Below are 71,694 nucleotides of genomic sequence, written 5' to 3'. Positions count from 1 at the left end.
CACGACAAAGACAAACTAAAGGAAATCATACTTCATTTTATTCATTTGGTTTGAAAAGGGGGGTGCGTTTACAAGGAGACGGCCAGGTCCTGGCCGAGTACAAACACACATAAGAAAAATCACATCCTGAATCTACGCGCTTCGGCTCCATGGTCTTCTTGCGAGACAATCATACGCTTTCCCCCGAGGCAGGACCTCCGCCACCCATATCATCATCAGCCACGGCCAGCCTAAAACTAGGGCTTCACTCCAGGCCATGGAAAGCGCAAGGGCCGTCACTCCGGACACGGAAAGCCGTTGCCACTCCAGCCGTGGTAAGCAGTCGCCATTCCGGCAGTGGCAGCGGCCATCGTTCAAGCCGTGGTAGCGGCCATCACTCTGGACATGGTAAGCGGTCGTCATTCCGGTTATGGTAGGAGCCATCACTCCAGCCATGGTGAAGGCCATCACTCCGGCCATGGATGTGACCAGAGTACTCAGCCGCATAAATTCGGCCACGTTGAGGTCATCATCCGAGGTCCTCTCGCCCTCATCAAACTGCCAAGTCATCTGGACCAGGCCAAATTGCCAAGGCATGAGACTCAGCGGGTTTGGTTCCCTGGTTTTGAGGAAGCTGCAATGAGGATCATTAGGGCAGTTTGAAATAAGGGAGGGCGAAGTCCAGGAATCAAAGAAGGGCTCCAGAGCGATTAAAGCAAGAGGGAAGTTCACTGAATAATGAAAGAGTTTCAAGTTTGAGGAATGAGGGCTGAGAAAACTGGGGAAAGTCAGTGTGAACCTTCGAAGAAAATAAACTCAGAGATTTTGGGAGTGTGAAAGAAAATGCGAAGGAGTTTGGGTTTTATACTGGTGCTGGGGTTCAAAATACAGAGGTATGATTCTCGAAAGATAAAACGGCCCGACAGCGCACTCAGAGCATGCGAAATTATGACAGAGACATGGCGGCCGACGTTTCGATTAGCAGAGCAAAATGATGGCTCGTGCGAATTGAGAGCGCGATGACACGTCGAAAATCCAGAGACCGTCGTTTCACTTGACGAGGCGAAGCGACGCCCTGGGCAATGATGGCCTACACGACGTACTCGAGGCATTAAATGCGCCGACTGGCCTGCGCATTTAATGCCCCAGTTGTCAATCACTTCAGAAAGAATGCAAAGGGTCCATCCCTTGGAATCCATTCGGCCCCTACCCATGCCGAGGCCGAAGAATCCAGGAATGTGGGGGCAATGTTTGTGCCAAATAAATCACGGCCATAAGCTGGCCGAAGGAACCCTTTTTCTCGGCCCTGGCACTTGCTCGTAAAACCGAAACGCAGCGTTTCACCAGGGTGCTTCGCCTTCCCAAAGACAAAAGAAGAAATGCTAAGGCATGATCATCTCGGCCTCAAGCCCAGGCCGAGGCCGAGGCCGAACAAAATCATTGCCAAAGCATTAAAGGCAAATCATCACGTGACAACAGGGTCCCAGGCTTCATTTAATGAAGTAGTGCCTGTTTAATGCAGCAAACCCACTGGCCACAAATAAGCATTTAATGCATGAGGGAAGGTGGGAAGTGACTGAAGTCAGGATTTGGTGATGAGCATCAGAGTGATTAGACGTGGACATTCTCACAAGAATTCTGACAGCCTGAGATATTGGTTCACCAGCTATCCAGGCCATAAATGCGTCTCCACGGCCAGAAGCTCAGAACCCACGATCAGGAGCGGCGGCCGAGATTCACCGGGATTTCTGGGGTCACACCACCATACTTCACAATCCCAAATGTCGATTGGACTGCCCACTTGCTCCAATCCAGCTCCACCATGCAGATTTTTAGCCTCGATTACTCCTCCAGAGACTCTTCCTATAAATACAAGACTCGAGCTACATTCAAAGGGTTCAACACCAAAACAAAGCCTCCCACGGAGCAACTTATTTTTTTTTCCTGTAATGCACTTTCAATATCTTTACTTGCTTTCCTAGGAGTAGTGTTAGACTGTAAGGAAAATTCATTCATCAATATATCATACGACCCTTGATTTTCAAGGCGCCGGAGCACCATCCTTGTTGTCCATTCACTCACCCCATATATCACCCGACCGTCGCTCCCTGAGCAGCGCGCCGGAGCACCGCCCAAAACCCACCACCAACACCATCACTCAACGGCCTTGTAGTTCAGGCCGTGAACCTAACAGCCGAGACCAGTTCCTCTCTCGGTTACAATCGTTTGATTAGAAGACGAGTTCAAACAGGCGCACCACTTATCCATCCAACACTCATGTACACCTCGACGCACGGTAGACCGTGCTGGCACGCCCGCGCACAACCGCACCGCACCCAAAAGCAGGAAACTGCGTGTCAACGCATATCCCCTCGGCCCGGAACTCCAGGCCGTGAGATTTGCGGGCAGACACTTTTGGCACGCCCGGTGGGACCCTTGTCAAAAATTTATGGTGGAAACTAGGGCACAGGCAAAGCTTAAAAACAAAGCAGTCGAAATGACTTCTGAGACTACTAAGTCCGCCTCACCAATCACAACTACCAAGACCGAATGTGCGGTCGGGATCTCGGCCAACATTCCAGTAATGACGGATCGCACGGCCGAGTCCATGCAGGAACAAGCAGTAGTGGAGGAACTGATGTCCAAGCAAGCCTACAGGATAGAAACATCCTTCATGGCCGCGATGGACAGGTTCTCCTCAGAACTGCGAATGCTTTTTCAGGAGAGGATGCCGATAGCCTCGCCCGCAACACCTCCCAGAGCCGGACCGAGGAGCCAAGAGCGTGAGAGAATCGAGCCTTACGGCGAAAGCAGCAGCCTCGGCGTCTCGGCCCACACCCAAGCATCAGGCTACGACCAGCATTCTTTGCCACCGAAAAACAGCTGGGGGCAGTCCTAGCCTACGTGGGCGAATTCTGGACCAACCTACTCGGCAGAGACAGCGCGCGGACCGCTCCATGCTTTGGCCGTATCCCTAGGGCACGGTAGCTTCGCGCATCCTGCGATCCACCCACTCGGCCCAGTTCATACTGCGGCCGTCCACACCCATTCTGGCCCAAGCAACGCGACCGCTGTATCATCACAACAGTACGGTCAGGGTAGTCCGACCGTCTCACCACCTTTGCAGGCGTCGTCGTGTCCGTTGGGCTCTCACCTAGACTATGGGTCGGCCATTCCAGCAACAGCTCATACGCACCTTGGCCAAACCCACGGTGCTCATCTGGCGTCAACCAGCTCGGTCATCCCGGCCGAGCCCCTTGTTCAAATGGCCCAGCAAATAAGGCTTCAGAACGAGGTGCTACAGGTCACGCGGCCGTATGCAGCCCAACAGGAGGCACCACCTCAAGGGATCCGGTTCGAAGACGTCCGGCGGATGATCGAAGACGGCCTAGCTCAAAGGCGGCCGGACGTGCCAAGATATACGAGATCGTACTCGCCAGAAATTGACCGGATCCCCCTCCCCCGGAACTATCGATTGCCAGAGTTCATGCTTTTTTCTGGGGATGGGCAGACCTCCTCCATTGAACACGTAGGCCGTTTCACGGCCCAGTGTGGAGAGGCCGATTCGGACGCCCAGAGGCTCCGTCTATTTGTTCATTCTTTGACCGGCGCGGCGTTCTCATGGTTCATAAACCTTCCGCCGAACTCAATAAGGGATTGGTCTGATATGGAAAGGGTATTCCACGAACATTTCTATCAGACCAACCGAGAAATAACGGTCGCCGAGTTGGCAAGGATGAGCTAGGCGTCGGACGAATCACCTCGCGATTACCTACAGCGGTTCAAAACATGTAGGAATTGGTGCCGCACGAACCTACCAGAGAGGGAGTTCGTCAAGATGGCCGAGGAAGGATTGGAATTCGAATACCGGAAGAAATTCCAGGGAATCGAATTTCGGGACATGCATGACTTAACCAACAAGGTGGACAGGTATGCGTCCTTGTTGAAAGAGGAGATGCAGAAGAAGACGGCCTCAAAAGGGACCTACTACAGGAACCCCATCGTCAGCTATGCCTGTTTATGCCTGATAAATCTCGGCCATGAGCTGGCCGAAGGAGCCCTTTCTCTCGGCCCTGGCACTTATTCGCAGAGGCTGAAATGCAGCGTTTCGCTAGAGTATTTCGCCTTCTTAAAAATAAAAGAAGGAAATGCTAAGGCATGATCATCTCGGCCTCAAGCATAGGCCGAGGCCGAGGCCGAACAAATTTGCGGCCAAAGCATTAAAGGCAAATCATCACGTGACAGCAGGGTCCCAGGCTTCATTTAATGAAGTAGTGCCAGTTTGATGCAGCAAAACCCATTGGCCACAAAGTAGCATTTAATGCATGAGGGAAGGTGGGGAGTGACTGAAGTCAGGATTTGGTGATGAAGATCAGAGTGATTAGACGTGGACATTCTCACAAGAATTCTGACAGCTTGAGATGTTGGTTCACCAGCTATCCAGGCCATAAATGCGTCTCCACGGCCAGAGGTTCAGAACCCACGATCGAGAGCGGCGGCCGAGATTCACCGGGATTTCTGGAGTCTCACCACCATACTTCACGATCCCAAATGTCGATTGGACTGCCCACTTGCGCTAATCAGACTCCACTATGCGTAAATTCAGCCTCGATTACTCATCCAGGGACTCTTCCTATAAATACAAGACTCGAGCTACATTCAAAGGGTTCAAACACCAAAACAAGCCTCCCACGGAGCAACTTATTTTTTCCTGTAATGCGCTTTCAATATCTTTACTTGCTTTCCTAGGAGTAGTGTTAGGTTGTAAGCAGAATCCATTCATCAATATATCATACGACCCTTGATCTTCAAGGCGCCGGAGCACCATCTTTGTTTGTTCGTTCATTCACCCCATATATCATACGACCGTCGCTCCCTGAGCAGCGCGCTGGAGCACCGCCCAAAATCCACCACCAACACCATCACTCGACGGCCTTGTAGTTCAGGCCGTGAACCTAACAGCCGAGACTAGTTCCTCTCTCGGCTACAATCGTTTGACTAGGAAGACAGATCAAACAGGCGCCACATTCATCCATCCAACACTCATCGAAACATTAACGCACGGTAAACCGTGCTGGCACGCCCGCGCACAACCGCACCGCACCCAAAAGCAGGAAACCCCGTGTTAACGCATATCCCCTCAGCCCGGAACTCCAGGCCGTGAGATTTGCGCGGCAAACAATGCCGAAGCAGACGGCTCCGCGGAGGCCGAGGGCGATGAGGTCGAGATGAGTTCGGCCGAAGTCAACATAGATAAACCCTTCGTTTGCAAAGGGCTTGTTAAAACTGACAATAGCCGCACAAAAATCCCCGACGCCAAGTTCGCGACGCAGGAAACGAAGGCCTACACTTTTGATTTAACAAGGGCCGAGGCTATCTTTGACCTGCTATTGGCCGAGAAAAAGGTAAAATTGTCCTTCGGCCATAAAATTCCGAAGCCCGAAGAACTCAAAGGGAAAACGTTTTGCAAATACCACAGTTCTTGGTCTCACAACACCAACAACTGCGTTGTCTTGCGAGACGTTATCCAGAAATTAATAGACGAGAAGAGGCTCCAGTTTCCGGAGAAAGCGGCCATGCTGGCCGCGCTGTTGTGATGACGCCAGGGTCGCGTTGCTTGGGCCGGGCTGCGTCTGGACGGCCAGAGTATGAATTGGGCCGAGTTGCTGGACCGCGGAGAGCGTGGGGCTATTCTGCCCTAACGATACGGCCAAAGCATGGAGTGAGCCGTACGCTGTTTCTGTGGGGTAGGTCGACCCAGGACTTGCCCATGTTGGTTGGGATTGCCCCCAGCTATTCGTCGGCGGCTGAGAATGCTGGCCGTAGCCTGACGCTTGGGTGCGGCCAGAGGCGCCGAGGCTGCTGCTTTCGCCGTAAGGCTCGATCCTCTCACCCTCTTGGCTTCTCTGTCCGGCTCTGGGAGGTGTTACGAACGAGGTTACCGGCATCCTCTCTTGAAAAAGCGTCCGTAGTTCTGAGGAAAATCTGTCCATCGCAGTCATAAAGGATGTCTCTATCCTGAGGCCTGCTTAGCCATCAGATCCTCCACTACTGCATGTTCTTGCATGGACTCGGCCGTGCGATCCGTCGTCATTGGAACGCTAGCCGAGATTCTGACCACTTGTTCGGTCTCGGCGATATTTATCGGTGAGGTTGGCTCAGGATTCTCAGAAGTCATTTCAACTGTCATGTTTTTGAGCTTCGCTTGTGCCCTAGTTTCCACCATGAGTTTCTTGACAGGAATCCTATCGGGTGTGCCAAAAGGTGTTTGGCGTCGCAAATCTCACGGCCTTGGTGCTTCGGGCCGAGGGTATATGCGTCAACACGTGACGTCCTTCTTTTGGATGCGGTGCGGTTGTGCGCGGGCGTGCCAGCACGGTCTGCCGTGCGTTGAGAGAGTGATGTGTTTAGGTGAATGTTTAAGTGGTGCGCCTGTTCGAGTTCGACTTCTAATCAAACGACTGTGGCCGAGAGAGGAACTGATCTCGGCCGTCAGGTTCACGGCCTGGGCTACAAGGCGGATTTTGGGCGGTGCTCCGGCATGCTGCTCAGAGAGCGACGGTCGTATGATATATGGGGTGGATGAGAAAGTAACAGAGATGGTGCTCCGGCGCCTTGAAGATCAAGAGTCGTATGATATATTGATGAATGAATTTTCCTTACAATCTATCACTACTCCTAGGAAAGCAAGTAAAGGTATTGAAAGTGCATTACAAGAAGATAAATGACAGAAAAATGTAAATTGCTCCGTGGGAGGCTTTTGGTTTGGTGTTTGAACCTTTTGAATGTAGCTCAAGCTTGGTATTTATAGGAAGAGCTCTGGAGGAGTAATCAAGGCTGAAAATCTGCATGGTGGAGCCTGATCAGAGCAAGTGGATAGTCCAATCGACATTTGGGATCGTGAAGCATGGTGGTGTGACCCCATAAATCCCGGTAAATCTCGGCCGCTGCCCTGATCGTGGGTTTTGCGCCTTTGGCCGTGGGAACGCATTTAATGCCCTGGTCTAATGGTTGGTGATCTGACCTTAAGTTGTAAGAATATTTGTAAGAATGTTTGCGCCTAACCACTCTGATTTCTATTACCAAATCCTGACTTTAGTCACTTCCCTTCTTCCCTCGTGCATTAAATGCCTTTTTACGTCTAGTGGGTTTGCTAGTCAGAGGCGTTACTTCATTAAATGAAGCATGGGACCCAGTTGCCACGTGGCGACTTAACTTTAATATCTTCGGCCGTGTCTCTTTCGTCCTTCGGCCTCGACCTGTAATGCCGCGGTCGCGAGGCCGAGATGATTATGCCTTTGCAGCTTCCCTTTTGTGTTTTTAGGAAGGCAAATGCCTAACGAACTGCCACGTCTCAGTTCATGGGTCGGCGCTAGGGCCGAGGGAGGTCTCTTTGGCCAGTTTACGGTCGAGATTTATTAGGCACAAACATGAGTGGAGCAACTTTTGTTCTTGGACCAACCCCAAAAAGTGACCGGAGGTGGCCGGAATCGAGGGTCGAAACAGGCCAAAACTTTAATCGCTTAAATCTGTTTCAAAATGCATAAATTAATCCTAAACAACCCAACCAGCAGCTACAACACATTGAGATGATGAAAAAACATACCTAGATCGCAAGATTTGGTAGCCGAAATAACCGGAACGAGCGTCCGAAAATTTACGTAAAAACCAGTCGATTTTTTACGTTTTCCGACGACACGAGCGGCGGATCGGGGTTTAGAAGGGGTGGGGCTGGAAGAAGGAGCGGAGCTGGTCAATTTGGGTCCGGTCCCGTGGCCAACCATGGCCTATGGCGGCGGCGATGGCTCAAAGAGCCACCGGCTGTTTCAAAAAGAAAACGAGGGAGGGGGGTTCTGCGTGTGGGAGAGAGAAAGACATCAGATTTTAATAAACCCATTTCGCAATAATTACGATGGCGTCACTGAGTTTGTTTTGATTGTAACTTCTTCGTTACAACTCCGATTCGAGCCCACTACGTGTCTACGGACTCAACTCAGTACGATCTATGTAATAATACCATTCCCTTCCCCAAAATCCTTCCAGATTAAAAAGTGACCAATTACCCCTACTCCCGGGGGCCAAAATTGAAATTATAAATTTTAATAATTTAATTAAATTAAATGAATACTTAAATTTGGGTCAGGATGTTACGTTTGAAGCAAATTTAACCTTTCAAATCGTTAGACAAGTTTAAAATTTTAAAGGGTTTACTATTGAAATACCCCCCTGAACTTGTACCTAAGTTTCAATTAGCCCCTTCCCTTTTTTTCAGAAAATTAAGGATATGAACTTTTATTTTTCGCCAATTTCCCCCCTGCCGTCTAAATCATCAACATTTCATCCAATTTTCTGTTAAATCATTAAAAAAAAAATCTTTTTTTGGAAAAAATTAAAAAATAGAGAAGAAAAAAAATATATGGCCCAACTCATCTTTATCTCTCTCACTCCATCCTCTGTCAAACCCCACGCTCACCGGATCAAGAAATACAAATCCACCTTATTCAAACTTTTTACTCTTAAAAAGTATGACAAATAAAAATAAAAATGGAAGAAAAACCAAAGCAAGTACCCAAAGTCCCAACCCACCCAGTGCCGACAGCAACTCTCTCTCCCACATGAAAATTGTCACGACCCGATTCGAAAATAAGGAATATTCCCGAATCAGGGTGTGAGTCATACCATAGTCATAAGGATAAAATCCTATAACCATGATATGATGAGAAAAAGAGCCACAAATAAATACAAATTTACTTAACAACACAGAATCAGAGTCGCAGTAGCTCGTAGTTAAATACACACTAAGATATTTTTCAAACGGCTGACTACTTACAAATGTTACTTACACAAATCAACAACAAAAGCCTAGTGATCGTTGCATATTTATATATTATTTTGTACCCTTCTAACTTATGATTTGGTTATGTTTTTGAGTTAAACTTGTGCTTTTAATAAATTTTGTGTTTGTTTTAGTGTAATAAGCTTGAGACTTATTAAATGCATTTTGGAGACAAGTTAGCTCAAAACGGTGTCTGCAGATCAGTCAACTTCACGAATTGGACTGTACTTGCTCAAGAAGAACCATATGATGAGCCATATATCATTGGAAATATACGGAAGTCTAGTTTCTGGAGAATTTTACGGTTCATGATTCCGAGTCTTCTAGAGAAAGTTATGCAAGTTTTGGCAGCTTAAGGTCAAATTCGGCAGCATCTGCGTTACTGGGCCAAAAATGACATTTGAAGGTCTTTCCGATTTTTTCTTGAGTTGGGCTGCATATGCTTGGAAAGATAATTCAAAGGGTTTGAAGATCCAGATTTTTCCAGATTTTGTAGGAGGGAAGATCAAGCCCAAAACAAGCCCACAAGCTGACTGCAATGCATTGTCATGCATGACATAGACATTCCAGCTATGAAAGTCTAAAGGAGCAAAAATAAGGCATTGTGGGAAACATGTTTGGATAAATAAAGAAGCACTTTCCAGGCTGCTAGTGGGATTAGTTGGCACATGCTAGAGCTATTAAAGAGAAAGAATGTGCATGCATGTGAAGCAAAAAGAAAGGAAAGAAATGAAATGAAGTCAATTCCAGTCCATTTTCGGCAGTCAACTTACAAGGCCCAAAACGTACACTTTTACTACTCAGATGGGAATACATTCTTCATAAAAGTTGTTCCAATGGGTGTCTATTATGACATATCCAAATTTGAGCCCAATTGAATACATATTGAAACCTCAGGCCTTCCTAAACCAAGCCTGGTTCAAAAGAATCTTTTTTTCCAGCAACCAAAAGAAAACCCACATGGGTTGGCAGCAAAAGGCAGCCACAATTGAACACCTTTGAAAACCCATGTGAAGAAAGCTTGAGGTGCAGTAAAAGAAGTATGGGATGGAATTGATTCCAACCACACTAACATAGACAAGATGAAGTGGGAGTTATGGATTGTATTAAAAGAGGAATGGTGGTGTTGGAATTCATCATGATGTTCCTCCCTCTTAGCCCTATAAATAGAGAAGTCTTCATGCTTCAAAACACACCCCCAAGGGGGGGGAGCTCTCAAACACTTCTCTAGAGCTCCCCTCCCTTCTCTCCCTCAAATTATCTTAGTTTCTCTTTCTAGTTTTCAATTGCTGTAATGAAATCTTTGTGCTGAAATTCTCCTTAAGTTTTTCTTAGTTGTAATTTATTTTTCTTTGTAATGTAAATTCTTTTCTTAAGTTTTCAAGTTTAATTAGTTTCCAAGTTTCAATTATGGTTTTTGTTCTTATTCATTACGCTTATAAGTTAATATGCTAGTTTGAATGATTGATCACCATTTAGGCTTGCATGTTAGCTATCTTGGTTTGAATTAAGAGTAGACACCATGCTTTAATTCGAATTAAACTATGAATAGGAAGAGTATGTATGGACATTCGACAACAGGGATTAGACACATACTTGGTTGTTTAAAATGTTCTTCTATGCTTAATGGATTCCTAATGCTTAGTTTAGGTTAGACAATAGATGATCAAATTAGGGAATTAGGAATACAAGGTTAGGACCAGACACCATGGCTTAATTATACTTTAGCTAGAATCAATCCGTTAATCTAATTGAACTTGGGAACTTATCTGCTTGAGTTATTTTCTTTTCTTTCTTTCTTGTTTTATTTATTTTCTTTCTTGTTTTTTTTTTTGTTTTGTGTAGGAAAACTGAATTGGATTATTCAATCACCAATCCCTGTGGAATCGACCTCGCACTTACATATGCTATACTACCGAACAGCTCGTGCACTTGCGAGTATCACAAGTTGAGGATGCAGCTGAATCGACGCAACACCTAGTAGCTTAGTTGAAACCCGCTTCCTCAAACTTCTTCTTTAATCATACACAATCTATTAGGGTATGAGCATTCTAATGCCCAGTAGAGTACCGTCAAAACCCTCAAGGTCAACTATCACAGTTAATCAAAGTGTCATGCATCAAACAACACAAGATACAGAAATTATGCAACCATACTAGAAAAAATAAATTTGCATATGCAGTAATGCCATGAACTCACTCCCTTCTAATCCCACTAATTCATACCTTAGGGCAACAAGCCCGCATGTCCCATACCAGGCGTTTTACCACTGTGGCTCCAAATACCCTAAAATATGAACTTGCACCCATTCGTCCCTTAACCCATTTTTCTTTTGTTTACAAATTTCTCAACTTTCACTTTTCATTAGAGGCCCTGCTCCCATCACCTCAATATATTCAAGCCCTGCTCCCGTCACCTGAATATATTCCACAATTTTTTACTCATATATATTTAAGGCCTTTTCCCACCCCTTAGATATACCTCATGTTGGAAAAAATGGCTCACCTAAAAGGATACAAAGTTTTTTGGCGCTCAAAGGATGATTTTGAATCTGCCTAAAAGCGACCGGTCGCTGGACATTTGCGACCGGTCGTTTTGAAGCAGATTCGAAGTCTGGAAGCAAAACTGAAGAGCGACCGGTCGCTAGTTCTTTGCGACCGGTCGCAGGCACACGAGCGACCGGTCGCTGGACATTTGCGACCGGTCGCTTAGAAGCAGATTCAAAGTCTGGAGGGAAAAATTCTGGCGACCGGTTGCCCATTCCTGACGACCGGTCGCTCCAGTCGTGCTGTGATGCTTTGCTTACGTATTTTCAACTGTCTTTTCAATGGCTATCGCTTTCCACGAGTTTGCAGGTGCTTAATGGATCACTTCTGAGGTAAAAGAGGGTTGACTACCTGCTGGATAGTTGGGAGAGCACTCATGGCTAATTGGTTATCCTATTTTGATTAATCTCCTCTCCATTTTCTGGTTTAATGGAGGTGGCTGAGTGGGATTGTATTACCTACCTAATCTGACCCTTAGTCTAAGTGGTGACTAAAAGGAAAGAACGTGGAGGACAATCAGATATCCTATCTCTTGTCCATTGGCCTGTGTAGGTAATGGGATGAAGTAAGATAACACAAGGGAGAAAGAATGTTGAACAAATGTAGTGGCAAAAGCTGGAAACAAGTTAGAGTTTCTTTAGAGAGCTTTGTTCAGAAAAACCAAGGTGAGAGCAAGAGAGTTCTCTAAGTGTATCAAGGTGTTGAGCAAGGGTGTGAGAGAAACAGATTGTGAGGGTAGTGTTCTAAGGGGGTTTCCTTTGTAAACCAAAGTTGTAACCTATCTTCATTAGTGAAATTTCTCAAGGTGATCACCAAAGAGGATGTAGGCAATTTGCTGAACCTCTATAAACACTTGTGTCATTTGTGCTTGGTTAATTTCTGTGTGTGTGTGTAAGACTCATCCATCATTGAGTTCTTTGTCCAAAGTCCATCAACAACAAGATCTTAAAAGGGCAGTGAGTTAGTCATTAATTCTCAACAAGTGGTATCAGAGCTGTGTTTGGCAGCTGGAGCTAGTTCTTCTCTTGGAGTGCTAGTGTGTTGAAGATGGCAAGTGACATGGAAGCTGAGAGTGGTAGCAGTTCACAGCATATGAAGCCACCACAGGCAGCAAGTATGAAGGTGGAGTTAAAGCCTTTCACAGGGAAGGAGAACTTCACTCTTTGGCAACGAAGGATGAAGTCAGCTCTTACACAACAACAGCTCCATGTAGTGTTGGTTGGCAAGGAGAAGAAGCCAGCAAGCATGACGGATGATGAGTGGGGAGTTCTTGACGAGTTAGCCAGAGGAGCTATCGAAAACTATCTCTCCGATGAGGTGCTCATCAACGTGATAAAGGATACAGCGAAGCAAACATGGGAGAAGCTCGAAGAGATGTTTGCAGGGAAATCGTTGTCCAACAAACTCTTCCTCAAGGAAGAACTCCTGAATCTTAAGATGGAGGAGGGAGGAAATCTAATGGAACATCTAAGTAGTTTCAATAGATGTGTTGCTGACTTGCAGAGAATGGATGTGAATTATAGTTCGGAGGATAAGGCTCTCATGTTGTTGACATCCTTACCTTCGTCCTATAAACACTTCCGAACCACTCTTATGTTCGGAAAGGTTACTCTTGATTTTGAGCCTGTGGTGCAAGACATCATGACACACCATAGGATGACTCAACGTTCGGGAGAAAACTCTCAAGGTGAAGGTCTAGTTGCAAAGACCGGAGAGAGAGGTCGTTCAAAGAGGCGTGAAGGCAAGAAAGGCAATAGAGGAAGGTCCAAATCCAAGGCGAAAGATGGTTGTTTCGAGTGTGGGTCAAAGGAGCATTGGAAAAAGAATTGCCCCATATGGAAGGAGAAGAAGAACAAAGGGAAGAATGCAGCAAACACAGCGGAGGATGTCACGGAAAGTGATGGTGAGCTTTTGTGTGTTAATAGCAATGTTAAAACAAATGCATTGGCTAATTCTTCAAGGTGTTCCTCTTCCGATTGGATTTTGGATTCCGGATGCTCATATCATATGTGCTCAAACAAGGAGTGGTTTGACACGTATGAGAAAGAAGATAGCAGTGAAGTGATGATGGGGGATGGCTCAATGTGTAGAGTCAAAGGAACCGGTACAATCAAGGTAAAGATGCATGATGGGGCTGTTAGGACGCTTGGAATGGTAAGGCACATTCCAAAGTTGCGTAAGAATCTCATTTCCCTTGGAACTCTTGATAAGAATGGTTATTCATTCAAAGCAAATGGAGGGAAACTCATAGTCTCAAAAGGTTCACTTGTGATTATGAAGGGAGAGATTCAACCTAATTGTCTATATAGGTTGTGTGGTACAACAATCATAGGTGGAGCAGCTGTATCTACAAGCAAGGACTCGGAAGATGAAACTCAGCTTTGGCATTTGAGGCTAGGGCACATGAGTGAGAGGGGCATGCAGGAACTACACAACAGAAAATTGTTGAAAGGTGTTCAAAGTTGCAAGCTTGAGTTCTGCAGATTTTGTACCATGGGAAAGCAATCAAAAATAGCTTTCAAGCAGCGAAACAAAGAGGAAGAAAGCACGGGTGTGCTAGATTATATTCACACGGATGTATGGGGGCCATCACCGGTTAAATCGAAGGGTGGAGCTCGCTATTTTGTGACTTTCTTGGATGATTTTTCCAGGAAGGTTTGGGTCTACTTCATGAAGGAGAAATCTGAGGTCTTCACCAAATTCAAAGAGTGGAAGGCGGAAGTAGAGAACCTAACCGGAAGAAAGATCAAGATCCTAAAGAGTGACAATGGTGGTGAATATAAGGACAGCAAGTTCCTTGAGTTTTGCAAAAGTGAAGGCATTAAGAGGCACTTTACCGTGAAGAAGACACCCCAACAAAATGGAGCTGCGGAGAGGATGAACCGAACTCTCATGGAGCGTGAGAGATGTATGAGAATTCATGCAGGGTTGCCCGAATCTTTTTGGGCAGAAACGGTTAACCACGCTGCCTATTTGGTTAACCGATCGCCTTCAAGAAATCTTGAGTTCAAGTGTGCAGAGGAGGTATGGTCTAAAAGGTCAATCGATTATTCGAATCTTAAGGTGTTTGGGTGCAGTGCATATGCACTTATTCCTAGTGATGAAAGATCCAAGTTGAAGCCAAAGTCTCTTGAATGTATTTTCATTGGATTTGAGAGTGGTGTGAAGGGCTACAAGCTGTGGGATCCAGTGAACCACAAGAAGATACTCAGCAGAAATGTTGTGTTTGATGAGAAGACCATACCTATGAACAAAGTCAAGAATTCAGAGGCAAAGGAGGATGTTGTTGAGAAAGAAACAACCATTGAAGTTCCACTCAAGAAGGTGTCAAGAAAGACTTCACGGAAACAGCCAACTGAAGACGTTCAGGAGGAGGTGGAGTCTGACATTGAAGAGGAAGAAGCTAGGCAGCATCAACAACACACTCAAGAAGAAGAAGAGGCTCAAGAACAGGTGGAGCCATCATCTATAGCTCGGTCCAGGCCCAAGAGAACCATCAAACCACCTCAAAGGTTTGGTTGGGAGACGGATGCAGTTCACTATGCCCTAAATGCTAGTGAAGAAGAACCAACCACGTTCCAAGAAGCTGTTGAGAACAAGGAACGGGAAAGTTGGATGGAAGCTATGATGCAAGAGATGGAATCTCTACACCAAAACTCAGTTTGGGAGTTAGTTCCTAAACCCAAAGGTCGCAAGGTTATTGGCTGCAAATGGGTGTTTAGGAAGAAAGAAGAAATGCATGAGAAGGGTGCCACCTTATTCAAAGCTCGGTTGGTGGCAAAAGGATTCTTACAAAAGGAGGGAGTTGATTATGATGAAATCTTCTCTCCGGTGGTGAAACATACTTCTATACGACTACTACTCTCCATAGTAGCACAAGAGGACATGGAGGTGGAGCAAATGGATGTGAAGACTGCTTTCCTTCATGGTGAATTGGAGGAAGACATCTACATGAGCCAACCTCAAGGGTTCATTGAAGCAGGGAAGGAAAATCTGGTTTGCAGGTTGAAGAAGTCTTTGTATGGGCTGAAGCAATCTCCAAGGCAGTGGAACAAGTGCTTTGATTCTTTCATGATGAAGATTGGGTATAGAAGATGTGAATCTGATTGTTGTGTTTACTCTCATGCATTCAAGGATGGTAACTTCATCCTTTTGCTTCTTTATGTTGATGACATGCTAATTGCATGTAAGGACATGTCAAAAATCCAGAATTTGAAGACATTGCTTGGAAGGGAGTTTGACATGAAGGATCTTGGTGCTGCACAAAAGATCCTAGGAATGGAGATAAGGAGAGACAGAAAGGAAGGCAAGTTGTGGCTGTCACAAAGCAAGTACATTTCCAAGGTACTTGAAAGGTTTAATATGATGGATTGCAAACCGGTGTCTACTCCTTTGGCGGAGCATTTTAAGTTAAGTGCAAAAGAATGTCCTTCTACGAATGTGGAGAAGGAAGAAATGAGTAAAGTTCCATATGCAAGCTTGGTAGGGTGTCTCATGTATGCAATGGTGTGCACACGCCCCGACTTAGCCCAAGCCGTTAGTGTGGTGTCAAGGTATATGGCGAATCCTGGAAGGCAACATTGGACAGCAGCAAAATGGATTCTCAGGTACTTGAAGGGCACCAAAAGGCTTGGGATATTGTTTGAAAGACAACAAGGAAATGCATGTGTGTCGGGGTATGTAGATTCTGATTATGCAGGAGATTTAGACAAGAGGAGATCCACCACAGGATATGTCTTCACTTGTGGTGGAGGACCGATTAGTTGGAGAGCAGTGTTACAATCGGTTAGTGCCTTGTCTACTACGGAAGCGGAGTATATGGCGTTAACGGAAGCTTCAAAAGAAGCGGTATGGCTGAAGAGATTGGCAAAGGAATTCGGGATAGCTCAAGACTTGGTGGTGATTCTAAGTGACAGTCAAAGTGCTATTTGCTTAGTGAAGAATCAAGTGTTCCATGGGAGGTCCAAACACATTGATGTGAGATACCACCGGATAAGGGATTGGGTGAATGATGGAGACATCACAATAATGAAGGTTCATACAAATGAGAACGCTTCAGATTGCCTAACAAAGCCAGTCACAGCAGCAAAGTTCAAGCATTGTTTGAGCTTGCTCAATCTTGTTACATGCTAAAGATTGAGGTGGAGTTCTTGAGAGTTATCAGGGCGATTCTCAAGACATTACAGATGTCCTGGAAGGCAATGATGTCCACAAGGAGTATTAGGCTCGCCATGGTGGAGATTGTTGGAAAAAATGGCTCACCTAAAAGGATACAAAGTTTTTTGGCGCTCAAAGGATGATTTTGAATCTGCCTAAAAGCGACCGGTCGCTGGACATTTGCGACCGGTCGTTTTGAAGCAGATTCGAAGTCTGGAAGCAAAACTGAAGAGCGACCGGTCGCTAGTTCTTTGCGACCGGTCGCAGGCACACGAGCGACCGGTCGCTGGACATTTGCGACCGGTCTCTTAGAAGCAGATTCAAAGTCTGGAGGGAAAAATTCTGGCGACCGGTCGCCCATTCCTGACGACCGGTCGCTCCAGTCGTGCTGTGATGCTTTGCTTACGTATTTTCAACTGTATTTTCAATGGCTATCGCTTTCCACGAGTTTGCAGGTGCTTAATGGATCACTTCTGAGGTAAAAGAGGGTTGACTACCTGCTGGATAGTTGGGAGAGCACTCATGGCTAATTGGTTATCCTATTTTGATTAATCTCCTCTCCATTTTCTGGTTTAATGGAGGTGGCTGAGTGGGATTGTATTACCTACCTAATCTGACCCTTAGTCTAAGTGGTGACTAAAAGGAAAGAACGTGGAGGACAATCAGATATCCTATCTCTTGTCCATTGGCCTGTGTAGGTAATGGGATGAAGTAAGATAACACAAGGGAGAAAGAATGTTGAACAAATGTAGTGGCAAAAGCTGGAAACAAGTTAGAGTTTCTTTAGAGAGCTTTGTTCAGAAAAACCAAGGTGAGAGCAAGAGAGTTCTCTAAGTGTATCAAGGTGTTGAGCAAGGGTGTGAGAGAAACAGATTGTGAGGGTAGTGTTCTAAGGGGGTTTCCTTTGTAAACCAAAGTTGTAACCTATCTTCATTAGTGAAATTTCTCAAGGTGATCACCAAAGAGGATGTAGGCAATTTGCTGAACCTCTATAAACACTTGTGTCATTTGTGCTTGGTTAATTTCTGTGTGTGTGTGTAAGACTCATCCATCATTGAGTTCTTTGTCCAAAGTCCATCAACAACAAGATCTTAAAAGGGCAGTGAGTTAGTCATTAATTCTCAACACCTCAAACGACACACACACACACACCCCAAACACCATTGTATTTATGATGCATATGGAATGCAATGCAAACATCATTTATCTCTGATGAATAATAACACAGATAATGACAATAATATATCAGGCTTAATCACATGAATAATAATATTCATCCAACATCAACTAATATCCACGGAAAAACATCAATAATAATATTCACATAACATCAAATAATATTCATCGAACATAGTAACAATAATATTCATATTTATAGTACTATATATAAGCACCAAGATTAAAAGTGATATAGCCCAATCAAACCCTACCTCATGTCCAGCTAGCTTAACCTTATGCGATTTCGTCCTCGAAAGTACGCAGAATAGAACACCTAGTTAAGATAATTTACTGATTAAAATTCACTGGAAATAAGGAAACAAGTTTGAGTGTCCTACTAACGCACGTAGACCTAAAACCCCATAAAACAGTGGATACGTTGTTCGACACGATTGTTACTTCCTTAACCTCACATCCAAGCAAGCATAGAACCAACTGTCAAGGAAAAACTAATCTATTCCCCTCCTATAATAGTTCTACTCTTTGGGATGTTTAAAATCAGATGGTTCGGCTCTAGACTTATACAAAAAATTTAAACCATCAATTTAAAACAAAAACTTCAGTTTTGCTAAACATTTGGGTTGGAACACGTTAACTTTGAAAATTCACTAAATATTGAGTTCAAATCAAAATAATGTAAAACTTTCCATATCGCAACTAGACATAGAAACATTAAAAATATCAAAATTTGATAAAAATGAGGGTTAAGGAACCATGTCAAAATAGAAACCAAAACAGACTAGGCTGCATAACGTTCTTTTTTTAAGGTTTGTACACTTTATTTTGAAAACTCGCCAAAATTTCAATTTACAACTAAAATGGCTAAAACTTTCCAAATTTGAAGAAAATACGTGAAAGTAAAACATACTAAAATTTCATGAAAATCCAAGTTCAGGAAGTTTTCAAACACGTATTCAAAACAGGGAATGCGGTAGAATCAGAACAATTCCAACAGCATAGTCTCTACTTTGAAATTTCACAAAAAAATCAATTTAAATTCAAATGGCACAAAACCAACTTTGAAATAACCCTTGAGATATCAATTTTGATGTAACAAAATCCCAGAATGAAATTGGTACAAAATCACATCGATATGATCTAGAACTTCATAGAAACACACTTTGAAAGAGATATATGTCATTGGGGCATTCTAACCAACACTTGATTTACAACTAGTACTCAAAGAGACAATATGAAGATGAGCTTCATACCTTCAAATAATCATTTACTTGAGATGATAGTGGCTAATTTGATCAATGGAATGATAAGTAACAAGCCATTTGAGAGAAAGTACACATTTATAACAAGAAATTCAATATAATCAATGAACAAGTTTTGTTCATACCAATATTTAGAGAGTTATAATTGTTGCGTTTTGCTGACCTTTGGATATGTTATAAAGAGGAGAATTTGGAGTAACTATCATGAAGAGACTATAGTGTTTTGAGCTTTCAAAATGAGTGTTTTGGACTGAAACCGAGGGAAGGAACTAAGGTCGAAGACTATAAACAAGTTCCACTCTAAACATTCCCAAGGTGGCTATAGAAGTTCGAACAACCTAAAATTTTGATATGTTATAGTAGACAGCATTTCAAACAACTTTGATGAAGGAACCAAAGTCATTTGAGTACAGGAAAGCACAGAAACTTATTGAAACCGAGCATACTATTGTGAAATCAGGAAATGGTAAACTTATTGTGATCATACCAACTTGTCAGAGCCTATGCTGGTCGGATTGAGCTGAAATCGGAGAATGTTATAGGAATCACGTAAATGAACAACTTTTATGCAGGAAGTGTTCTCATTTGAGCTTCCTCAATTTGAGTTCTCGGCTGCTCCAAGGAAGTGACGAATTTTGGATTTTGAAGAGGAACAAAAGAAGAATGAGGATGAAAATATTGTGAATGAGGAAGAGAGTGATGATACAATGAATGAGAATAAGAATAATTTCATGATTTAAGAATCTTAATTAGGCTAGGTGACTCACCATTTTAGACTAGGTGACTCATCCTTTCATAAATGGTAGATATGAAAGCTTGAGGCATGGGGGGAAGAATGGGGGGAGGGTGGTTTGATGCCCTCCACGTTTCACTTTTTTTTGTTTTTTTTTTTTGTTTTTTTGCCTACAAGGGTATTTTGGTAATTATTCACTCATACGGGTATTTTGGTCATTTTTGTCCAACTTGAAATTAAACACACTTAATTTAATAATCTCCAAAATCACTTGATAAAATACTAATAATCATTCTCCACCATAATATTGAAAATCCACTTTGAATTTTTCGGGGTATTACAAAAATTCTCATTCTGATTTCCACCAAAACCAACTCTAGCCCCAACCCCAGCCACCCCATGCCCGACTCCTTCTCTCTCTCTCATCCCAAAACTTATCAAGACACCCATGGAAGTTTGGGGGAAGAAGGGGGTTGGGAAGATGATGGTGGTTGTGGTGGTTTGGGTGTTGTATTTGTGAGAGGGATTAGGGAAGATGATGGTAGGGCTCGGTGTGGATGCCAACCATGCCGATGCCATCACAGCAGCCAGTGACCCACCCCCTTCCCCGAACGCAACCCACCCCAACATCCAAAAAACAAAAAAGAAAACCTTATCCCCACCCACAGACCCAAACCCATTCGCGTCAGCCTCCTCCTCCAACTGTTGCTTCTTCGCGTGCTCAGAGGTCGGGTCCCACGTGTTGTCGGGCTGCGCTTCGCTATGGGCGGACGGCACCCACTCCCGTGGCTACAGGAAGTGGACTCGAACCTGAAGTAGGAGCCGAGGGCTGGTCTTCCATAGAGGGGGGACGACAAAAGGTGTCGGGTCTGCGTTTGTCGCCGGGAACAGAATTGTCTTAGGGTTGGTTTCCAGGGTTTTGGGGCGTCTATGTTTGTGGCTGTGGTTGATAGAAGGGATTGCAGAGAGAGGTAGAGAGACAGAGAGAGAGATATGGCAGGTGAGGTTTTTTTTAAAAAAAAAATATTTTTTTATAACTTTATTTCTATTATTATTATTTCAAATTTCAAATTATTTTCACATGAAAATGACCAATTTACTCTCATATTTAACGGCAAATTGGATGAAATGTTGAGAATTTAGACGGCAGGGGGGAAATTGGCAAAAAAAAAAGTTTATATCCTTAATTTTCACACAAAAAAAGGAGACGGAGCTAATTGAAAGTGAGCTATAAGTTCAGGGGGTATTTCAATAGTAAACTCAAATTTTAAATGATTTTATGAAACTTGCCAAAAAGATTCCGAAATATGTAAGTTATGAAATTTTCCAATAATTCTGAAAATCTCAAATTGTAATGAATGTTAAAATTCCGAAATTCTTTAGAATGGAATTGGAAAAGAATTTTTATTCCAAATGTTTTTGGAATGGAATTGGAATCCCCTTATTCTGATTTGTCCCATCTGAAAATCATCATAGGTTGAGCTCTTGTTTTTATTTTTTGCGGCTTTTGTATTGGGCTTTTATATAAGAGTAATGCTACACTTACCACATTTTTATTCCACATTTCTATACCACATGATGTGGCATGTCCATAACGAGAGAGACTTACCTGCACCGGGGATAGGGCTACAGTCCTATCCCCCTCCAATCGCAGCCCGCCACTTGTCCATTTTCTGACAAAATTGGACACATGGCGGGCTGCGATTGGAGGGGGATAGGACTGTAGTCCTATCCCCGGTGCAGGCAAGTTTTTTTCTGTCCATAACATATGCCATATCAATTAAATCAATGAAGTATATTTTAATTAAGAAAAGTAAAAAAATAAATATTGGAATAAATCATAGAAGAAAAAAATAAGTAAAATAATTTTAATTAATGTGATTGTTTACCTCAGCTGCCACATAAGGGATATGAGAATGTGATATATAAATGTATTAAGAATAGCATTATTCTTTATATAACCTGTGGGTAATGACATGTTTATTCGTTTGACCAAAAACATAAAGTCCGAGCAATAAATAGTTGTATTTTGAATGGCAAATCGAACTCGGTTTAGTGTTCAGCTCTAGCCAACTCAAATGAGTTGGAGATGTCCTGACGGAGAGAAAATGTGTTAAACAAAAGGGTAGGGTATAGCGGATCCGGACTGGAATCAAGTCCAGTGTCATGGCACCTACTAGTTACTCGATCAATTGCCCAAACCAAAGGCGACTTTTCTTCTACTCACAAAATTGATTGATTCACAAAATTTGGGTTGTGATCGACAAGGAATGGCATTGGATGTTGCTGAATTTCTCTGGACCAAGTTCTTGAGCTCCCTTGAAGAGGCAGATTCTGAATTATCAGGTTCGACTTTCTTCTCTTACTTCAGAGCAATAAAAAATGTCGTCAAAAAGACACAAGTACTGCCGGAACCGTACACCTACTGTGACAGTATTCGTATGCTCTACGAGCTCAACGACGCATTGCCCGAGTGCCGAATCTTCATACGGGATTGCAATAAGCGTAATAAGAAGCTCTTACTCTTCAACCCTTTAACCCATGTTTTCGCCCACAGGATGAAGGGTCGGCTTACCAGAATAAAAGAGGATCTTATGAAATTGGCGGTCCAAAGAGAACGGGATCGTGAGAATTTGGCGGCCGCACGAGAAGAAATTAGGAAGCCTCCGGATTTGATCACCGTGAAAGGACCAATACTTTCGTTGAAAGTTTTTGGATTTGAAAAGTATGTGGAGAAAATTGAGGGTTTGCTTGAAGGGGGCTCTAGCCATGCCCCATTTATGGGAATTGGGGTAGTCGGGATTGCAGGCGTGGGTAAGACCACTCTGGTGCGAAAGGTTTTGGAGAGCGAGAGAGTGAAGGGTGAGTTTAACCCTATAATATGGTTACCCTTTTCGGGTATGTGGGAAGAAGAAGGAGGTTTTAGTGCGTTCACCTTTGAGGCATGGATTCTTGATAATTTGGGCAATGCTGTAGACAAGAAGATTGTAGGCATTGGTAAGCTCTTAGAAATGCTTAACCAAATTTTATCCGGTAAGCGGTACTTGATTGTGCTGGATGATGTGTGTCATCGACACATTACCATTGAGGAACGCTTATGGCACGGATTGCCTAAGTGTGGAGGTGGCGCGGTCATTGTTACTAGTAGATCAGCGGAAGTGGCAAACAAGCTGGTGAAACAAAATAACTTGGTTATTGTTGAGCCTTTGGACAAAGAAAAATGCTGGCTTATATTTCTGGAGACTATTAATGAAAAAGATTTTTCAAGCATCGCACATCGTGAAACCTTGAAAAGGATTGAGGACGAAATTAAGGATCAATGTCATGGTTTACCTTTGGCTGCTAAGACACTCGCAGAAATAATTGCTGAGTAGATTCGTGAGATGAGATTGTAGTGCAGTGGGCTTCTTGTCCTCTGTTTCTGTATTTGCTTTTTTAAATCAATGAATGTAGTTTCTTAAGAAAAAATTGACTGCTCTTCTCGACTTTTTGCTCCGGACTGTCTATCTTCTTTGTTTGGGTAGAATTTTGCTAGCCTCTTTGTTCATATTGCTCTGCATATTATGTTGAATCTCATGTTCTTAAGACTAGCATAGTGGTTGGCAGTAAGTATTAAATGCTTCTTAAGAAAAAATTGACTACTCTTCTCAACTTTTTGCTCCGGACTTTCTATCTTCTTTGTTTGTTAGATTTATATAGGTATATGAGTTGAATTTTGCTAGCCTCTTTGTTCATATTTCTCTGCATATTATGTTGAATCTCATGTTCTTAAGACTAGCATACTCTTTTCAACTGCTTTTACAGAAGAAAATTGTACTTCAAGAAGGAAAATTGATATGGTGATTTTAATGTTGTGTTATTATGTTTTGGATCACCAAAATTATTTTTACCTGCAATAACAAAACTGCAAACGAAATTGTAGGTCAAACCGCTTCTCGAAGGAGATGTACATATAGCTTATGAATTGCTTGAACCTGGTCTGGAAGCTGAACCTGCAGTCCATATACCAAACTGCCCAGTGTTGGTGTTTCTTGATATGACACATGAACAGCTCGGAGAAAGACTATTTGATGAATTTTGCTGTTGTCTTGGTAAAAAACAGGTACTTTTCTTGATGGCTGTTGCTCCTTGAAAAAGGCACTTCAATAAGATTGTTTGCAAAAGGAGATTCTATCCTTTATAATTGAAACATGCGCCTTTACAACTTTGGTTAAGGTGAGAGCATATTTTCTTTCCTAGGTTTATGCTGTGCTCGAAGAGATTTCTGATTTTAAGAAAACGTAAGGACGGAGAACCCTGAGGTGGTGCTAAAGAGGGTTCATGATACTCTAGAAAAGGTTAAGTGTTTTCGTTTTGCTAATGAAGTTCGAAAGTGGATGAGAAGTATAGTCAGTAATGTGTTACATCTATCGATGTAGGCAAGGCAATGCGTCCACACTTTCATTTACACCTGACGTACCTTTCTGATTTATTTTCTCCAGTTCATTTTTGGGTATTTGCAGTGTATCTTTCTGGCATGTATTTCTTCTCAGATTGCTGGTGGTGATGCTCTGGCTAACTGGATTTTGGGAGCTATCTGTGATCTAAAATTATCAAGGCAGGTTCATTCTTCTCATATCACAAGGAACTGAATGAAATAATTTCCCACTTTCGTTTGGATAGGTAGGATATTTATTATTTTTTATACAACAAGATAATTATAGGTTGGCCATGCTGGTTGATCTTTCGGTAGTGTTGTCGTAGGCAAGTTGTGAGACCGTAAAATATGTTTCCTCTAATGTACATTAGGAGCCAGCGCGTGATTTCATAGGTGCTACAGACACAGACATGGTGTTTGTATATGTGTCACTGTCAACTTTATTATAGTATTTTTCTTTTAATATTCATAGCGTGCACTTTATGCTTTTGAACATGTTTCATGGAAAGTGAGTACTATTGCCTGAATTTGTTTTATTTTTTATTCTTCTGATGGAGAGAGATTATTTTAGCCTAAACCAAATTAAAAATTTTAAAATAAAATTGGTCAGATGGTTTTAAGAACAACTTTCTTTTTTTCTTTCCTTTTTTAAGGAAGAAACAAAATTATATGTCACAAACTGCAAATTCAGGAATAGGGTCTAGAATCTTTTTATGGTTTTTTGTGTTCTTTGAAAGAAACTGGAGAGCAGTGGCCTCTACCTCAGTCTTCATCTATTGTGCTTCTTTCCTTTAACAATATTTAAATCTATGGCATTGCTAGGTTGGCAGTACATGCATCGTTTAATTAATGCTGGTTGTCAATCAGTGACATCGTTCCTGGGTGAACTAATAAATGCAGAACAGATGAAAACAGGCAGGGTGTAACTTGAATTATTATTTTCTTAAGGGAAACAAGTTGGCATTTGAAGTAAAGTGCTACTACTTAATTTTCTTTTTAATAAACAAGAAAAGAACAGGTACGTTTTCCAGCTTTATAGCTTGAGAAAAGGTAGTGATAGATCATTCAATGAGAAATATTTGCCAGTTTAACTTAATATTTTTGTATGGTTCTCAGAATTATTAGCTTAGGCTAGCAATATATTCTATTTGATTTAGTTGAGATAAAAAACAAGTCTGTTAGTTGTTAATAGTTTGCTATGAAACTGTAGAGTCTCTTATTTAAAACTTCACCACTGGTGCCAAAGGACTGTTTTTCATTTTTCAGTGAAAAGTTCAAAATATTAGGAGGTGGCAAAAAGGCTAAATTAATCTGGGGCTGTCTGGTGTTGGGTATTGTTTGGGCTATATGGTGGGAAAGAAATCAACGGATTTTTGAAGACGTCAGGGGGGCGGATGTGGAGGAGGTGTGGGAAAAGGCAAGGTATTGGGCAGCACTTTGGGCTTCTGTTTCTCCTATCAAAGTATTTTGCTTGATTGGAAGGCTGCACTGTCTTGATTAGGATTGTTTTTTTCTTCCTGTTATTGTTGGATTACTTGTCCACCTTCTTTTATGGTTCTTTATGAAATAAAACTCCTCTTTTTCAAAAAAATATTATTGTCCTAAGCTAGCTGATAGGTTCATAAATATATTCATTTATTCACCCTTGTTAGTTAGTTTTTGTAAGAGAATTTGTTTTAAAGAAGACTTATTACTTTATTTTCTGCATTTTCAGTTTTCTGGAGTACTTAATTGATTTTCAATCAATATCATTTTTTGGTGGAATTAATGTGCAAGGCCAATCGGAGAGTGAAGCTATGAGCTTGAAGATGCCTCTGTAATTCCTCTAGAATTTTTGGAGCAGCCAATCAGAGCAGTATTTCAAGATAAGGCAGCTTAAGGTGAAATTCGGAAGCATCTGCGTTATTGTGCCACAAATGATAGTTGAAGGTCTTTCTGATTTTTCCTTGAGATGGGCTATATATGGTTGGAAAGATAAGACAATGAGCTTCAAGTTCCATATTTTTCAAGAATTTATTGAGAGGAGGAACGGGCCCCAAACTGCAGTTGTGCAGTCAAGGAATATTAATATTTTCGATAACTTTCATTGAGAATTGGCAGCAAGAGTCCATTGGAAAGAGCATTTTTTGGGCTCCCCGGGCTCTCAATTGTTTGTAATAAAACCCTTTCACTAGATTTTCCTTCATGAATTTTCTTAGCTTTGGAATGTTTTACTTTTATTTCTTTAAATAAAACTACTTAGTTAGGGCATGTTGTGACCCTAGTGTGATAATATAGTTTTCTCGTGCGTGTTATCTACTGATTGCCTTTTGATGTTGGATTCTTAATCACCGTGTTTAATAACTTGATTGATTTTCTTGTGATTAAGATTTGTAATTCTTCTAGGGTAAATACCATACACTTAGGGTTTGCATGTTTGTTGCAGAGTTTTCATTGATCTTAATGAGTTTCTATGTGTTAATATTTGACCTAAATACCATAGGTGAATTGCATGTAGAAATATTTGGGTTAGCCTAAATACCATAGGTAATTCATGGCAAAGGAAAACTAAGTGGTAACAATCAATTGGATTAATTATTGGATAGGTGAATGAGAGGCTAGGTTGGATTACTAGTGGTGAAGACATGGCCCTGGCACTTTTACAATTTTTATGCACATTTTATTCTATATTATTTATGTGTGTGATTTTGTACTTGTTTTCGTCCTTTAATTTTGAATTGTCTTACTTAATAAAACCAATTATTCAAAAGCCTCCTTTGTGTTTATGTGAGTATACTACGTGTTTAATTTTCTTCTTTATATTAAAGTAATAGAAGTGTCTTGTGATGTAAATTAAGTTACATTAATTCTAAATTTAAAATCCAGTCCTTATGAGATTGACTTCGCACTTACATAAGTTTTACCATCAGCGGTTCATGCACTTACGAGTATAATGTGTGTATGAAACAATCTCTATTTTGCAGGTTGTTTAAAACACCACAACACTAGCTTTAAACATATCAACTTTAATTGCATCCATGGCCAATGCTTTCTTTGGTGCGGTCATGATCTTGTCTCTTGATGTGATTAATTGTAAGTGGACAATATGGCTCAAATTAATATAGTGGTAAATAGAGTATTCTCTTAATGGTCTTGGATTTTTAATGAGGGGTATGGTTTGAATCCGGGAAAAATTGTTAGTGAGGCCTCATGAGTGTCTCAAATTACATCTTTTTAAGTTACAAAGTCACTAGTAAACTGATATTTTCAGTAAAACACACGGGTATATTGATTCAGTTAAAAAAAAGGGAAATAGCGGTATATACCCCCAATTTTATAATCTTAACTAAAAATACCACCCCCCCCCCCCCCCCAATATTTGTACAACTATCACCTATAAATATAAAATTATTGTCCACTTATTGCTGAATTTTCACAACTTCAGAAATTTTGTTCTCTCTTAGGTCACTCAGCTCTCTCTCTCTCTCTGGCACAGCTCTCTTTCTGTTTGGTTTCTGTCTAAAACAGCTCGCTGTGTCTCTCTTGGCTCTCTCTCTCTCTTGGCTCTCTCTGTGTCTAGCGCAACTCTGTGTCTCTCTCTTTGCTCTCTTTCTCATAGCGCCGCTCTTTCTCTCTCTAGCTTCGTTATGTATCTTTCTCCCTCTATTCGGTCTCTTGCTCTCTGTTTGGAATCGCGAACCCCTCCCTTTAGGTATGTCTTCTGAATAGCTGATTGCAACCTTGAAGCTTTAGTGGATTGCCGACCTCGAAAAGGTAGTGTTGATGGTTATTTTCTTAAAATTAGTGGGATTATGTGAAATGGGTGTTTGTACCTGATAAATCACGGCCATAAGCTAGCCGAAGGAGCCCCTTCTCTTGGCCCTGGCACTTGTTCGTAAAAACTGAAACGCAGCGTTTCGCCAGGGTACTTCGCCTTCCTAAAGACAAAAGAAGAAATGCTAAGGCATGATCATCTCGGCCTCAAGTGCAGGCCGAGGCCGAGGCCGAACAAAATCACGGCCAAGGCATTAAAGTCAGATCATCACGTGATAGCAGGGACCCAGGCTTCATTTAATGAAGTAGTGCCTGTTTAATGCAGCAAACCCACTGGCCACAAAGAAGCATTTAATGCATGAGGGAAGGTGGGAAGTGACTGACGTCAGGATTTGGTGATGAGGATCAGAGTGATTAGACGTGGACATTCTCACAAGAATTCTGACAGCCTGAGATGTTGGATCACCAGCTATCCAGGCCATAAATGCGTCTCCACGGCTGTTAAGCTCATAATTTCATACATATACATGCCCAATTTACTTACTTCTTTTGCTTAGTTTCCTATAATTCTGAGTTATTTGCCTCTATTTGTGTGTTTTGTAGGCCAATAGAGTAAGAGAGCATAATTCATGCAATTCAAGCATGTTTAGGCCTGATTTGGATGAATGGAAGAAGAGCTTAAAGACAAACTCATTTTGGCTACAGCCCCCTGCCAGTCCAGTTCCGTAGGTCATATTGCAAGCTTTGTTTCAGCAACCTACACAGCTTGGATGAGGCAGCATTCTTCATGAAAGTTGTTCCAATGGGTGTGTACGATAACATATCCAAAATTCATCCCCATTGGATAAATCTGGAGTCCGTTACCTAGCAAACACAGAACCATGCTCAGGATGGATTTTGTCAGCGAGCAAAACGAGTTAGCAATTTGTTTTGGCCTTAACTTCTTCATCCGAGCTTGGATTGAGCCAATACTTATGTGGTTGGATCAAACACATTCTGAACTTCACAATAGACATCTTAAAGTCATCTTTTGATTCAGCCTAGCCCAATTCGTAAGCCCAAGAAGTTGCTGGTCATGCTGACATGAGGATGAGCTGGTTGGAAGCTTGGTCATGGTGAGCTAGGCATGAGCTATTGTAGCTGGTTGGAAGCTTGGTTATGGTGACATGAAGATGAGCTAGGGCTGTTGGTGGGATTTATTGGTGAAGTGCATCAACCAATTCAGATTTTATAATGCAAGTGTTGTATGCATTAGTGAAGTGCATCAACCAATTCATCTTTTATAATGCAAGTGTTGTATGCATTAGCCATATTGAATTCAGATTTATCACTCCCCTCTCCCTATAAATACCACATCCATTCCACATTCAAGACACAACAAATCCTGGGATTCACAACCCCACAATTCACTCCAGCCATCCTCAAACACTCTCAAAATCCCAAACACTCCAACAATCACCAAAACAACTCCAGCAAACCTCTCTTCCATTTCCCTACGAATTTCATCTTCCTTAGCCATCACCACTCACTCAAACTCATCCCAAATCACCTCCATATCCTTCATACATCTTTCTAGAAGTGGGGAAGCTCTTGGAGAAGCATTAGAAGTGGAGAAGCACTTGGAGAAGCCTTGGACACCACAAGAACTTCAGAAAAAGGGTTTTTCTACTCTTATTGCATTCATTATGTTTTCTCATTTACGTTCAAGTCTCTTTTCCATTATGAGTAGCTAAATCCATAACTAGGGCTTCGATGTAACCTAACATGAATATTCTGGGTTTATAAGTTTGGAGTTTCAAGTTTGATTCATGATTCATGTTCTTATTCATTATGCTTATAAGTTAACATGCTTGTTTGAATGATTGATCACCATTAGAACTTGTTTGTTAACTATATTGGTTTGAATTAAGAGTATACACCATGCTTTAATTCGAATTGAACTATGAATAGGAAGAGTATGTATGGACATTCGACAACAGGGATTAGATACATACTTGGTTGTTTAAAATGTTCTTCTATGCTTAATGGGTTCCTAATGCTTAATTTTAGGTTAGACAACAAATGATCAAATTAGGGAATTAGGAACACAAGGTTAGGACCAAACACCATGGCCTAATCATACTTTAGCTAGAATCAATCTTTGAATCTGAATTAGACTTGTTACTTGAATCTTTATAACCCAGAATTGAATTGTTATGGTGATTCGAATGCCCTAGTCTCAAAATCTGTTTTCCAACTCTTAAAACCACTCTTTGTTACATTTGTTTACTTGTTTTTGTTTGCAATTTCATTTTGCTTCTTTTGTTCAACAATCACAACCACTCTTGTTTTAAATTCTGTTTTAGACATAACCTCCTACTTTCTTGAATTTGGTAATCTAAGTACATAACTAGTTTTAACTTTTCAGTCTTCGTGGGTACGACCTCGTACTTGTCTTGCTATACTACTAATTGCCCCGTACAATTGCGAGTTAACATAATATTAACAACAAATTTTGGCGCCGTTGCCGGGGACTGAACGAAAGTTCTTCCCTGGTTATGTGCCCAAGGTTACCCTATTCTTTTTAGTGTTTCTAATTAATCTAATTTTCTGTTTCAGGTAGTTTATGTCTAAAAAGCCATTACTTGAACAAGTGAGGTCTTCATTCCAACGTTCTAGATCTTTGAACGCAGGACCATCATTGCAACCCAGATGAGTGACCTCTGAAATTCAGAATCGTCTAGAAAGGGAGTTGTCAACTGCAAAAGAGCAAGCTCTTGCTACATTTACAAGTCTTGCTCTCCACACTGAACTTCCTGGTTCTTCACTTTCAAATTCGGAAGCAAGTTCAGACCAAGAAGAAGAAGAAATGATGGCTGCCATTGAGTTCATGGGAGAACTTGATATCCCAACAATTCCAGCATCTCCTTCAAGCATTTTGCTGCCCACTGTAGCTCGAAATTATGAGCTTAAATCTTCTCATCTTAATATGCTGCCTTCCTTTTATGGTTTACCTAATGAAGATCCATTAACCCATATAAAGGATATTTTTAATGTTGTGAGTTCTTTTCCCTTGACAGGTGTGACAGAAGATCAACTTCGAATGAGAGTGTTTCCATACACTTTAAAGGATAAGGCGAAGTATTGGTTGAATTCTTTGAAGCCTGGTTCACTCACTACATGGTCTGCCATTCAAAAGAAGTTCCTGGAAAAATACTTCTCCACGCAAAAGACCGACATGCTTAGGGACAAGATCTTGTTATTTGCACAGCAAGATGATGAATCGTTTTGTGAAGCATGGGAGAGATTCAATGGGTTGCTCAACCAATGTCCTCATCATGGGATTCCATTGAAGCTTCAAATGCGTATGTTTTATAAAGGACTAACCCCTTCTAGTCATAATATAGTCACCAATTTTGCAGGTGGTTCTTTTAAAACCAAAACTCCAGAAGAAACGTACGAACTCTTTGAGGAGATAGCAATGGAGACCCAACATACGGATACAAGAGGTAAACGTGTTATTAGTGGTTCTAATGATGCTTCTAGTGTGCAGATTTCAAAACTGGAACAAAAGCTAGATGCTCTTCTTGCATTAAACTCAAGAAGTCCTCCGAAGGAAGTGTGTAGCATTTGTGAATCTCATGACCATGCTACCACAGCTTGTCCACTTGGGGCTGGATATCCAGAATTTGTGCAAGAACAAGCTAAGTTGGTAAATTCCTACAACCAAGGTCCAAGAAATGATCCATACTCTCAAAGTTATAATCCAGGTTGGAGAAATCATCCAAACTTTTCATGGAGAAATACCCAAAATCAAGCAAATCCCCCTTCATTCCAAAGGCCACAACAATCATCATCATCATTGGAAGATATAGTGAAGCAGATGGCAATCAACCAATCCAATTTTCAGCAAACTACACAAGCTGCCATCTCCAAATTGGAAGTCCAATTAGGCCAAATAGCTGCTGAAATAACTCAAAGAGTGCCTGGGAAATGGCCAAGCCAAACTGAGATCAATCCAAAGAACCCAGAAGCCAAGGCCATTCATGTGCTCAGATCAGGTAAGATCATTGATAATAAAGATGATTCTAATCTTTCAAATGATGTTGTGATTGTAGAAGATGAAGAGGAGGAGACCATGGCCACGGAAGGAGAACAACTCAAAACTTCTCAATCTGCTCCTAAGGCCAAATCAGATTCTCAGAAATCCGATCAATTCCAATTGCATAAAAGGGATGACAAATTTGTGCCACCACATCTTCAAGAAGATAGATACGTGCCACCCGCTCCATATGTTCCACAGATTCCATTTCCAGGCCGTCTTAAGAAAGCAAAGCAAGATAAGGCTTTTAAAGAGATTTATGATATTTTGAGTAAAGTTAATATCAATTTGCCTTTGCTTGATCTTATTGAACAGATTCCTGCATATGGAAAATTCATCAAGGACTTGAAAACTCACAAGCTCAATTTCGCTCCAAATGAAGGAGTAAAGCTCGACCAGAATGTAAGTGCTGTGTTGCAAAGGAAGCTTCCACCAAAACTAGATGATCCTGGCAGCTTTGACATTCCCATTAACATTGGAGGCAAGAAGGTTGGAAGAGCCATGTTGGACTTGGGAGCAAGCATCAATGTTTTGCCATATTCAGTTTATCAAGAGCTTGGCTTAGAAGGGATGAAGAAGACTTCAATGCGACTTGAACTAGCTGATCATTCTATAAAATATCCAAAAGGTATTGTAGAAGATATTCTAGTTCAAGTTAATACACTAATTCTCCCTGCTGATTTTGTAGTGATGGACATGGAAGACAATCCAAATGGAGATCGTGTTGATCCCATTCTCCGAGGCAGGCCATTCGTGGCCACTGCAGACACAATCATCAAAGTGAAAGATAGCACCCTCTCCATGACTGTTTTGGGTGAAACTGTTGAATTTAAAATGCTTAATGCTCTATCTCAACCTTCTATCTCTCTTGATTCTTGCTTTTCAATTGATGTTGTGGATCATGAGGTTTCTTCCATAATTTTGCAGAGAAAGTCTAATGATGCTCTAGAAGCTGTCTTAACACAAGAAAAGGAAGATCTTTGTGAACCGGAGTTCCAAGAAGTGGTGGCTGCCTTAGAAGTGTTTCCGCCATACCCACCATCCTTTAGGCCACCAATCGAGCCTCTTGGACCATCATCCACGAAATTGGAGCCATCCATTGTCATCCCACCAAAGCTAGAACTTAAACCTCTTCCCAATAATCTTAAATATACATATTTGGGTGCTAACGAAACTCTCCCTGTTATAATTGCTGCAGGTCTCTCCTCACATGAAGAAGAGAGCTTAATTAAAGTTCTAAAAGAGCATAAAACAGCCATTGGGTGGACCATAGCAGACATCAAAGGAATTAGTCCAAGCATGTGCATGCACCGGATTTTAATGGAAGAAGACAGCAAACCATCTCGTGATGCCCAAAGGAGGCTAAATCCCAACATGAAAGAGGTGGTTAGAGCTGAAGTTTTAAAGCTACTCGATGTAGGAATCATCTACCCAATTTCAGATTCTAAGTGGGTGAGCCCTGTGCAAGTTGTTCCAAAGAAGTCCGGAATCACCGTTGTGAAGAATGAGAAGAATGAGCTAGTTCCTACACGAACTGTCACTGGTTGGAGAGTTTGCATTGATTACAGGAAGTTGAACACATCCACTAGAAAAGATCATTTCCCTTTACCTTTTATTGATCAAATGCTTGAACGTTTATCTGGCCATGCTTACTATTGTTTTCTTGATGGTTTTTCAGGTTATAATCAAATTCCCATTGCTCCGGAAGACCAAGAGAAAACCACATTCACATGCCCATTTGGTACGTTTGCTTATAGAAGGATGCCATTCGGTTTGTGCAATGCCCCAGCAACTTTCCAAAGATGCATGATGTCAATCTTTTCAGATATGGTGGAACGATTCATTGAGGTATTTATGGATGATTTTTCAGTTTTTGGTTCCTCTTTTGATAATTGTCTTCACCACTTGTCTCTAGTGCTTAAAAGATGCCAGGAAACAAATCTGATTTTGAATTGGGAGAAGTGTCACTTCATGGTGAGACAAGGCATTGTGCTAGGCCATGTGATTTCAAGCAAGGGAATCGACGTGGATAAAGCCAAGATCGATCTCATCTCAAATCTTCCACCCCTACCTCTGTTAAAGGAATTAGAAGCTTTCTAGGTCATGCTGGATTCTATAGAAGGTTCATCAAAAATTTCTCAAGCATTACAAGGCCATTGTGTAATCTCCTTGCTAAGGATGCTGTTTTTGAGTTTAATGAAGCTTGCATGGAAGCTTTTTCTACCTTGAAGAGGGAGCTAACTTCAGCCCCTATTATCATAGCTCCGGATTGGTCTTTACCATTTGAAATAATGTGTGATGCCTCTGACTTTGCTATTGGTGCAGTTTTAGGTCAAAAGAAGAACAAGTTGCCCCATGTGATTCATTATGCTAGCCGGACCTTGAATGATGCTCAAATCAACTACTCCACAACAGAGAAGGAGTTGCTTGCTGTGGTTTTTGCTTTAGAAAAATTTCGTTCTTACCTTGTTGGTTCTAAAGTAATTGTTTATTCTGACCATGCAGCCCTTAGATACTTGCTCACTAAGAAGGATGCCAAACCACGCTTGATTAGATGGATTCTCTTGCTGCAAGAATTCGATTTGGAGATTCGAGATAAGAAGGGATGTGAGAATGTGGTAGCTGATCATTTGAGCAGAATTGTGGTTGAAGAAAAAGGAGGAGCTGTGCTACCCTTGAATGAGACTTTCCCTGATGAACAACTATATGCTGCCCAAGTCAAAGAGCCATGGTATGCTGATTTTGTTAATTATCTTGCTTGTGGTGTTCTTAGAAATGATCTAACTTCTCAGGATAAGAAGAAGTTCTTTTCCATGGTGAAACATTATGTATGGGATGAACCTTTCTTATTCAAGCATTGCCCGGATCAACTCATCAGAAGATGTGTTCCAGAAGAAGAGCAAGAAAGCATACTTAGGCATAGCCACGAATTGGCCTGTGGAGGTCACTTTGGAGCTAAGAAAACAGCACTTAAAATTCTGCAATCTGGTTTCTTTTGGCCCACTCTATTTAAAGATGCATTTAATTTTTGTGTTAAGTGTGATAGGTGCCAAAGGATGGGGAACATAAGTCGCAGGAATGAAATGCCATTGAATAACATACTTGTTGTGGAGCTCTTCGATGTGTGGGGTATTGATTTCATGGGACCATTCCCATCTTCCTTTGGTTATACTTACATACTTGTTGCTGTTGATTATGTGTCTAAATGGGTGGAAGCCATAGCCACCAAAACCAATGATTATAAGGTGGTGCTGAAGTTCTTGAAGGATAATATTTTCACAAGGTTTGGTACTCCAAGGGCTGTCATTAGTGATGGAGGCAGCCACTTCTGTAACAAGCCATTCGAAGCACTCATGAAGAAGTACAACATCACCCATCGAGTCTCTACACCATATCATCCGCAAACTTCTGGTCAAGTGGAAATAAGCAATAGAGAAATTAAGCACATCCTGGAGAAGGTGGTGAACAATACAAGGAAAGATTGGGCAGCTAAGCTCAATGATTCATTATGGGCTTATAGGACTGCATATAAGACTCCCATTGGAATGAGCCCTTATCGTCTTGTGTTTGGGAAAGCTTGTCACCTGCCAATGGAGCTTGAACACAATGCTTTTTGGGCCATCAAGAAGTTAAATTTTGATCTAGACAAGGCAGGCCATGCAAGAAAGTTTCAGCTCAATGAATTGGAAGAAATTAGACATGAGTCTTATGAGAATGCAAAGCTTTACAAAGAACGAACCAAGAGTTACCATGACAGAAACATTCAACGGAAAGAGTTCTCCAAAGGTATGTCAGTTCTTTTGTTTAACTCATGTTTGCGTCTCTTTCCAGGAAAATTGAAGTCTAGATGGCAAGGCCCATTCACCGTGGTCAATGTTTCTCCCTATGGAGCTGTGGAGATTCAAAACCCTAAAGATGGCTCGACTTTCAAAGTAAATGGACAACATTTAAAGCCATTCTATGAGGGAGTTTCAGCTGGCATCCAAACTGGCCATGTGGTAGATCAACTTCCCTTCGTACCATCAACTTAGCTGATTGCACAATGTCTTGCCAAGACAGTAACTAAGGCGCTTCTTGGGAGGCAACCCATGTGTTCAAGAAGAAGGTGCTTGGTAGCAATCGACCTAATCGCATCAAGGGGAAGCATTTCAATCATTTCTCTTTACTTGTTTTGTTTTTATTTTTAAGTTTCTGTTCCTTTTTATAAATAAATAAATATAAAAATTTAAAAAAATAAAATAAAATAAATAAATTCATATAAGCTAACTTTTGGTAACCCCAGTGAGCACCTCCGTCAATACAGTGTCTAGGAGTTCTTTAAGCAACACCTTCGGTGTCTAAGAAGTTTGGGTTTTAAGCGGGACCATTGTGACCCCTCCAACCTTCCCGGATCCCCTGGCTGTGTTTTCTGAGGCCCTTAACTGGTCATCCATGAGTTGCTTATATATTCATTTTTTTTTATTTTTTATTTTTCCTAAACCTTCTTCTAAACTTTTCCCTTTATCATTTGTTTGTTCTCAATCATCTTTTGTATGCTTTCACATTGAGGAAAATGTTTAATTCAGGTCTGGGGGGAAGGTTTTCAAATTTCATTCATTTGTGTTTCAATTTTCGTTCATTTGTCACTAATTTTTTTTTCTAAATGTCATACAATCGATGCTATGGAGCTGCCATTGAGGTTTTCATATCAGAATTTGGCACTTCACAAAGCTTTGGCTCTTAGAATTCTGGTGGCTAAAGTACCATGCTCAAATTCTTGAAGGAAAATAGTGGAGACTACCCTAGTGAGCTATATCGAGCCTAATTGCTTTCTTGAGAGGGTTTAAAGTGTTCCATTTCTCATCCATACTTATTTTCTTCAATTCACTCTAATTGATCTCATCATTTCATTTTGATCGAATACTAAGGATGATTCTCTTTTGCAGATATCATATGCTTGCTCTCATTCATGAATGAACTCATTGAAGTGATGCTAGGCTATGTGTGTATAACCATTCTATATGCTTTCTTTTCACCCTACCCATATGTGTGTTCCATTAGCCCTCTTGAAGCCAAACACTCAAAGCCTTTTCTTTTATCACCCTCATCATTTTCCCTACCTTTGTATCTCAATCTGAGATACTTAACCTCTTGTAGCCATACCCTATAACTTAGAAATATACCAAGGTGTGCCAAGATAAAGTTTGATGCAAGGAAGTTGCTGCCGTGTACCTAAATGAAATTTGGTGTGAATCTGTGCAATGAAGTTAATGAAGATGCAGATCAAATCAACGAAGATGAAAGTGTTTCGATTTGATCTAAGTGTGAAAAATAAAGTCCATGCCAGGTGATACCATGAAGTTTGCTGCCATGCCAATCTAAATCAATGATGCCTTGCAGATTAATGAAGCATGCAACCTTGGTATGTTCTTAAGTTATTTGTTTTTCCTTCCAATTCTTCCATTTCCCCTAAACCTTAGCCTTTCATTACAACATTGTGAAAGACCTAGCTGATCTTTAAGGATGTATTCATGGGTGCTGGTAAGTATGTGTGTATCTCTATTCTTAGTATTTAATTCCTTTCATGAGATCTAACCAAATTTGTGCTTCTATTTCATACACTCACTTATGCTTTCTTGAGAGAATTAAAACATAGGTTCTGAGTGATTGAGTGTTATCTGTGAGAATTAGAGTCGAAGCATGTTCTCTATTCAAGGTTTGAGTGTGCTTGCTTTGAAACTGTGTGCCTTTGAGCTATAGCTTCCACTTGTACACACTGATTGATGACCTATCTTGGCAACTCTATGGTGTTGAAGGTATGACTAAAACTTTCTTTCATTTTCATTAGTTGATTTCAAAGTTGTTTTTCTAACCATTTTGTTTTGTAGAGTTAGAAAAACGTTTGTGGGTATCGTATCTGTTAAACCCTCAGGAGACACAACTCCTCCTACTAGGGATGCCTAGAGGTTTAAAGGCTTGTTGCATACGCTCAATGCAATCGAGTTACCTACGAAAGTGGTCTAGTTAACTTCTTGTTTTGTTCTTATCTTTGTTTCTCTTTTGTTTTGCTCGAGGACTAGCAAAATCTAAGTTTGGGGGTGTGTTAAGCTCATAATTTCATACATATACATGCCCAATTTACTTACTTCTTTTGCTTAGTTTCTTATAATTTTGAGTTATTTGCCTCCCTTTGTGTGTTTTGTAGGCCAAAAGAGCAAGAGAGCATAATTCATGCAATTCATGCATGTTAAGGCCTAATTTGGATGAAGAGAAGAAGAGCTTAAAGACAAACTCATTTTGGCTACAGCCCCCTGCCAGTCCAGTTCCGTAGGTCATATTGCAAGCTTTGTTTCAGCAACCTAAATAGCTCGGATGAGGCAACATTCTTCATGAAAGTTGTTCCAATGGGTGTGTACTATAACATATCCAAAATTCAGCCCCATTGGATAAATCTGGAGTCCGTCACCTAGCAAACACAGAACCATGCTCAGGATGGATTTTGTCAGCGAGCAAACTGAGTTAGCAATTTGTTTCGGCCTTAACTTCCTCCTCCGAGCTTGGATTGGGCCAATACTTGTGTGGTTGGATCATACACATTCTGAACTTCACAATGGACATCTTAAAGTCTTCATTTGATTCAGCCTAGCCCAAGTTGTAAGCCCTTGAAGTTGCTGGTCATGCTGACCTCAGGATGAGCTGGTTGGAAGCTTGGTCATGGTGAGCTAGGCATGAGCTATTGTAGCTGGTTGGAAGCTTGGTCATGGTGACATGAAGATGAGCTAGGGCTGCTGGTGGGATTTATTACTGAAGTGCATCAACCAATTCAGATTTTATAATGCAAGTGTTGTATGCATTAGTGAAGTGCATCAACCAATTCATCTTTTATAATGCAAGTGTTGTATGCATTAGCCATATTGAATTCAGATTTATCACTCCCCTCTCCCTATAAATACCACATCCATTCCACATTCAAGACACAACAAATCCTGAGATTCACAACCACCACAATTCACTCCAACCATCCTCAAACACTCTCACAATCCCAAACACTCCAACAATCACCAAAACAACTCCAGCAAACTTCTCTTCCATTTCCCTACGAATTTCATCTTCCTTAGCCATCACCACTCACTCAAACTCATCCCAAATCACCTCCATATCCTTCATACATCTTTCTAGAAGTGGGGAAGCTCTTGGAGAAGCATTAGAAGTGGAGAAGCACTTGGAGAAGCCTTGGACACCACAAGAACTTCAGAAAAAGGGTTTTTCTACTCTTATTGCATTCATTATGTTTTCACATTTCTGTTCAAGTCTCTTTTCCATTATGAGTAGCTAAATCCATAACTAGGGCTTCGATGTAACCTAACATGAATATTCTGGATTTATAAGTTTGGAGTTTCAAGTTTGATTCATGATTCATGTTCTTATTCATTATGCTTATAAGTTAACATGCTTGTTTGAATGATTGATCACCATTAGAACTTGTTTGTTAACTATCTTGGTTTGAATTAAGAGTATACACCATGCTTTAATTCGAATTGAACTATGAATAGGAAGAGTATGTATGGACATTCGACAACAGGGATTAGATACATACTTGGTTGTTTAAAATGTTCTTCTATGCTTAATGGGTTCCTAATGCTTAATTTTAGGTTAGACAACAAATGATCAAATTAGGGAATTAGGAACACAAGGTTAGGACCAAACACCATGGCCTAATCATACTTTAGCTAGAATCAATCTTTGAATCTGAATTAGACTTGTTACTTGAATCTTTATAACCCAGAATTGAATTGTTATGGTGAATCGAATGCCCTAGACTCCAAACCTGTGTTTTAACTTTCAAAACCACCCTTTGTTACTTTTGTTTACTTGCTTTCCGTTGCAATTTCAGTTTGTTCATTTCTTTCTATAATCACAAGCATTCTCACTTCAAAGTTCATTTTAATCTTGCTGCATTTGTTTTCAAACTCACTCTTGCTTTAAATTCTGTTTTAGATTTAACTTCCTAACTTCTTGAATTTGGTAATCTAAAGTACATAACTAATTTGAACTTCTCAGTCTTCGTGGGTACGACCTCGTACTTGTCTTGCTATACTACTAATTGCCCCGTACAATGGATGGCTACAAGTACGACCTCGTACTTGTCTTGCTATACTACTTTCCTGCAATCTGGTTTCTTTTGGCCCACTCTATTCAAAGATGCGTTTAATTTTTGTGTTAAGTGTGATAGGTGCCAAAGGATGGGGAACATAAGTCGCAGGAATGAAATGCCATTGAATAACATACTTGTTGTGGAGCTCTTCGATGTGTGGGGTATTGATTTCATGGGACCATTCCCATCTTCCTTTGGTTATACTTACATACTTGTTGCTGTTGATTATGTGTCTAAATGGGTGGAAGCCATAGCCACCAAAACCAATGATTATAAGGTGGTGCTGAAGTTCTTGAAGGATAATATTTTCACAAGGTTTGGTACTCCAAGGGCTGTCATTAGTGATGGAGGCAGCCACTTCTGTAACAAGCCATTCGAAGCACTCATGAAAAAGTACAACATCACCCATCGAGTCTCTACACCATATCATCCGCAAACTTCTGGTCAAGTGGAAATAAGCAATAGAGAAATTAAGCACATCCTGGAGAAGGTGGTGAACAATACAAGGAAAGATTGGGCAGCCAAGCTCAATGATGCATTATGGGCTTATAGGACTGCATATAAGACTCCCATTGGAATGAGCCCTTATTGTCTTGTGTTTGGGAAAGCTTGTCACCTGCCAATGGAGCTTGAACACAATGCTTTTTGGGCCATCAAGAAGTTGAATTTTGATCTAGACAAGGCAGGCCATGCAAGAAAGTTTCAGCTCAATGAATTGGAAGAAATTAGACATGAGTCTTATGAGAATGCAAAGCTTTACAAAGAACGAACCAAGAGTTACCATGACAGAAACATTCAACGGAAAGAGTTCTCCAAAGGTATGTCAGTTCTTTTGTTTAACTCACGTTTGCGTCTCTTTCCAGGAAAATTGAAGTCTAGATGGCAAGGCCCATTCACCGTGGTCAATGTTTCTCCCTATGGAGCTGTGGAGATTCAAAACCCTAAAGATGGCTCGACTTTCAAAGTAAATGGACAACGTTTAAAGCCATTCTATGAGGGAGTTTCAGCTGGCATCCAAACTGGCCATGTGGTAGATCAACTTCCCTTCGTACCATCAACTTAGCTGATTGCACAATGTCTTGCCAAGACAGTAACTAAGGCGCTTCTTGGGAGGCAACCCATGTGTTCAAGAAGAAGGTGCTTGGTAGCAATCGACCTAATCGCATCAAGGGGAAGCATTTCAATCCTTTCTCTTTACTTGTTTTGTTTTTATTTTAGTCATTTTAAGTTTCTGTTCCTTTTTTATAAATAAATAAATATAAAAATAAAATAAAAAATTTCATATAAGCTAACTTTTGGTAACCCCAGTGAGCACCTCCGTCAATACAGTGTCTAGGAGTTCTTTAGGCGACACCTTCGGTGTCTAAGAAGTTTGGGTTTTAAGCGGGACCATTGTGACCCCTCCAACCTTCCCGGATCCCCTGGCTGTGTTTTCTGAGGCCCTTAACTGGTCATCCATGAGTTGCTTATATATTCATTTTTTTTATTTTTTATTTTTCCTAAACCTTCTTCTAAACTTTTCCCTTTATCATTTGTTTGTTCTCAATCATCTTTTGTATGCTTTCACATTGAGGACAATGTTCAATTCAGGTTTGGGGGGAAGGTTTTCAATTTCAATTTTCTTATCCATTTGTGTTTTCAATTTTCGTTCTCTTGTCACTATTTTTTTTTTTTAATTTTAAATTTTTAAATTTTTATTTTTTTTTAAAGAATGTCATACAATCAATGCTATGGAGCTGCTATTTGAGGTTTTCATATCAGAATTTTGCACTTCACAACGCTTTTGCTCTTAGAATTCTGGTGGCTAAAGTACCATGCTCAAATTCTTGAAGGAAAATAGTGGAGACTACCCTAGTGAGCTATATCGAGCCTAATTGCTTTCTTGAGAGGGTTTAAAGTGTTCTATTTCTCATCCATACTTATTTTCTTCAATTCACTCTAATTGATCTCATCATTTCATTTTGATTGAATACTAAGGATGATTCTCTTTTACAGATATCATGTGCTTGCTCTCATTCATGAATGAACTCATTGAAGTGATGCTAGGCTATGTGTGTATAACTATTCTATGTGCTTTCTTTTCACCCTACCCATATGTGTGTTCCATTAGCCCTCTTGAAGCCAAACACTTAAAGCCTTTTTCTTCTATCACCCTCATCATTTCCCTACCTTTGTATCTCAATCTGAGATACTTGACCTATTGTAGCCATACCCTAGTAACTTAGAAATATACCAAGGTTTGCCAACATAAAGTTTGAAGCAAGGAAGTTGCAGCCATGTACCTAAATAAAGATGATGTGAATCTGTGCAATGAAGTTAATGAAGATGCAGATCAAATCAACGAAGATGAAAGTGTTTCGATTTGATCTAAGTGTGAAAAATAAAGTCCATGCCAGGTGATACCATGAAGTTTGCTGCCATGCCAATCTAAATCAATGATACCTTGCAGATTAATGAAGCATGCAACCTTGGTGTGTTCTTAAGTTACTTGTTTTTCCTTCCAATTCTTCCATTTCCCCTAAACCTTAGCCTTTCATTACAACCTTGTGAAAGACCTAGCTGATCTTTGAGGATGTATTCATGTGTGATGGTAAGTATGTGTGTATCTCTATTCTTAGTATTTGATTCCTTTCATGAGATCTAACCCAATTTGTGCTTCTATTTCTTACACTCACTTATGCTTTCTTGAGAGAATTAAACCATAGGTTCTGAGTGATTGAGTGTTTTCTGTGAGAATTAGAGTCAAGGCATATTCTCTATTCAAGGTTTGAGTGTGCTTGCTTTGAAACCGTGTGCCTTTGAGCTATAGCTTCCACTTGTACACACTGATTGATCACATATCTTGGCAACTCTATGGTGTTGGAGGTATGACTAAAGTTTTCTTTCATTTTCATTAGTTGATTTCAAAGTTTATTTTTCTAACCACTTTGTTTTGTAGACTCAGTAAAGCGTTTGTGGGTATCGTATCTGTTAAATCCTCAGGAGACACAACTCCTCCTACTAGGGATGCCTAGAGGTTTAAAGGCTTGTTGCATACGCTCAATGCAATCGAGTTACCTACGAAAGTGGTCTAGTTAACTTCTTGTTTTGTTTTTTCCTTTGTTTTTCTTTTGTTTTGTCTCCACGGCCAGAAGCTCAGAACCCACGATCAAGAGCGGCGGCCGAGATTCACCAGGATTTCTGGGGTCACACCACCATACTTCACGATCCCAAATGTCGATTGGACTGCCCACTTGCTCCCATCAAGCTCCACCACGCAGATTTTTAGCCTCGATTACTCCTCCAGGGACTCTTCCTATAAGTACAAGACTCGAGCTACATTCAAAGGGTTCAACACCAAAACAAAGCCTCCCACGGAGCAACTTATTTTTTCCTGTAATGCACTTTCAATATCTTTACTTGCTTTCCTAGGAGTAGTGTTAGATTGTAAGGAGAATCCATTCATCAATATATCATACAACCCTTGATTTTCAAGGTGCTAGAGCACCATCCTTATTGTTCGTTCACTCACCCCATATATCACACGACCGTCGCTCCCTGAGCAGCGCGCCGGAGCACCGCCCAAAACCCACCACCAACACCATCACTCAACGGCCTTGTAGTTCAGGCCGTGAACCTACAGCCGAGACCAGTTCCTCTCTCGGCTACAATCGTTTGATTAGGAAGACGAGTTCAAACAGGCGCACCACTCATCCATCCAACACTCATCAACACATCGACGCACGGTAGACCGTGCTGGCACGCCCGCGCACAACCGCACCGCACCCAAAAGCAGGAAACCGCGTGTTAACGCACATCCCCTCGGCCCGGAACTCCAGGCCGTGAGATTTGCGCGGCAGACAATGGGTTATATTTTGATTGTTTGGGTTTGTGATAAATTCGTTTTGGCTTTAATTGCTTTGGGTTAGGTTTTGTTGAATATTCATGCTCAGTCATCTGGGTTTGTACCAATTGCACTTAGATTGGTCTGGATATGTGAATCTTGAAACTTGGGATTTTCCATTTGATGTAGTATATCTGTATAGTGTGATTGCTGATGTGTTACTGTTGTACTGCTGTTGCGTTCCTCTTATTTCACTGTCGTATTGCTGTTATGTTGATGTTATATTGCTATTATATTGCTTTTATATTGTTGTTATATTGATGTTGTATTGTATGGTTATTGTGGTTATATTGTGTTAATGAAATGTTGTTTTGTCATGGTCAGAAATGGAGACAATTGTTATTCTCATGTGCTACAATGGAAAATGGGTCACCTCGAAGAAGATGTGCAAATACGAAGGGGGTGAGTCAAAAGGCTTAATAGTTCCACGGACCATCAAATTTGCTGAACTGTTGGACCGTGTGCATCAGATTCGTAATACAAACGGCAGGGAAGACAAGGTTAGCTTAAAATTCTCAGTTTTGGTGGCCTCGAATGAGTGGAAGCACATAAAGATTGAGGACGATGATGATGTCAAATTTTTTATGAAGTACAATTGTGAGGTAACATCTTCAAAACTAGCTCCCTTACTCGTGAGTATAGAAGATAAAGGACTGAGAAATGATGTAGTTGATAGTATGCATATGACGACAGATAGTAGTCGGATGGGTCGTTCTTCAGTTGGCATTGTTGAAAGCAATCAAGTAACTTGGAATAATACATATGGCACTGATGTGGGAGGTGAAATAGGGACAGATTTTATGGATATGATTGATTTTAGCGAGGTGGATCAGATGCATGGTGGTGATAATGGTATTGAAAGAAATGAAGTGTCAGTGTACTCTGCCCCTCCTATTTTGGGCTGCTTGAACACATCTGCCCAACTGCCAATAATGCGTTTAGGAGGAGAATCTGAACCCATTCGTGAACATTATTCGAATGAAATAGGTGAACAGAACCGGTACAATGAAGCCGGTGTAAATGATGGAGAAGCATATTTGGATGGGGGGTTTTCGCGAAGTCATTGGAATCCGAAAATTACAGTTGGGCAAATTTTCTCTACTAAGAAAGCATTGTTGACAGAGTTACAGTTGATGGCATTAAGAGGCCACTTTGAATTTAAGGTGCAATCGTCTTGCATTAAGAGGTTGGTTGTGGTTTGTTGTCAACGTCCATGCCCATGGCGAGTCCGAGCATCGAGATTTGGAGATAATAGCTTCATGATTGTGAGGTGTACAACTGTCCATAAATGTGATTTGAGGGTTGTAAGTGACAACCATCGTCAAGCAACTGCAGCACTTGTAGCCACTTCATTTAAAAGGAAGTTTAAGGATTCTCGGACAATATACACACCAGGTGACATTATGAGAGATGTGAAACACAACTTTGGTTTCAGCATCCATTATTCGAAAGCTTGGAAAGCAAGGGAGTTAGCTCTATTGTCCATTAGAGGATCAGCGGAGGAGGCATATTATATCCTTCCAGCTTATTGCTATGAATTGGAGCGTATGAATCCCGGCACAAAAACACACATCCAAACTGATGAGAACAATCACTTTGTGTATTTATTTATGGCGGTTGGCGCATGTATTAGAGGGTTTCGTTCTTCCATGCGCCCAGTGATAGCCGTGGATGCCACTCATTTAAAATCCAAGTACAAGGGTGTTATGTTTGTAGCAAATGCATTTGATGGTAATCGAAATATATATCCTCTTGCTTTTGGGATCGGGGATTTGGAGACGGATGCATCATGGCATTGGTTTTTCACTAAACTTCATGAAGCCATTGGTGAGTGTCCCAATCTTGTTATTATTTCTGATCGCAATGTTAGCATAGAGAATGTGTGGAACAAAGTTTTTCCAACGGCGCAACATGGCATATGCTTTTATCATATGAAGGGGAACATGAAACGCACTTGCAAGTTGAAAAAGCATGATCACACACTTATGAACTTTAAGAAGGCTGCGAAATCTTATTCCATTGCTGAATTTGATTGTCATTTTCGCAAGATCAAGCGAAAGGAACATGTTGCTCAATATCTTGAAGACGCAGGGTTACATAAGTGGTCTAGAGCTCACATGGATGGACGCCGCTACAATGTAATGACAACAAATATTGCGGAGTCAATCAACTCAGTCCTTAGGTTTGCAAGAATGATGCCAGTGGTTCATTTGATAGGGGAAATTATGAATCTCCTTGTGAAATGGTTCACCGAACGTCGTGACTTGGCTTTGAATTGCACAACAACATTGTGCCCCAATTTTGGAGAGAAGAAGTTGAGGAACAGGTTGGAGGATGCTGCAAGGATGAATGTGGTTAAAGTAAATAATGCACAGTATAATGTTTTGGACGGTTATATGGACGGCCTCGTAGATTTGATGAACAACAGTTGTAGTTGTAGAAAGTTTCAGCTTGAGCAGCTACCTTGCAAGCATGTAGTTGCAGTTTGCCGCTTCTTGAAAGTAAATGTATACTCAAAGGCTTCTCGGTATTACACTCGGAAAACTTGGATGGATGCTTATTCGGATAGCATCTACCCTTTACAGCCTCACGGAAGGTGGGATATTCCTGAGGATGTTCGAAGTCAAGTTGTGCTGCCTCCCATGACAAGGGTCATGCCAGGCAGACGAAAGAAGTTAAGAATTCCCTCGCACGGAGAGGGCACCATTACAAGAAAGTGCTCAAGGTGTGGTTCCGGAGGCCACAATAAAAGCACCTGTAAAAACAATATTCCATTGCGCAATGTATCTTAGACAATATGATTTGTGTTGCTTTGGTAGGTCATGTAAACTTTACTTTTATTTGTGGTGGGTTTCGTGTTATGTTGAATGGGAATTGTTTTAAATTTGCATAATTTGGGTTGCATTGCTACAGCATGCTGTATTGCTTTCAGATTGCTATTTTATTGTACTTTTATTGCACTGGTATTGCTTCCAGATTGCTATTATAATTTGAGTGCGAAATTAAAGGGCCTGGAATGTAATTCCAAAAGGATCCAAAACATTAAAGTTCTTAGAATTCCTTTATTACACAGTTACCCTGATACTTCGACTAAACCTTCTTTTCTGATTACAAATTCTGCGGATGCATAGGCCAGATGTGGGGCAAATACAAGGTGAAATGTCCTATGTGTTTGACTACATATAGTTGTTGAAGGAGCATTACGAATGTTAACCCCAATAGATTGCTCATGTCTTGCCAAGAACACTCTTGAATTTATGCAATGTGCCCAAGCCAGTCCCAAAGCTGGACTCACTCGTCTGCCTGATGTGTCCAGGGACTCCAAGTTTCCCAACCTCACCCCATTCACTCCATCATGTGGCCCAATAAAATCCACCACTTGGTTGGTGACAACCACCGCCAACCCAAACTTATTTGCTAAACCCTTCAATGTCCCAGATATGTTGAAGAACAATTCAGACCGCCGTTTCAAATCTGCCGGTGTTGTCTGATACTGTGATCGAAACAATGCACCAATGGAATCAATGACAATGAGTTTGGCAGGTAGGCGGGTGTGATCAATGGCAATAAATGCTTCTATGTCTCCAAGGACATGGATGAGTTCTTGAGCATCATGAACACCACGAACATATATGTCTTCCAATGGCTCCAACCTTATTAAGTTGGGGTATGATGCATGATAAAGGTTGCCTAGTTGTTGCAATCGACGAAATGAGAAGCTAAATTCTGTGAATATGTAGACGGAGGAGCCCCCTAGTCCGCCATGTGAGGGTGGGAGCTGAGCTCGTACCGTAAGTTGGAGACAAAGCTGCGTCTTCCCGGAACCACTCTCCCCTACCAATTCTGTTATGGAGTTGCAGGGTATCCCACCCCCCAAGCAGTGATCTAGTATTGGGCATCCAATGGATAATTTAGGGGTTGAAAGAGGAAGGAGCATGAGGTTTTGGGGTGTCATGTTTCTGTAATTTAGGGGGGGATGTGATGGTGCCACAAGGCATGCATTATATATATAGAGTTCATTTTGAAGGTCTGTAATGTAGGCCATATGTCTTTTAAGGGATGTATACTTCATCCTTTTTCCAGGTTGTAATTACTTTTTTTTTTGTTTTTCACCAAATTGTTGAGGACCAAATAATTTGAAAAACATTCTGATGCAGTACGTACTGTAATAGGATCATATTGTAACTCTATCATCTCTCTATTGTACTCTTATTGACATAATATTGCCATTATACGCTTGTTTATTGTATAGTTATTGCTGCTATATCGCCACTCAACTGGACACCGATAAACTGTATACGCACAAATACAAAAAGAGGCATGATCATTCCATAAAATCCTATTTCCAAACTTACATAATACAACAACAGGCCACCCCATGGTTACATAATACAAAAAGACGCCACCTCATAGTTCCATTTCCCTGCTGTTGACAAATTCGAAGTTTGCATACTGTTCAAGTGCGGCGACCACGACCCATGAAATTCATGACCCCGCCCACAGTGATGTTGGCCCAGTTTCCTGCCGGATCCACTATTTTTGCAAACTTACGAAATAGTTCAAATCCCCTTTCCACTTGTTCTTGCTTCAACTTGGCCATTTCTTCTGATTCCTTGAATACCATAATTGCAGTGGTAGGGGCAATTTCAATTTTTCCTTTGATTACCTTTATATGTACGAGATGCATGCGGGCATGATAACGAGAGCGAATTGTGCGCTTTTTTATGACATCCCATCTAGCTTGGCCCTCCACAATTTTTGATACTATGTCTGCATGGAGATTTTTCCAAAACATGGTATTGCCTCGACACTGCTGCATGCCATAGACCAAGTCTGCAGTGAGTGAATTGGGTGACTTGGCTTCTGTTTCAGTCTCCCCTCCTTCAGTAATTGAAAGCGTTGGGTTTGGTGTGAGGTTATGGTCCATGGTCTTCGATATTTATTGTAGGCTGGTGTATGACTTAATTGGAAAAAAGGGGGACTAAATGTGATGGGAGTGAAATCAGCGGGGAAGGTAATGGCTGCAAGCAGGAGTTAATGTGATGGAAGCTTTGATTTCAAACAGCTGGGTTTATTAATATAGGCAGGTTTTAATGACCTGGAGTAACAGAGACAGTTAGTGGCGGGAGGGATTAGGGGGAGTCATTGGCGGGAGGGATTGGCGGGAGTCTTAGGCGGGATAGTATTGGGCGGGAGTTATTACCCAGTTGACTGTATGCCTTTTTGTAATATATTTCTATTTTGGATGTTCCGAAGTTGGTAATTTTCCCATTATGTAATTCAAATAAGGGATTTGCCTATTTGCCTAATTGATCAACTCATTCAAATTGACAAATATGGTTATTGTCTTATTTCTCATTTCAGCAATCTCAATTCGTTTCCATTTTTCCATTATTCATATTTTCCTATTTTCCATGTGTCATCCAATTATGCAATTATCAAATTATCCATTTTTTCATTATTTGTGCCTATTTTTTCCTATTTTGCAATTTCCTAAGTTTCCTTTTGTTCTATTTCCAGTTTTCCAATTTTTCAACGTTCCTATTTTCCCATTATGTAATTAAAAAAAGTTGCCAACTTTGCCTAATTGAGAAAGTAATTAAAATTGTCCAATATGGTAATTGTAATTCGTTTCCAATTTTCCTTTTTTCCATGTGTCCCTGTTTCCTATTTCCATTTATCCAATTTTCAGTTTTTGTCCAATTATCCAATTGTTCTATTAACCAATTTTCTTTTTTCCAATTGCCCTATTTTCTAAGTTTTCTATTTTTCCTATTTCCAATTTGCTAACTTTCCTTTTGTTCTATTTCCTATTTTGCTATTTTCCAAGTTGCCTTATTTGGTATTTTTCAATTATCCAGGTATCCAATAGTCCAATTTTCCAATTTTCCAATTTGCGAATTTGCCTATTTTCCAAGTGTCCTTTTTTCCTATTTCCTATTTCCTATTTCCAATTTTCCAATTTTCCTTTTTTCCAATTTTCATGTTTTCAGAGTTTCCTTTTTTTCCTTTTTCCTATTTTCCAAGTTTCCTTTTCTTCAATTTCGAATTTCGAATTTTCCAATTTTCCAAGTTTCTTTATTTTCCAATTACCCAATTTTCCAATTTCCTATTTTCCAACTGTCCTTTTTTCCTTTTTCCAATTTTCCAATTTTTCAAGTGTCCTTTTATCCTATTTCCTAGTTTCCTCTTTCCAATTTTCCAATTTTCCAATTTTCCAATTTTCAAGGTTTCCATTTTTTCGTATTTCCGATTTTCCAATTTTCCAATTTTCCTTTTCTTCTATTTTCAATTTTCCAATTTTCCAATTTTCCAATTTTCCAAGTTTCCTTATTTCCCAATTTCCAAGTTTGCACTTTTGCACTATTGCTATTTTGCTATTTTGCTATTTTGCAATTTCCCATTAAGGTTTGCTTTTTTTCGTTTGTAAGCCAATTTTATTGTTGTTAATGTAATGCTGTACTGCTGTAAATTACAGCCAAGGAGTTAATGGTGTAGTTTGCAATCCCATCAATTTAATGCACCAACAAAATACCCAATATATGAACCTTCGTATATATAACTGCAACATAGGTAGCTTAATTAACGGGAAAGGTAAATATTCATATCAGTCTGACTCAAAGGCAAAGGCAAACATTCATATCAGTACTTCATATCAGTCTTACTCAAAGGCAAGCATTCTCCACATTCATATCAGTACTTCATATCAGTCTTACTCAAACGCAAACATTCTCCACTAAAGCTAACCATATTGTCGTTTACAACTTCAGACAGAATCTACATTTATTTGTTTTGTTGCAGTCGGCAACTGTGAATTGTAGTACTTCAATACTTCAATACTTGAAGATGTCGGATGTACGGCCTCCAAACGAGCAAGTGAGTTACCCGGGGGACATGCCGTGGCATGTGCCATTCCCATCTCCACCGCTGACTCCCAATGATGATCCCACTTCATCTGGAAGTGAGGCCGACAGCACTGATCCCCTTGACAAAATCTGTGCCGTGAAGCAGGAGCTCCAATATTTCTCTAAGGCAACAGATTGGTGGGAGAGCAAATGTGATCTTGATGGCCAAGTGATGGGAAACTTGGCCAACAAGTTGAACAAAGCATTTGCTGGAGAAGTGAAGCAAACTCTAAAAGCAAAAAGTCGGAGCAAAAAGTTAGAGTCGTTGAAGTTGAAATTGGAACAGCGAAAGAAAGATGCCGTCGAAAAATTCACAAAATCTGAAGAATATAACCATGAAATGGTTGAATGTTTCAACAACGGCTTTGAAATGTTCCGAGATTATGCTTCGGTCATCTCACCAAACTACAATTGGAGTGAAATTGATGTAGCTGGTGTGTGGGATGTGCTGAATATGGGTGCTGAGGGAATGCCTCATCATAGTCTCGTGCGTGCAGCGAGGACAAAGAACAAAGACATGGATCTTTTGATGGACCTGTAGTAAGGGTGAGTGCTGCTCTATCTCCCTGACCCGAGTACATGGATCTTTTGTTGCCTTCGTTTTCCCTTCGCGGGATAGTATTGTTAAGGTTCGGGGGCGATTTGTTTTGCATATGTGAAATGTACTGTAATGGATGTGTGTGTATTGTATGTACATTTACTTAATATTGCTGTTATATTGCGTGTATATTGCTTAATATTGACTTTGTATTGCATATATAGTGATGAATATTGCCACTTATTGGATGTATAGTGTTAAACTATTGCTACCGTATCATCCATATATTGCTCCCGTATTGGCTCTATAGTGGATGTAAATTGGTCTGATATTGCTATTATATCGTATGTGAATGGCATTTGGTCTAATAACACTCCACTTCGTTCAAAGTAATCCTGATTTCAAATATCACGGACACGACAATTGTTATCCATCCTTATATTTCCCAAGTTTCCTTTTGTTCTATTTCCAGTTTTCCAATTTTTCAATGTTCCTATTTTCCCATTATGTAATGAAAAAAAGTTGCCTGCTTTGGCTAATTGAGAAAGTAATTAATATTGTCCAATATGGTAATTGTCTTATTTCCCATTTCCACAATTTCAATTCGTTTCCAATTTTCCTTTTTTCCATGTGTCCCTGTTTCCTATTTCCATTTATCCAATTTTCAGTTTTTGTCCAATTATCCAATTGTTCTATTAACCAATTTTCTTTTTTCCAATTGCCCTATTTTCTAAGTTTCCTTTTTTTCCTATTTCCAATTTTCCAATTTTCCAATTTGCTAACTTTCCTTTTGTTCTATTTCCTATTTCCTATTTCCTTTTTCCAATTTTCCAATTTTCCTTTTTTCCAATTTTCATGTTTTCAGAGTTTCCTTTTTTTCCTTTTTCCAATTATCCAAGTTGCCTTTTGTTCAATTTCCAATTTCCAATTTTCCAATTACCCAATTTTCCAATTTCCTATTTTCCTATTTTCCAAGTGTCCTTTTTTCCTTTTTCCAATTTTCTTTTATCCTATTTCCTACTTTCCTCTTTCCAATTTTCCAATTTTCCATTTTTTGGTTTTTCCGATTTTCCAATTTTCCAATTTTCATTTTCTTCTATATTTCCAATTTTTGAATTTTCCACGTTTCCTTATTTCCCATTTTCCAAGTTTGCAGTTTTGCTATTTTCCAATTTTATTTTCTGAAATTCCCAATAAATGCTTAGTTACATAGTCCTATTTTGGGTTGAAATCCACAAATTCCAATTTCCCATTAAGGTTTGGTTTTTTCGTTTGTAAGCCAAATTTATTGTTGTTAATGTAATGCTCTACTGCTGTAAATTACAGCCAAGGAGTTAATGGTGTAGTTTGCAATCCCATCAATTTAATGCACCAACTAAATACCGAAGTACATGGATCTTTTGTTGCCTTCGTTTTCCCTTCGCGGGATAGTATTGTTAAAGCTTCGGTGGCGATTTGTTTTGCATGTATGTAAAATGTAGTCTGTAATGGATGTGTATGTATCGTATGTAGAATCACTTCATATTGTTGTTATATTGCATGTATATTGCTTAATATTGCCTTTGTATTGTATTGCTAGTGTATGCATATTGCCACCCTATTAGATGTATATTGTCATACTATTGCTATCGTATTATCCTTATATTGCCCTAATATTGTGTCTATAGTGTATGTATATTGGCCTCATATTGCTATTATATCGTATGTCAATGGCATTTGCTCACATAAGTCTCCACTTCGTTCAAAACCAGGATGATTTTTGGCAAGCTTGGGCCAAATACAACAGAAAAAAAAAATCCATTCAAGCTTCTACAATGGAACGCACAATAACCGTTTTACATGTCCTTCCAAGACCAGTGTGAAGTATCCTCGGATGGTACCGTAGAACTCTAGGTCCATCCGGAATTTGATAGAAGAAAACTTATTCAGAATCTTTCATATTTGTAACCACTTTGCTTGTTCTCGGAGGAAGAAACAAAAATAATCATAATAATAAACGGTGTGATTTCAATTATTTCAAAAGATTGATGTCAATACGGTTTGTTTGACATTATAAGGGCATGTCTCACACAATTAAGCCCACAAAATAAAGTAAACATGCTATAAGCTCCACAGTAATATTTACTTCATCTCTATAATCAGAATAATGGGGGAAAAAAAGCACGGAGAAATACATGAAATGAAAAACAACTCGGCAGTGGCTGTGAGATTGTGTACATAAAACTTGGAACAACGTAACCAATTAAAGCTAAGGCATCTCATACGTATGCCTACAGAAAATAACAGTGTATGGTCATCTTCTTTAGAATATTGCAATCAACACTTGGTTGAGACCGACCTGCAAAAACAACTGGGTTAAGTACAGAGATAGAGTTTATGAATGGCAGTTCCAGAATTAAGACCTATGTTGATTTGTAACTCCCACCGAGTCAGTTCATAGTGCCAAATGCAGCTATCTAGCACACAGATATGACAAGCCAAAAGATCCCAAGAAAAAAAGCAAACTAAACAAGAAAAAAGAGGCATGCCATAAATGGGAACCTGAGCAGAAAGCATCACATAAGCATAGAAGCAGATTGGCTCCATTACAATGTTCAAGAATGATGTAAATACTAGATAAAAGAGTTCTTATTCAAACCTCAGCAGGTTTCTCGGTTTCATTCCTGGACCTTCAATATCGTCTTGCACAATAGCATCATTTGACTTCGTCAAACTTCCAGACAAAGACTCCGCAATTTCTTTTAGACCCTGCAACAAAGTGGCATGACTTAAATACATAAGGAAACTAATCCAATATGCAAGATGAAAGACGAGTGATTGGTACCTGCTCCAGCTAAGATAAGCAAACACAGTATGAGGTTCCAAATTCCAATAACAACATAATGCTAAGCAGAAAAGTAGAATTGCTGCCGACATTATTTAAAACGAACTAAGTCAAAACTAAATTGAGAAATCTTAAGAAAGCTGTATGCTTCAGTAAGTCCACTAACAGATTCCCAGTGCAGGAAATGAAATTTACCTATATCACATAAATTGCAAACAAAACCACAGACACAAAATGTGAACAATGGCTACAAAAGCATCCATAAAGAGCAACAATATTTATATATGGAGGTGTACAAAATAGGTAACCTTCAAAATCGAAACAGTGTGTGTGCCATGTAAGGCAATTAGCCACTGCTTCTAGACTGTACAATATTACACCTCACAATATACAGCAGGGCCAAAGACCCGGGTTGCTACACATAATAACTAAACCTAGTAGCTCTAGCAAAAAGGCAGGAATTTCCAGCAAAGCATCCACGTCTGCATCTTCATATAAACGAGTTCCTGACATAATTAATGAGCACAGTGAATTCCCAAGTCCTAAGTCCACACTCAACTAAATTCACAGACATGAAGACATATACCTCATACATATGCCTCCCCCCTTAAACCCTCTATTGCAAGCTTCAGTCTGTAATATTTGGTCTTCAAAGGGTCAATTGTATGCAACGAAATCCCAGCACTGAGATGCTCCAAGAATTTTACGGTCATGATTCCGCAAGACGCACTGTCAAGCCAATAAGTTGGGAAATTAGAACTGCATTTATGTAAAATAGTTTCTAAACTCCACTAAATTCACAAACCTTACCCATCTCATTGTTGTGGCACATCTCCAATGGTGCAAACTGAGAATGGCGTAAAGCTTGACATCTGCATCCCCCTTTGCTTAACCTCTTCAAGCTCAGAAGCTTCATAAAAGTGCATATTGTACAGCACTTGTGGCAGCGTCTCGGCAATAGGGCGAAGCAGTCCAATGATAAGTCCATAAATATACTCATTTATGTACTCTCTTTACTTAGGCTTTGTAGAAGAATTAGACTTAAAAAGGGCTTATTACTTCACTTTTCTGATTTTCAGCTTTTCTGCGCTCTTAGAAGGATTTTAAGGGAAAATCAACTTTTCGGAGGAATTTTAGTGCAAGGTCAATTGGAGATGAAAGCTAACACCTTGAAGTTGAATCTGTGATTTTTCCAGAATTTTCTACCGAGCCAATTGGTACAGTATTACAAGTAAAGTTAGCCCACGTGCAGACAGGACAGTTTCGTACATGTTACGTGAATATGAAGAAACGGAAGCCTTCCCGAATTTTTCCAAGTTACGTGCTATATATGGTTGGAAAGATAAGACATTTATCTTTCTAAAATATATTTTTCCTGATTTTTCTAGAAGGCTGAAGAACCCCAAATCGTGTGACAATTGGGCTGAGCTGTATTTCCCTGTGGAGTTAGGAATTGTGATCTTTACTTTCCTATTTGGATTCCTTGTTTACCAAGACTTCTTGGACGACTTTTCAGTAAATTTTAGGGTTTAGGACTTTGATTTAAGTCATATAAAAGGCCAGCCAAGGCCCCATACAGAGGATTCAGGTCCGAAGGAGATCAACCGCGCAAGAGGAAAAAGCTGCCAGCGAGTTCTTTCTTTTCCTTTCTTCTTTTAATTTTCAGTTCTTATGTATTTATTTTTGAGTTCATCCCAGAACATGAGTAACTAATTTCTTGTTAGTTAGGGCTTAATCTTGAAGCCCTAAACATGATTTCAATTCTATAAACAAGTTTGAATGGATTTTTCAGTTTCTACAAGCGGGATGATTTCGGTTTCTCGATGTTATGTGAATTCTGATATTTTGTTTCTTTGAGTAGCTAACTTTGAAGCATGTATCGGAATTAAATTGTTGTAGAACATAGGTCAATTGCCATATTGAATGTGTTCTTGTTTGCAACGAATAATTGGGTTAAGAACTAGTTATGAGAAATCGATTCTTGAATTCCTAATAACAAATGCCATGTTTTAGGGTTTTTGTGACACTCATATTCTCTTTGATCTTAATGGATTCTTGATTGTTAAATTGAGTAAATGCCATACTGGATTTCAATTAAGAATACACGTATTGATGTAAATTCCATACACTTTACATACACTTAAGAGAGAATCATACAACTCGAGTCAAATGCCATGATCTTGTTGTGAGTGTCGTCATCATATGCTTGCTAGAAATTGATTATCTATTGTTGTTTATGGATTGATTGATTGTTTGGAGGTGGATAGTGAGTCCTAGCTATTGTTCTTGATTGATTTTAAACTAATTTCTCTTAAACTCTAAGTTAAATTCTGTTTTGTTTTCTTTTATTTACAAAATCAAATCAAAACCCCCTTGGTGTTGGCGTGTGTGTGGAAGTCCTTGTGATTTCAATCTTTATTTTGTTTTCGTGTTTAATTGTGTTCTAGTTTTCTTTGTGTGACATTGATAAACATCTCTTTAGATTACAATCTCTGTGGGAATGACCCTTGCTTGCTTACTATACTATCATTTGATTTGTGCACTTGCAAGGTTTTAATATTGTTGTTAAAAATTACCAACAAGTTTTTGGCGCCGTTGCCGGGGATTGTTTATCTAATTAAGTTTTGTTTTCAATTTCAGGTATATGCTGGGACGTCGTTCGCAAGGTTACAAGCTTATACCATACGACCCTGAACTAGAGAACACACTTCGTTATCTCCATCGAGATAAAGATACGCAAGCTACACTTCCAATCAAGATGGGAGACGAGTTGGCACTCAACAACCTCACCCGACCTTTGAAGGATTTCACGGTTCCTAAAGCATTGGACCAGCCGTCATGTATTGCGTATCCAGCCACTACAACCACCTTTGAGATCAAGAGTGGCACCATTCACCTTTTGCCACAATTCTATGGCAAGCCTGGGGATGATCCTCACATACATATCAAGGATTTCTTTGCCGTGTGCGCGACTATGCACAATGGAGGGATTAGTGATGAGGCAATCAGATTGCGTTTGTTTCCATTCTCACTTAAGGAACGAGCCAAGGAGTGGCTCTATTCTTTACCTAGTGCATCTATCACTACATGGACAGCATTGGCTTCCAAGTTCCTTGCAAAGTTCTTTCCAGCTCAAAAGACAAACCGTATTAGGAAGGAGATCATGGGAGTGCAGCAACTAGATGGAGAATCATTTCATGAGTATTGGGATCGGTTTCAGAGACTCCTAGCTTCATGCCCTCATCACCAAATTGAAGATTGGCTACTTATGCAATACTTTTATGAGGGATTACTCGATTCGGAGAGGATGATGGTTGATGCTACTAGTGGAGGAGGCTTGATGAACAAGAGTGCTACTGAAGCTAAGGAGATGTTTGAGAACATTGCAGCAAACTCTCAACAATTTAATTATCGGAGAGCTCCCCCAAAGAAAGCAGGTGTTTATGAGGTAAGTGCTAGTGATATTGGTCCTCAAATAGCTAATTTGACTAACCTTGTTAAGCAGTTAATCCCTCAAGCACAAGTGTGTGCTGTGTGTGCTAATCCCGGACATCCTACGGAGTCTTGTCCAAGTTTGTATGGTGATGGAGAAGAGATGGCTCAAGCACACTATATGCAACAACAAAAGCCAAGAAACGATCCATTTTCTAACACCTATAATCCGGGATGGCGGCAACACCCTAACTTTGGATGGAAGAACAACCAAAACGTGCAAACAACCCCAGTTCAACAAAATCAGTTTGTTCCTCAACAAAATGCACCACCACCACCTCCTAGGCAAGGTAAGTCTTTAGAAGAGTTAGTTAATTCTTTGGCATTAAGCACTCAAGGTTTTATGCAGGAAACAAGGCAAACACATACACAAATGTCTACAGCAATCAAGAGCCTTGAAAACCAAGTTGGACAAATTGCAGCCTCCTTGAGTCAAAGAGAGCCAGGACAGTTTCCAAGCCAAGTAATTCCAAATCCTAATGGAGGCCATGAAACCGCAAAGGCGATTACTCTTCGAAGTGGAAAAGAGGTGGGAAAGGATGACAATGAGGAGAGAAATTCAACCAAAACAGTGGCTGCCCCCTCTCCCAAGCTTATGGTTCCAAGTGACAACTCTAAGGTAAGTTCTCTTGTGGATCATTCGATTACTTCAAAGATTCCTTTTCCTCGTAGGTTTTTGAATTCAAAGAAGGAGCAAGTTTCAAAGGATATCCTAGAGACTTTCCGAAAAGTGCAAGTGAACATTCCCTTGCTCGATGCGATCCAACAAATTCCAAGCTATGCAAAATTCCTCAAAGATCTTTGTACAAATAAAAGGAAGTTCAAGGAGCATGAAACCGTGGCCTTAAGTGAAGAAGTTTCAGCCGTGCTATTGCGTAAATTGCCTCCTAAACTAAAGGATCCAGGGAGTTTTACTATACCTTGTCTCATTGGAAATCAAAGGTTTGAACATGCTTTATTAGACTTAGGTGCTTCAATTAATTTGATGCCTTTTTCTGTTTTTGAATCTTTAAATTTAGGTGAGCTTAAGAAGACTTCCGTGAGCATACAATTGGCTGATCGATCAATCAAGTATCCTAAGGGAGTGTTGGAAGATGTTTTGGTCAAGGTGAATGAGCTAATATTTCCAGCCGACTTTCTAGTGCTCGAGATGGAGGAAGTTCCTATTCCTGGAAAAGACCTTCCATTGATTCTAGGACGTCCATTCATGAGAACAGCAAGGACAAAAATCGATGTGTATGAAGGCACTCTCACAATGGCATTCGATGAGGAAACCGTGGAGTTTAAGGTATTAGATGCTTTAAAATATCCTAATGATGATCATGCTTGTTTTTCCATAGATGTACTTGAGCAGGTGGTACAAGAAACGTTTAATGCATCACAAGGAGAGACGCCATTGGAGAGGGCACTCATCCAAAGCCCCAAAACTGTGAATAAAGAAGGGAACACAGCTGTACTTGAAGCCGTGAATATGCTTGAGGCCTTGCCTCCCCAAAGAGGTAAGTCTAACTCTATTTTTGAGCCTCTTCCGTTATCTACTAATACGCTTGTTCCCTCTATTGTGAAAGCACCACAGGTTGAGCTAAAACCCCTTCCAGAGAACTTGAAATATGCATATTTAGGTGATGAAAAGACGCTGCCTGTAATCATTGCTTCTAATTTGAGTGCATCTGAAGAAGACAAACTAATTAGAGTTCTAAGGGAGCACAAGACTGCCCTAGGTTGGACCATTGCAGACATCAAAGGTATAAGCCCTACAAAGTGCATGCATAGGATCCTTTTGGAAGGAGAATCTAAACCTACAAGGGAAGCCCAAAGGAGGCTGAATCCGGTGATGAAAGAAGTTGTTAAGAAGGAAGTTTTGAAGCTTTTGGACGTGGGAATTATATACCCCATTTCGGATAGCAAGTGGGTGAGTCCCGTCCAAGTTGTTCCCAAGAAATCCGGAATTACCGTTGTGAAGAATGAAGACAATGAGTTGGTGCCTCAAAGAATTCAAACGGGTTGGAGAGTATGCATAGATTATAGAAAGCTCAATACCACGACACGTAAGGATCACTTTCCGTTACCATTTATTGATCAAATGCTTGAGCGTCTTGCAGGTCATAGTCATTATTGCTTCTTGGATGGATACTCTGGATACAATCAAATTGCCATTGCTCCGGAAGATCAAGAAAAGACCACCTTCACCTGTCCATTTGGTACGTTTGCTTATAGGCGTATGCCTTTTGGTTTATGTAACGCACCTGCCACTTTTCAACGTTGCATGATGTCAATTTTTTCTGATATGGTGGAGGAGATAATCGAGGTATTTATGGATGATTTTTCTGTTTTTGGTGATTCATTTGATATTTGTCTTCACAACCTTTCTTTAGTGTTGAAAAGGTGTCAGGAATGCAATTTAGTGCTCAATTGGGAGAAGTGCCACTTCATGGTACAGCAGGGTATTGTCTTGGGTCACATTATCTCTTGTAGGGGAATTGAAGTGGACAAGGCAAAAATCGACATTGTGAGAAGCTTGCAGCCCCCCAAAACCGTAAAGGAGATTAGGTCATTCCTAGGACATGCAGGGTTCTATAGGCGTTTCATCAAGGACTTTTCAAAGATATCAAGGCCCCTATGTCGGTTGCTTGGCAAAGATGTGGAATTCGAGTTTAATGAAGAGTGCTTGGCTGCATTTAACAAGCTTAAGGAGCTTTTGACATCTGCCCCTATCATGCAGCCTCCAGATTGGAATTTTCCCTTTGAGTTGATGTGTGACGCCTCGGATTATGCAGTGGGGGCCGTGCTTGGACAAAGAGTGCACAACGTACCACATGCCATCTATTATGCTTCCCGGACTTTGAATGATGCTCAGTTGAATTATTCAACTACGGAAAAGGAGTTGCTTGCTGTTATTTTTGCTTTAGAGAAATTTAGATCATATCTTATTGGCACTAAGGTAATTGTATTCTCTGATCATGCAGCACTTAGGTACCTCCTCCACAAGAAGGACGCCAAGCCGCGACTGATTAGGTGGACTCTCTTGCTTCAAGAATTTGATTTGGTGATTAGAGACAAGAAAGGGAGTGAAAACGTGGTGGCTGACCATTTGAGTAGGTTGGTGCACGGATCCAATGAAGAAGAGGACGTGCTTCCTCTACGTGAAAGTTTCCCCGATGAGCAACTCTTCACCTTCGAAGCCAAGGACCCTTGGTACGCTGACATTATCAATTACAAGGCTTCAAAACTGATTCCAGAGGATCTCACTCGAGCTCAAAAGGATAAGCTTGTGAAAACAAGTAAGTATTATGTTTGGGACGATCCATACTTATGGAAATATTGTCCAGATCAGATTGTTAGAAGGTGCGTGTCCGAATCTGAATTTAATTCTATACTTGCCTTTTGTCATTCATCTGCATGTGGTGGACATTTTGGTACTAAGAAAACAGCCCTTAAAGTATTGCAATGTGGTTTTTATTGGCCTAGCTTGTTCAAAGATGCATATACTTATTGTTCCACATGTGATAGATGTCAAAGAACCGGTAACATTAGCTCTAGGAATCAAATGCCTTTAACGCCTATCCTTATTGTTGAAATATTTGATGTGTGGGGCATTGATTTTATGGGACCATTCCCTTCATCTTATGGCTTTATTTACATCCTTCTTGCTGTTGACTATGTCTCTAAATGGGTGGAAGCAATTCCTACCCGGACTAATGATTCAAAAGTTGTTTTGAGCTTTGTGAAGGACCACATCTTTTCTAGGTTTGGAACACCAAGAGCCATTATCAGCGATGGAGGCAGCCACTTTTGTAATAGGTCATTTGAGGCACTTTTAAAGCGGTATGGAATTACACATAGGGTCTCAACACCTTATCATCCCCAAACAAGTGGACAAGTGGAGATTAGTAACCGAGAAATCAAGCAAATCTTGGAGAAAACCGTGAGCCCTACACGGAAGGATTGGAGCTTGAGACTTAATGATGCATTATGGGCATATAGGACAGCCTACAAAACCCCCATTGGTATGTCTCCTTTTCGTTTGGTTTATGGTAAAGCATGTCACCTTCCGGTTGAACTTGAACATAGAGCATTTTGGGCAATCAAGAAATTCAATTTCGATATGAAAGAGGCTGGAGATGCAAGGCGACTCCAATTGAATGAATTGGATGAGATGAGGAATGATGCCTATGAGAGTGCACGAATTTACAAGGAAAAGACTAAGGCATTTCATGACAAAGCAATTCAAAGGAAGACCTTTGAAATAGGACAGAAAGTCTTGCTCTTCAATTCACGTCTCCGGCTATTCCCAGGTAAGTTACGTTCTAGATGGTACGGTCCTTTTGTTGTTACTAATGTTTTCCCTCATGGTGCAGTTGAGATTGAAAATGACAAGACGGGAAACATATTTAAAGTGAACGGACATCGCTTGAAGCCATACTATGAATCTTTTGAGTTGGGAAAAGAGAGCATGCACATGGATGCACCACCCCCATCTATTGTTTAATCATCTAAAGAACCGCGTCTAGCTGAAGACTTTAAACTTCGCGCTTCTTGGGAGGCAACCCAAGCATTCTTAACTTTTGTTTTTAGTTTATGTGTGATTTCTCGTACACTTTTCATATTTTTGTTCTTGTTAAGTTTTGCATCATCAAATAATGGATTTTGTGTTCCAAAGAAAAAAATTCACATTTTTCTAGCCCTAGGATGTTTGCAGCACATTTCAGATGTGTTACAGAAGTTTTTTTGGTCATTGGTTGAGTTTAAATGCCAGAAAATAGAAAAATAGCTTTTATGTTCTTATTTTGGTCAAAACTAGAATTTCTGCCTAAATTATTTTTTGCTGTTTTTCAGGTCAATCTGATGCCACCAACATGTTTAGAATAGTTATTCTGATGTTTTGGACCAGGTTTGGGGGTCTCCGGTGGCCTACATTATGTTTTAGGACGATTTGAAGCTCAAAAAAGGACCTAAAACACAAAAAAAGGCAGCTGCTGTTTTGCCCAGAATTTGAAGATTTTTCGTCACCAAAGAGGTTTTAGCGACGGTGTTCATCGGATTTTTCGTCACCAAAGAGGTTTTAGCAGCGGTGTTCATCAGATTTTTCGTCGCTAAAAGTCAGATTTCCAGATTTTTATGATTCCATATCCAGCTCAATTTTGTTCCAATTTCATCGCATTCCGAGACTTTTAGGAGCTATTACGGGTCTGTTGACATTCCAAGAAGCAAGTTGTGGGTGTTTAAGTTCGTCACATTGTCCATCCTCTCTCACTTCGACATATTCTATGCTTTGCTCAACCACACCTACACAAACCTGGGAAGTTCTCACACTCTCTCTCTCTCTTTAATTAATTTTGCATGACTTAGTTTTCTTTGTTTTAAACATTGAGGACAATGTTTGTTTTAAGTTGTGGGTGATTGAGTTCTTTGGTTTCATAACGCATGCAGCAGTCCTCTGTCTTTGTTTCCAATTCTGTTCTTGTCTGCTTCTGTTTTTGGAATTTGGCTCGCGTTGCGTTCTTTGTTTTTTCGTTCTGAATCCAACCATATAAAGAACGTGAAGTTTAGCCAAGTATTTTGTGAGATACGTGTAATTCTTTGCGCCTGGGTCAGAACTGCAGTTTGTTTATTGATTTTCAATTCCTTTCAACTTTCGGTTTTTATTTAATTAGTTTTTATTTTGTTGTTTTGTTTTGTTTGTGGTAGTCACTTCCCAATTCTATGATGAGATTGAATTTTATTTGCAATTAACTTTCAAGAAATGTTGAGCATGACAATAATTCTTTACATTATCTTTGTGTTAGCCTTATTTTTGTGATTAGACTTTGGAAATCCTTATGCACACAGCCACATTAATATGATGTTCGATTGGGGAGTTCACATGATTTAAATTCCCAAATAAGGGTGTAGACTTATATAACCCTTATCATGTGAGCTTTTGAGCCTATGCCTTTCTTTCTTGAGTGTTATATACTATTCGATAATTTTCTTGTCTACAAGTCGTTGTGATCTCATTATTCTTTGTTTTGGTCAAGTACTTGAGGATGTTTAAATTGTTTGCTAGAACTACTTTCATGATCTATTTGAGGCATACTTCGTGAACCACATGGATTCTTGGAAGTGATATAGGCCTTGTTTCTTTCGTTTGAGCCCTTCTAGCCAACCCGTATCACTTTTATCCCTAGTTAACCCCCTTGTGCCTTTTATGTAAGCTTTTTTCGTTCTTTACCCAATTCTCCTCACCTTAATCTATCATATGTTTATCCTACACCCTTCTAAGGAGTTTTGTTGAGTATTTTCGTTGTTAAGGGAGCATTGCACAAATTGGTCAATCATGTGGAAAGTGAAGGATACTATCTAAAAAATAAAAAAATAAAAAAAATAAAAAAAATAAAAAAATAAAAAAATACTAATTTCGAAGCCTTTTCAACTTGAGTTATTAAGCCCTAGGAGTGTTTTACATTTAATGCCCTAAAGCTAGCTAGCTTGGGAGTCATTGGCCTAACACTCGCTACATGGGTTGATTAGAAAGCTAATGGAGTTAGGAGAAGAAAAAAAAAATGTGTGAAAAAAAAAAAAAAAAAAAAAAAATTCAAGACAGTATCAATTCCGTGCTCAAAGTGCAAGATGTTATAATGGAAAGCTCTATGAATTCCTTAGAATTTGTTCATTCCTTATCTTTTTCTTGTTTCACCCATCACCCTAAACCCCATTACAACCTTAGTGAAAGTCCTACTTGATCCAAGGAGAAGTGTGGTTCCTCATGTGGAGAATAGGTGTGGAAGTACTATGGTCGGATGGTTTAAATGTTTTCAAGTATGCGATATCTTCCCATGAGATTTTTTATATTTGTCATGTGCCTTTATTTCAATTATGTGAGTACATCCTATTGCTTTGATTCCTCTCACATATATGAGTGACACTACCTAGTCAAATTTCGAGTGCTGTCATTGGAGTGAACATCCTTGGTGAGAATTGAAGTCAAAGCTTGTTCTTATTTGGTTATTTAACTTTTGTGAAGCATAAGTCGTAGTTATGTTAATGTTGGCTATGTCACACACGACACTCCAAGTTGTTCAACTAAAGTTTGGTTAACCCTTTGATAATGTCTTGAGTTATTGTTGCTTATTTCTTGGAAGTTAGCTAACGGTTGGTGATTATCTCTGAGATCAATATTGGGAAGTTAGTCCATCGCTTGTTTGCGTTGAGTCTTTGTTCTTTTGTTTTTATTTTCTGTGTTGTTTTGCTCGAGGACTAGCAAAATCTAAGTTGTGGGTATTTGATAAGTCCATAAATATACTCATTTATGTACTCTCTTTACTTAGGCTTTGTAGAAGAATTAGACTTAAAAAGGGCTTATTACTTCACTTTTCTGATTTTCAGCTTTTCTGCGCTCTTAGAAGGATTTTAAGGGAAAATCAACTTTTCGGAGGAATTTTAGTGCAAGGTCAATTGGAGATGAAAGCTAACACCTTGAAGTTGAATCTGTGATTTTTCCAGAATTTTCTACCGAGCCAATTGGTACAGTATTACAAGTAAAGTTAGCCCACGTGCAGACAGGACAGTTTCGTACATGTTACGTGAATATGAAGAAACGGAAGCCTTCCCGAATTTTTCCAAGTTACGTGCTATATATGGTTGGAAAGATAAGACATTTATCTTTCTAAAATATATTTTTCCTGATTTTTCTAGAAGGCCGAAGAACCCCAAATCGTGTGACAATTGGGCTGAGCTGTATTTCCCTGTGGAGTTAGGAATTGTGATCTTTACTTTCCTATTTGGATTCCTTGTTTACCAAGACTTCTTGGACGACTTTTCAGTAAATTTTAGGGTTTAGGACTTTGATTTAAGTCATATAAAAGGCCAGCCAAGGCCCCATACAGAGGATTCAGGTCCGAAGGAGATCAACCGCGCAAGAGGAAAAAGCTGCCAGCGAGTTCTTTCTTTTCCTTTCTTCTTTTAATTTTCAGTTCTTATGTATTTATTTTTGAGTTCATCCCAGAACATGAGTAACTAATTTCTTGTTAGTTAGGGCTTAATCTTGAAGCCCTAAACATGATTTCAATTCTATAAACAAGTTTGAATGGATTTTTCAGTTTCTACAAGCGGGATGATTTCGGTTTCTCGATGTTATGTGAATTCTGATATTTTGTTTCTTTGAGTAGCTAACTTTGAAGCATGTATCGGAATTAAATTGTTGTAGAACATAGGTCAATTGCCATATTGAATGTGTTCTTGTTTGCAACGAATAATTGGGTTAAGAACTAGTTATGAGAAATCGATTCTTGAATTCCTAATAACAAATGCCATGTTTTAGGGTTTTTGTGACACTCATATTCTCTTTGATCTTAATGGATTCTTGATTGTTAAATTGAGTAAATGCCATACTGGATTTCAATTAAGAATACACGTATTGATGTAAATGCCATACACTTTACATACACTTAAGAGAGAATCATACAACTCGAGTCAAATGCCATGATCTTGTTGTGAGTGTCGTCATCATATGCTTGCTAGAAATTGATTATCTATTGTTGTTTATGGATTGATTGATTGTTTGGAGGTGGATAGTGAGTCCTAGCTATTGTTCTTGATTGATTTTAAACTAATTTCTCTTAAACTCTAAGTTAAATTCTGTTTTGTTTTCTTTTATTTACAAAATCAAATCAAAACCCCCTTGGTGTTGGCGTGTGTGTGGAAGTCCTTGTGATTTCAATCTTTATTTTGTTTTCGTGTTTAATTGTGTTCTAGTTTTCTTTGTGTGACATTGATAAACATCTCTTTAGATTACAATCTCTGTGGGAATGACCCTTGCTTGCTTACTATACTATCATTTGATTTGTGCACTTGCAAGGTTTTAATATTGTTGTTAAAAATTACCAACATCCAACCAGGTTCTTTGTGGCGGTAAAATCAGAGTACGAGTCATACACAGTTGCAGTATGATTGACGAAATCAAGTTCGATTGCAACCCAGTGGGACAATTTCAGATTATATGGAAAATAGACCTTCCTAACTTTTGTCCAAGCTTGGCCATACCCGTGTTGCCACGTACCGCGCACATAGTGATGTATATTGTTCAGCTTGCTGGGTGTAAGGTCACTGATGTTTGAAGCAGCTGCCTTCTTCGCTCCACGTGTCTTGCCAGTCGCTTTGACCGGCTCTAGAAATTGCTGCACACATTGAAATGAAGCCATATTACATAATGACAACCAAAAGCAAATGAAGCAGTGAATGTTAAATGGTAACATGTTTACCTGCAAGCAACAATCTGCCGTTGTCCACTGAGTTCCAAATACCAACGGATGCGCGAGTTGCCTTTTCCGGATGAGAAAGGTTGCCATGTCCAAGTGCTGAAAGTTCACGTATATAATATCAGCACAATTTCATACAACTGTACACTTAATAAAGGTTAGAAAACAATTGAAGTATCGTAATAAAGTAGAGAATTGTGTATTCTTACCCTTGAGCTAATCCATTCCGTATCATCGATCAGTTTGTAGAAAAAATCAGCGCCCACCGAACATGATTCCAGCTGCACCTCCGCACTACAAGAGGCAAAAACGTAAATTCCCGATCAGAACTTAGGTGGTAACAGTTTTCACAACATATATAAAATTATATTGTCCCATTTAAAATAACAGTTTTCAGAACTTAGGCAAAAACGTAAATTCCCATTTAAAATCGTTTATATTGTAAAATAATAGTCGTATACATGCTGTCAAATTATACTATAAGCACATTGGGCCGTGAGCAATCAATAACGTGGCCGTCATGCGGAGGCCCTACGGGCATAAGTTGAAATCCGGCTACAGTCTGGCTACAATGAGGGAGTTATATATGGCCCTTACGTCAGACAAATATAGAATTGACTTATATGTAGCAATTAGGTGAGACAAATATAGAATTCTTGCTAAGTAGGAAGCTACTTCACTGGGGAGTGGAATAATTTTGCCTCAATTGTAACAAAACTTTCAAATTCTATATATACATATGAAGAAACATGATAAAACAGGAAACAAAAAACTTGTTAGATTTTATCTCCATGTTTTAGTGGCCAATCATCTTGACTTTATTTGTCTCCATTTTTGTCCCCTTGAGCACCAATTGAGAATTCTTAGGTAAACTACTTATCTCTATTTGTTTCTCCACTTGAAATTGTAACGACAACCAAGCAATTGTATTTGTCTTCTATTTCAACTCTGTTTTTCTTCACTTCAAATGTGACCATAAGTTCAAATCTTTGTTCGAGTAATAATTTGTTTTAGATTAAGAAACTCTTTGAACACATAACCATAATCCAAGAGGTAACTGCCATATACACTTTAAACACATCCTCGACTGCATTAATATTTTTTGTTATGAATAGAAACGTTTTATTGATAATCAAGAGGAAAAAACATCGATTAAACAATGAAAAGGAAAACTCCAGAACAACTAAAGAAAATCTAGGCAGCTATGACTGAAGATAAAACACTGAGGAAAGACACTAGCTGAGTCGAGGAACATGAGGAACATAACATGGAGGAGAAGACCAGATGCCATGGGCGGAAGGAGCCGCTATTACAACCCCTTCTAAATCTCTGTTATTGTCTTCTTTTGAGTCTAAATGTTATAATAATAAACTACAATTCAAAATTTCTTACTACCTATATTTAACAAAATACATTTATCAGCAGCAGTCAATATTTTTTTGCTTTAACAAAGTCTAAATTTTGTTCATCACAAATATACACATGTATATTAAAGCGAACTTGGTAATTCTCTCATTTCTATATCAACACATACTAGCATAACATGAAGATTGGATTTTGAAGGTAAAGAATCCTAACCTGATCTCGTTTTTCCAGCCAATGCAAAACTCCATTACTGCCTTCACATCTTCAATGGGAAGGGGTTTTGATGGATCAAAACATGGCGGGGTTTCAGTCACATCCGACACACTCATCGTCCTCTTCTTCCTCAACGGATCAGTAAATGGACTACACAAAGTGTGGGACGGACGCTTCTGTCTACAGCCTTTACCTTTCTCTTCTTTTGTTTCAACACTTTTAGACCCTTCTCCATCACCAGCCATACTCACTTTCGGTATACTTGGAGGATTGATCGGAACTCCCGATGCCATACTATCACTTATTTTCCAATCTTCTAACAAAAACATCAGTCTTTTGTAGATTTCGTCACACCCGGCCACATCTTCCGGGGTAGGCAGCTTCTCGACTTGTGCATGCTCAGCTGCTTCATGCGCTTCTAAGTGAGGAACGGAAGTGACAATTTCTGACTCTTCGACTAGCAAGGCTGCGAATGGTTCGGCTCCATCACCGGGGCTTTTTGTTTCCATTGCTGCCGGTTCTATATGCGGACTACCATAGTCATGTAATGGTCCTTCATTCATATGAGGACTACGGAGGTCCTCATGTCCTTCCCCACCCTCATTCAACCCATTATTTATTTTTTTCAGCTTCTCTATCTCCCCCTTGAAATAATGTTCCATGGAAGCTAGGGTCTTGCCAAAATCCTCCACTGACTGTTTATATTTTGCAGACTCTGTTTCACGTTTCAAGGACTCCGTCCGTACAATTTCTTCCAACTGATGCACTCTCTTGCGAAGTCCTCGATTTGAAGCGGCTAAATTGGCCAATTCATCCTTTGTCCTTTCAAAGTCACGCTTCAAAGTGCGTAAATGAGTGGACGCGACTTTACCCTGCATTAAGTTATAATGCAAAAGTTACAATATTTCGAAAATATTTCCCATCAACAGCAGTTTTTTTCCTATGGTATTATGACGTATATATTGAAAAAAAAGTAATGCTTGCCTTAGAAGACGATGGAAGGCTAGCAATTTCAGCAATGTCCTCATCTTTTTCTTGCACAGAGGCAGAAGTGCTGGTTTTTGGTTCTTCGTCATCGCCAATCAACTCAACAACTTCTTCAGTGTCATCAACATCGTCACCCCAACTCCAATACGGCTGCTGCTTCTCAATTACAGATGGGCGGAGAGGTTGCACATCAACCTGCAATTTACAGAGACAAAAAACATATTATTAAACCTATAATTTGAATCAGAAGCATAACATTAGTATTATTAACAGAACTAACCTCTGCATTTTCAAAGACTTGGCTCATTACTTCGTGAAAACGAGGCAAACTATTGATTCTCCATTGTAGTATACGAGGGACTTGGGCATTCTGTTCGCGCACAACGATATGCAATGCAGCGAATGCTGGAAACACCTCAAAAGCCCATATCTGTTTTCAAGAAAAATATATCAATCATTGTAAACAAAGTAAATGGAACTTATACATAAACGGATATTTCCTCACCTGAAGTGCAAAGCCAAATCCTTTTATGTGGTACTCCCTTGGTCTACCACTTGCCATTGTCTTGGATTGCTTTGCTGATTTTTTGGTTTTTAAGGCTTTCTGGGGCACTTTGACTCGCTGGTACTCTGCGCACAGTGCCCTCAACAATGACGAATTTGTCTTGGCATATGACACAGCACCCCACAGATACTTCTGGAAGTCTTCAACATCTTCGGCCAATTTCAAGTAGCGCATGTCAATGTTGACATGCTTTTCACTGCCCAACAGCACAAACACAACGAAATATAAAAGCCTAAACTTGAAGACGTCCTCCTCATCACTGCAGTCGATGAAGGCTTGTTCGAGTTCGGAAAGGCTGACCGTTTTATTGTTGCAGAAATACTTCTTCTTCAATGAGCAGTTGTCATTAGTTGCAGTCGGAATGAAGGGAAGCTTTCCAAACTGCAGCCCTGTGATGACGCAAAACTGCTGCGCTGTGAACTGTATGACCTTGTTGCCAACGATGAATTTGATCTCGTTGACTTGAGAAACTGTCCTCGGGTCTGCCTTTCTCAACAACAAGCCATGGATAATTTGTGTTGTCCACTTCAGGTCCTCAATTACTAACAAATGGCCAAAACAACTGTCCTTGAACCTTTGTAACTGTTGCCCACTAAATTTGTCCTTAATTGTACAGATCGCTGTTTTTGTATGGGAAAAGGTCAACGCCTTTCCCTGGATTTTTTCATTCGCAGCAATCATCAACTTTGCTTTCGAGACCATATTTCCCTACACACCACCATTATACAAATAATTTCAAGCCTTTTAAATATACACAATTACAAGCAATAAACACACAATACAGATGCATCTCATGGCAATATGCACAAGATATATCAATGATAAAACTACAATACAGCCCCAATAGAACTTTATATGCATTTCATGTTTGTTCACCAATGGCCCATGACAGAAAAAATACAAATTCATTGTACCTTCAACCCTTATCTTTTCTCTCCACAAGTCTTGCTCTTATATTTTCCCATTTCCTTCTCTTATATTTTCCAATTTCCTTATGTTATATTTTCTGTCCACAAGCCGTGCTCTTATATTTTCCCACGTCCTTCTCTTATATTTTATCTTCAAAAGGCTTCCTACAAAAGTTTTTCCCATTTCATACACCTACAAGTGCAAAAAATGGGAAAAACTTTTGACTACAAAGTAACTACGGAGTGAAGTGAAGTGAAGCCTATCGTCGGATTTGACACAAGGGGGTAATAATGACACATTGTGCAGAAAAACATCATTTTATTTGAAAGAAACAATGTAATTCGTAAGCAGTGAACAGTGTGGATATCAAAGATAATTTAATCCCAATTGCCATTATTTAAACCTCAAACTAAATATGTTGTGTATTCCAGGTTGATTCAGACATTGTTACATGTCAATAAATCAAGAAGCTGCGTTACATAACCACAAAAAGCATGCTGAGAAATGAGAGGCATCACAAAAAACAGAAATCTAACCTCAGGGAGTCTGACAACAAAATATTTTATGTAGTCCCGTCCGCTATTCTTTACAATATTCTCCAAAAGATAAAATTATGGTGACTTCTGCTCACTAGAAACCTGCAAATTAGTTTCTACAATTAGATACTAAACACTAGTTACATCCAATATTGTTTGAACAAATA

At 40.1% G+C, this 71,694-nt stretch overlaps 4 protein-coding genes, 1 long non-coding RNA gene, 1 other non-coding gene and 2 pseudogenes across 7 annotated transcripts; 4 read left to right on the top strand and 4 right to left on the bottom strand.

Annotated features, from left to right (window-relative positions):
- The first annotated feature begins 21,710 nt into the window (after positions 1–21,710).
- Positions 21,711–26,395, top strand: LOC110762417 (disease resistance RPP13-like protein 4; annotated as a pseudogene). Its single transcript, XR_015833020.1, has 4 exons — positions 21,711–23,080; positions 23,612–23,791; positions 23,929–24,077; positions 24,222–26,395. The product of XR_015833020.1 is annotated as a disease resistance RPP13-like protein 4 (transcript).
- A 4,681-nt stretch (positions 26,396–31,076) lies between these two features.
- Positions 31,077–31,183, bottom strand: LOC148297589 (small nucleolar RNA R71). The gene has a single exon (XR_015833182.1). It is a non-coding gene; the product is annotated as a small nucleolar RNA R71 (small nucleolar RNA).
- A 13,100-nt stretch (positions 31,184–44,283) lies between these two features.
- On the top strand, positions 44,284–46,815 carry LOC148297588 (uncharacterized). The gene has a single exon (XM_088247471.1). The coding sequence runs from the start codon at positions 44,284–44,286 to the stop codon at positions 46,747–46,749; it is 2,466 nt and encodes an 821-aa protein (XP_088103597.1). The 3' UTR covers positions 46,750–46,815.
- A 215-nt stretch (positions 46,816–47,030) lies between these two features.
- Positions 47,031–47,912, bottom strand: LOC148297587 (DNA repair protein XRCC3 homolog pseudogene; annotated as a pseudogene).
- Positions 47,913–50,803: 2,891 nt separating this feature from the next.
- On the top strand, positions 50,804–51,403 carry LOC148297586 (uncharacterized). Its single transcript, XM_088255582.1, has one exon. It carries the CDS (start codon positions 50,804–50,806, stop codon positions 51,401–51,403), a length of 600 nt encoding a protein of 199 aa, XP_088111708.1.
- Positions 51,404–56,412: 5,009 nt separating this feature from the next.
- LOC148297585 (uncharacterized) lies at positions 56,413–65,803 on the top strand. Its single transcript, XM_088247606.1, has one exon. The coding sequence runs from the start codon at positions 56,869–56,871 to the stop codon at positions 62,203–62,205; it is 5,337 nt and encodes a 1,778-aa protein (XP_088103732.1). The 5' UTR covers positions 56,413–56,868; the 3' UTR covers positions 62,206–65,803.
- A 791-nt stretch (positions 65,804–66,594) lies between these two features.
- On the bottom strand, positions 66,595–67,233 carry LOC148297584 (uncharacterized). Its single transcript, XR_015835996.1, has 3 exons — positions 67,162–67,233; positions 66,956–67,051; positions 66,595–66,871 (listed from the first exon to the last, which is right to left on the bottom strand). It is a non-coding gene; the product is annotated as an uncharacterized LOC148297584 (long non-coding RNA).
- A 2,245-nt stretch (positions 67,234–69,478) lies between these two features.
- Positions 69,479–70,784, bottom strand: LOC148297583 (uncharacterized). Its single transcript, XM_088247702.1, has 3 exons — positions 70,023–70,784; positions 69,798–69,947; positions 69,479–69,712 (listed from the first exon to the last, which is right to left on the bottom strand). Exons 1-3 carry the CDS (start codon positions 70,782–70,784, stop codon positions 69,479–69,481), a joined length of 1,146 nt encoding a protein of 381 aa, XP_088103828.1.
- Between the last annotated feature and the right edge of the window lie 910 nt (positions 70,785–71,694).

This window comes from Prunus avium, chromosome 1 (genome assembly GCF_965620075.1).
Source record: "Prunus avium chromosome 1, drPruAviu1.hap1.1, whole genome shotgun sequence".
Classification (NCBI taxonomy): Eukaryota; Viridiplantae; Streptophyta; class Magnoliopsida; order Rosales; family Rosaceae; genus Prunus; species Prunus avium.
Note: the sequence above shows the minus strand (reverse complement) of the source record. Positions and strands in the feature narration are given on the sequence as shown.

Excerpts from the sequence above, each read along its gene's own strand:
- LOC148297588 (XM_088247471.1), top strand. The coding sequence starts at position 44,284 with ATGGAGACAATTGTTATTCTCATGTGCTACAATGGAAAATGGGTCACC.
- LOC148297586 (XM_088255582.1), top strand. The coding sequence starts at position 50,804 with ATGTCGGATGTACGGCCTCCAAACGAGCAAGTGAGTTACCCGGGGGAC.
- LOC148297585 (XM_088247606.1), top strand. The coding sequence starts at position 56,869 with ATGCTGGGACGTCGTTCGCAAGGTTACAAGCTTATACCATACGACCCT.
- LOC148297583 (XM_088247702.1), bottom strand. The coding sequence starts at position 70,784 with ATGGTCTCGAAAGCAAAGTTGATGATTGCTGCGAATGAAAAAATCCAG. Across the intron at positions 69,948-70,022 it reads GATTTGGCTTTGCACTTCAG|ATATGGGCTTTTGAGGTGTT; the intron begins GTGAGGAAATAT and ends TCTTGAAAACAG. Across the intron at positions 69,713-69,797 it reads AAGTCTTTGAAAATGCAGAG|GTTGATGTGCAACCTCTCCG; the intron begins GTTAGTTCTGTT and ends TGTAAATTGCAG.